The 71,383-nt window shown below is 45.6% G+C and overlaps 2 protein-coding genes across 19 annotated transcripts; one reads left to right on the top strand and one right to left on the bottom strand.

The window, feature by feature from the left end:
- GATA6 (GATA binding protein 6) lies at nucleotides 33,992–66,008 on the bottom strand. Of its 5 annotated transcripts, none has more exons than XM_005656113.3 (7): nucleotides 65,106–65,757; nucleotides 63,228–64,390; nucleotides 58,657–58,823; nucleotides 54,887–55,012; nucleotides 53,851–53,938; nucleotides 53,652–53,755; nucleotides 33,992–35,490 (listed from the first exon to the last, which is right to left on the bottom strand). In XM_005656113.3, exons 2-7 carry the CDS (start codon nucleotides 64,351–64,353, stop codon nucleotides 35,323–35,325), a joined length of 1,779 nt encoding a protein of 592 aa, XP_005656170.1. In that variant the 5' UTR covers nucleotides 64,354–64,390; nucleotides 65,106–65,757; the 3' UTR covers nucleotides 33,992–35,322.
- LOC100525229 (translation initiation factor IF-2-like) lies at nucleotides 65,962–70,928 on the top strand. 14 transcript variants are annotated; one of them, XM_021096175.1, is made up of 6 exons: nucleotides 65,962–66,050; nucleotides 67,739–68,334; nucleotides 68,527–68,864; nucleotides 69,320–69,406; nucleotides 69,661–69,969; nucleotides 70,097–70,928. In XM_021096175.1, the coding sequence occupies exons 3-5, from the start codon at nucleotides 68,552–68,554 to the stop codon at nucleotides 69,948–69,950; spliced, it is 690 nt and encodes a 229-aa protein (XP_020951834.1). In that variant the 5' UTR covers nucleotides 65,962–66,050; nucleotides 67,739–68,334; nucleotides 68,527–68,551; the 3' UTR covers nucleotides 69,951–69,969; nucleotides 70,097–70,928. The 14 variants fall into 14 exon arrangements, 4 of the variants coding, with proteins under 4 accessions (XP_020951834.1, XP_020951835.1, XP_020951832.1 ...); XR_002345069.1 differs by lacking the exon at nucleotides 65,962–66,050 and adding exons at nucleotides 66,071–66,841; nucleotides 67,008–67,074 and having other exon boundaries at nucleotides 68,527–69,969; XM_021096176.1 differs by lacking the exons at nucleotides 65,962–66,050; nucleotides 67,739–68,334 and adding an exon at nucleotides 66,071–66,841.

Here is a 71,383-nt window from a genome sequence, read left to right as displayed (position 1 = left end):
ATGAACCATGTGCTGAGCTGTATAAGGTGCCCGCTGAGGGGAGGGTCTGGCTAGTCCATCCCACCAACTTTGTCTTACTACTCCTTTGAGCAAGGCTTGGTGGCTGTGGGCTGTGGTTGAGGACAGCAGGATGGAAAGTGAATGCTCCTACTCTCGGCTCAGGTTCTTAAAAAAAAAAAAAAAAAAAACAGAAAAAATAAATAAATAAATAGAAACAGAAAAAACACAGTAGTTCCAGCTGTGGCGCAACAGGATCAGAGGTGTCTCTGCAGCACCCGTTTGAAGTTTCGATCCCCAAGCCAAGTGGGTTACAGGATCCAGTGGTCACAACTGCAGCTAGACCTGATCCCTGACCCAGGAACTCCATTTGCCTAAGGGTGGACAAAATAGAAAAAGAAAATTTGCTTATGACAAACCGAGAGGTTCTGTCTGCCTGGGCTATTGCTGGAAAAGTGTTTAGCCTGGTGTTAGGAGATGTTCAAACTTTGTTGAATGTGAATGGCATGGACCTAACACTTAAAATACAGCTATTTTTTGGTGGTGGTGGGGCATTTGTTTTGTTTTGTTTTAGGCCATGCCCACAGCAGGTGGGCAGACCAGGGATCAAACTGGCACCATATCAGTGGCAATGCCAGATCCTTATCCGCTAGGCCACCAGCGAATTCCAAGACACAGTTATTAAAAAGTAAAATTTCAAACTATATGTATAAAATAAAATAAATAAATGAATGAATGACAAAGATGTTTTTAAAAAAAGTAAAAAAAAAAAAAAAAGAGTAAAATTTCACCTCAGTCTTGGAATTTGATTTATGAACACGGGGCCCCAAGCTCACTTGTGCTATGGATGTATCAGATCTTACAGCTGCAGGGGAGCCTTATGCAGTCAATTCCCTGATCTTACAGCTGTCCCTACAGTGACCACAGCAGCAGACCTGGACTGGGGGTTGGACATAGACTCCTTTGGTCTCTGTTTAGCGAGAAGGTCATCAGGAAACCTCTCCAGAAAGGCAGAAGGCAAGGCAGCAGGCTGCTCAGGACCACAGTGCATTTGGGATTCATCCCAAATGGCCCTGTAGCCTGAACATCTCTGAGCCTCAGTTTTTCATCTATAAAGTGGAAATCATGAGAGTAGCTACAACATTCCACTGCTGCAAGGAATAGAAAGGGGAAGCGGGTCATCCTACTGCCCCGGCAAAACCAAGACAAGAAAGCGACTCTCCCTGTGCGTTGTGGTGCACACCAGTCCCCCAAGGGACACACTGCAAAGACATTTTAACTGTCATCAGAAGCCACAGGTCATCTGAGGGACATCAGAGCCAGTCTCTGCTGGTGGAAGGTGCCCCTCTCCTGGGCATCTCTCCCGCCAGATATTGAGGAGTGGAGCCGAGAAGGTGGGGTCTGGAAGGATGGCCAGTGTCTTGGTCTCTCCAGCCCCCTTCTGCAGGAGCCTGTTTGGAAGGAAAAAGCAACCCAAAGAAGTGACAAAAAGGCACACTGGAGAGTAAGAGCATAATTGCAGGATATGCCTAAAGTCCAGCACCAACGCAAAAGGACTGATGAGTAATGTAAACTTCCCAGAGAATCTGAGAGAAGGGCTGGTGGGGTTTCACTGGAGGAAGAATTTCCATTACATTTGCCTGCAGCAAATTTTAAAATCTTTTCTGTCTTTTTTTTTTTTTTTTTTTTTTTTTTGTCTTTTTTGTCTTTTTTCTTTTTAGGGCCTCACCTGCAGCAAATGGAGGTTCCCAAGCTAGGGGTCCAATCGGAGTGCTAGCTGCCGGCCTACACCACAGCCACACAGCAGGAATCCAAGCCCTGTCTGCAACGTACACCACAGCTAAGGCAATGCCGGATCCTTAACCCACTGAGTGAGGCCAGGGATCAAACCCACATCCTCATGGATGCTGGTCGGGTTTGTTAACTGCTGAGCCACCATGGGAACTCCTTAAGAATCTTTATTAAATATTTCTCTGCAGCCTCCTCACCTGCTGTTCCCCCTCCACCACCCCAAGCATTCTATCTCTCCCAGGACCCAGAAATGCTGGGTCCTGCCGGCTCCCCTCTTTCTCTATTGGACTCTTCTGACCCCCAACTACAAATTCTCCAACCTCCACTCTGTAGAGCTGGTCCCCTCCCACACCTCAAATTCCAAACCTGGCTCCTTTCCAAAGAGGGCACCAGCAAGACGTGTCTGTCCTGTAACACCCAGCATTGCTCGATGGCAGCTGTTGTCATACAGCAAAATGTCCCCATTACATCTGAACATATTGCTGTATCCAATCATGGATACTAGGTTACCAGCATTCACTTGATCCCTTTTCTTCTGAAGCCATTTTCCCCTTCTGGTATCTTCCATGCAGTCGTAAGCTTCAGTGGAAGCTGACCTTTATCTCAGCTCCAGTTAAACCCATTAATCTGAGCCACCTGGACCACTCCCACCACCTTTTGCAAAATGCTTGGTTCGGGGATGGGTATGTAACTAATTAGAGCCGATGAGAAGTGACAGGAGACTTTCTGAGAGTTTCTGGGAAAAGAATTTCCTTGCTCTTCTGAAAGAGCTATGAGATGCCAGCTCTCCCCTACTGGACATGGAAGAGGCTTAATCCTGACTGCTACCAGCTGCCATCCTAGAGCCCAAGATGAAGCAGCCTTGGGATTGGCAGAAGGAAATGACTGGAAAAACCTGGGTCTTAAAGTTTTTGAGCCTCTGGACCCCTAGCCTAAATCCAGTCCTACACCTGACAGCCTATTACTCAACCAACTACTCAGTTAAGCCAGTTTCAGCTAAAGTTTTTTTCTCATAGTCAAAAGCATCCTGAGAGAGGCGCCATTGTTTCCCAGGTACTGATCTTAATATCCAAACAGATGACAAGTTCTTAAAGATATAGCCTTAGATTGCTTTTGTATCTCCCACAGCACTTGGGACAACAGTGCATACACAGCAAGAGTTAGAATATTCAACAACAGGGTGGTTTGTTGTAAAGATCCTTGAAGTCAGGGTCCTTGGTTTTTGTATATTCACCCTGAAGTATTAGTTTGAGCTTGGACACCCATCAATAAGCAACTATGTTAATGAAAATAAAGTCTTTGGATATTCTGAAATTTTAACCATTTGGGAGTCATGATTATTATAAATTATAACTATGAGCCTCAGGGAATTTGAGCACTCTCCTCTATCTCATCCTCCACATTTCTAAGAATCAACTTCCACATAGGCAGGATCTGGCCAAAGCCACAAAGTTACAGAATCTCAGTAGTTTTGAATAAACATGTTGTTGAATTTAGAAACATAGCTTCTAATGAACATGTTTTAATGAACTTAGAAGAACTAACCCTTTCAAGGTAAAGTCAGCTAAACATTCTCCAAAGTCCAAAAGAGAAACAAAAACTAGCTCAATCGAGCAGCCAGCCAGTAAGTGGCAGCTTGGGGGTATACCCCACAGAGCACAGACTGTAATTCTTCAGGAACCATATAGCAAGCGAAATATCCAGACACACCTGAAGCCTATGCCAAAATCCCAGCACACAGCAGCACTGTGCTGTCTTTATTTAGGGATCAGCTCTGACTACACTTGATGGCATACATCTCAGCAAATACATTTTTTTTTCCTTTTTTGTCTTTTTAGGACTGCATCTGTGGCATATAGAAGTTCCCAGGAGGATAGGGGTCGAATCAGAGCTGCAGCTGCCAGCCTACACCACAGCCACAGCAATATGGGATCTGAGCCACGTCTGCAACCTACACTGTAGCTTGCAGCAACAACGGATCCTTAACCCACTGAGAGAGGCCAGGGATCAAACCCACATCCTCATGGATACTAATTGGGTTCTTAACCCGCTGAGACACAATGGGAACTCCAACAAATACATTTTCACTTGCATGGAAAGTCTGCTTAGAAGCCACACACCTTCTGGAAACCTTCGGTAACACTGTGTGCACTAAAGCACCTGGTGCTGAGTTTAGGGAAAGACATATGTATTAGGATTTCTTACAACATACCTAGACAGTGTCTTGGTGATTTATGGTATGATTTCCTGCATATTTCAGGGGTCAACCTGCAAACTTCTAATCTCCAAGTCTTCTCTTGACATTCATCTTATGTCTGGAATCCTCCATCTCTCATCTAGAACTTCTTGCAAGCTGTTAGGGCTCCTGAAGGCAGCGGCTGTTTCCTGCTGATTCCCTGGGAGTCAAGGGCATTTTCAGGCATCCTATCTGAATGGGATCCCCACCACTCATCACCCCAGCAACTGCACTTCCAGTAATGGAAAGACCTTATTTACCATAGGTATGTGTCCATGTATGTTTCTCTATACCTACTCTCCCATTGAGCCACTAAATGGCAAGGATCTTGTCAAATGCACTAAAACAACAACAACAACAAAACAAAAAAACAAAACAGGGAAAAACCATAATAGCAAATGGAATTTTTGTTGTTCCTTCTCCTTTGTTCTGGGCTTGCTATTTCTCAGACTTTGAGTGCCATGGAACACCTCTGGGTCATCTGCTTCCCCTCCCAACTTCCCCAGGTCAAAATAAATCTGTCCTTTGTCCCTTTGACCTTAAAATTCGGCTCTCTGCTAAATTTTCAAATGAGCTACATGAAAATGAGCATATCTTACTCTACTGTCCCAAGCAGCTGACATACAAGCAGGACAAATGATGGGAATTTGAGGTAACATGACAAGGAGAGACACTTTGACCTGAGGAGCTTCCAGAGCTCAATTGGGTGGGTATCCACATGGTTTAAGTGTCAAACGCCAGCCTCAGGAAAGCCCTGACATGACACCCCACAAAGAGCAGAGCTTTAACAGGCAGTGTTAGTAACAGGGCCAGAACAAGAATCTTTTCCTGTACATACTTCATTTACTCTTTACAAAACACTTTCACACCTTCACATATATTATCTTCTTTTTTTTTTTTGTTTTGTTGTTTTGTTTTGTTTTGTTTGCTTTTAAGGGCCATACCTGTGGCATATGAAATTTCCCAGGCTACTGGTCGAATCAGAACTGTCAGCTGCCAGCCTATGCCATATTATCTTCTTTTGATAGTGATGATACTGACACATGCGTCCATGAAACTAAACCCTTGGCATCCAAGTGGCTTTTTTTTTTTTTTTTTTTAAAGGACTGTCTTCTCGAATCAGAGCTGCAGCTGCCAGCTTACACCACAGCCACAGCCACACAGGATCCCAGCCACATCTTCGACCTACATCACAGTTTGCAGAACACTGGATCCTTAACCCACTGAGCAAGGTCAGAGATTGAACCCACATCCTCATGGATCCTAGCTGGGTTCGTGAGCACTGAGCCACGATAGGAACTCCCCAAGTAGCTCTTTAAACGTGACACTCAGCATGTTATCACACGAGTCGGTGAAGTCATTTGTATTTTTAAGGCAATTTTTACAAATTTAGGGAAAGGGCTATTTTGTTCGGCGGTTCACTCTTCTACAGCCTCTAGATAGGTAGGAAGGGCTTGCAGCCGTGCTCGGCTTATTTTCTATTACATAGCTCAGTAGTCTGACCATCTCTACACCTTGGAATGTTCGTGGGAGGGAAGGAGAAGCTGTCTTCCTGCTGAGAAACCTAATAGCAAGGCAAGCAGCGTGCCAGGAAGCAGTGTTCTCCAGCCAAGGAAACGTTCGTGACTCTTTGACCCTTAAGTACGTAAAGGGAGATATCCTTCCTCGTCACTCCCACCCCCACAAGCCCACCACCCCATTCAGGGGGGATACGAGAGGTGTCCTCAAGGAGCGGGTAGAAACTGGGGATGGATTTCCCCAAGCATCGCCAGCAGGTTAGACCCACCCCAAGACATGAGTTTCCAAGCAGGACCTCTACACCTTCACACCAACATAAGCAGCACAGGGGTGTGCCTGCCCACCTCCAGGTGGTGGTACTGTTCCTGCCTTCTCCCCAAACACGTACATTCACAGCTCCCAGGATTCCAATTAGGAGTAGGAGGCAGAGTGGAAAGGCAGGTCAATCAGATACTTTGAGATGAAACAGCCCAGGTGTGAGGCCACAGGCCAGGTGGCTCTGCATGAAAGAAAGGTGGCAGTTTTTGTTTACCTAGAAAATGCAGGAGGGGAGGCCTGGAACGCTCAGATACCGCGTCTATTCTCTTCATCCCAAATACAAGTTCAGCTCCTCAGATCACTGGGCAAAGAAGAGATTTCACAACCTTTCGTGGATATAGCAAATTTTAGCCACTGCTTTCCACAATCTTACTCTTTGCAAACTATCCAGGAGATATAAAGCCTTGTCAGATTAGGTTTTATACGAGTGGCACTAAAGGAAAGGCAAGAGTATTGCACACTTTGCTTTTTAGTGCCTCCAAAACTCTGCTCCACAGAACACCTGCGGTCCCAGAGTCAGACTCAACAGGAACTGCTCCTGAAAATTTCCTGTGCCTCTGAGCATGTTCAGTGCTTTCTGGGGGGATGGATGGATGGATGGATGACTAAATCAAAATCTTTATATCAACGAGTTCCCATTGTGACTCAGTGGGTTAAAGAGCCAGCATGGCTATAAGCTTGGCCTAGGTGGCAGATGCAGCTCCAATTTGACCCCTAGCCTGGGAATTTCCATATGCCACATGTGCAGCCATAAAAAGAAAGAAAATCTTTATGTCAAATAGAAAAGAGATAACAAATGTTGATGAGGATGTGGAGAAAAGGAAACCCTTGTACACTGTTGGTAGGAATATAAATTGGTACAGCCGCTGGGGAAGACAGTATAGAGGTTCCTAAAAAATTAAAAATAGAACTACCATAAGATCCAGCAATATTTCCACTTCTGAGTACTTATCCAAAGAAAATGAAATCACCATCTCAAAAAGGTATCTGCACTCTTATGTTCATTGCAGCATTATCTACAATAACGAAAATTGTATTTATGTATGTATGTATATACATACATAGGTGGTGGAATATTATTCAGCCATAAAAAGGGAAAGATTTTGCCATTTTCAGCTACGCAAATGAAGCTTGAGGGTACTGGGCTAAGTGAAATAAGTAAGGCAGATAAAGACACATACTGTATGATCTCATTTATATGTGGAATCTAAAAAAAATCACACTCATAGAAACAAGGAACATATTGGTGGTTACCAGGGGGTGAGGGATAGATAAGGAGTAAACGGAGGAAGGTGGTCAAAGGGTACAAACTTTCAGTTATAAGATGGACTGAAATGTAATGGACAGCATGGTGACTAAAGTTAACAATACTATGTTGTATACTTGAACGTTGCTAAGAGATAATTTTTAAAGTTCTCAACATAAAAAAAAAAAAAACCTATAACTGTGTAAGGTGATGGATCTGTAAACCAACCTTATTGTGGAAATCATTTTGCAGTATACATATATATAAAATCAGTATGTTGTATACCTTAAACTTACACAAGGTTATATGTCAATTATATCTTAATAAAGCTGGGGAAAATTAAATTAAAATATCCAGCCCTTAGGGGGTTGCATCCAGGTGGGCCCACCTGGACCCTTTGGTTGGCTAGTAGTTCACTTTGAGAGCTTTAAGTAACTGCTGGGCCAGCCACCTTGGAGACAGCTGATGCCCTTTGATGTTTAATAGTCTGCCAACCAAAAGATTTCTCACCTAAAACAAAAAGCTTATGTCTGTTTGACACCTGAAAGCTAAATAGGCCCATTAGAGGTTTTTTTTTTTAGCTCAATGAATTTTTTTACATTTAGAGTTGTACAATTATCATCACAATCCAATTTTATAGCATTTCCATCCCAAACCCCCAGCCCTAGCCCCTAACATGTCTGCTTTGGAAACCAAAAGTTGTTTAAAGTCTGTGAGTCAGTATCTGTTCTGCAAAGAAGTTCATTGTGTCCCTTTTTTAGATTCTACATGTAAGTAATAGCATATATCATTGGTGTCTCACTGTCTGACTAACTTCACTTAGCATGATAATTGCTAAGTCCATCCATTGCATTCTTGCAAATGCTATTATCTTTCCTTTTAATGATTGAGTAATATTCCATTGTGTATATGTATCACATCTTCTTTATCCACTCCTCAGTCAATGGACATTTAGGTTGTTTCCATGTGTTGGCTATTGTATACAGTGCTGCAATGAACATTGGAGTGCATGTATATTTTACAGTCATGGTTTTCTCTGGAGTGGGATTGTAGCTCAGTAGAGTTAAATAACAAATTTAGCACTGGGAATAAAAGGCATTTGCTTAAAAAGTTACACTTTAGAAACTTCTTAAAATAAACATTCTCTGGAGAAAGATGAGGTTGTTTTTGTTTTGTTTTGTTTTGTTTTGTTTGTCTTTTTAGGGCCATATCTGCAGCATATAGAAGTTCCCAGGCTAGGGTGGAATGGCAGCTGTAGCTACCAGCCTACACCACAACCACAGCAACTCAGGATCTGAGCCACATCTGTGACTGACACCACAGCTCATAGCAACACTGGATCCTCAACCTACTGAATGAGGCCAGGGATCGAACCTGCATCCTCATGGATGCTAATCAGATTGGTTTCTGCTAAGCCACTATAGAAACCCTAAGATGAGGTCTTTTAAACAGAATTCCAGTGACCACTACCATTTCTAACACATACTCGATACATGTTTGTTGAAGAAATATATGGAAGAATAAATGAATTTCAAACCATCACTCTGAGACTGAATCTGTAGATACATGTGCTAAGCTTCAGATCAGTTGCTTTTCCAGTTATTTTGTGCTCATCAGCTTTGGAACAATGGTGCCACCAGCAACTTGAATAAATAATCTCAGAGAGGAGTTCCCACTGTGGTGCAATAGGATCAGAGGAGTCTCTGCAGCGCCAGGGCCCTGGTTCAATCCCCAGGCCAGCACAGCGGGTTAAAGGATCTGGTGTTGCTGCAGCTGCAGTGTAGGTTGCAACTGCAGCTTGGATCTCACCCCTTGCCTGGGAACTTCCATGTGCTGCAGATGCAGCCATTAAAAAAAAAAAAAAAAAAATAGTAATAATCTCAGAGAGACAGGGGCATAGACTTCCCATTTTCAGCAAAGTCTATTTGTTCCCACAAGCTTATGACTTTCAGAAACTGACCTTCTAAATTTCCGGCCTTGTCTGTCTCAAGGAATGTGATAAAAATCACTGAATTCCACCTCACGCTTAATCCAGATGCCCCTAGGACGGGAGTCACACACCACTGATGGTGGAACACAGATCTTCTCAATGATTCTCTCTGCTACTGATTTGCCAAAATTTTAAACAAATGTATCCACAAAGTGGATCTGAACCCAAGACTTCACTCTCCAGGTTAAAAAAGTGATTGAGCCAAAGTCGGTGAAATGAATAAAAACAAAGTGGAAGGATGACATGACTTAAACATGAGTCTCACCCTCTCAGTTGCTCACAGGACAATGGTCACCTGGCTCTCCTGCAGGTGGTCTGGTCACTCCGCTGGCACCTGTGCTGTGCAGTACCGGGAGAAGCAGCTGGACCGGGGGCTGAGACCCTCCCTCTGATGCCCACCCCTCCCCTGGTCTACTCCCCACTTATAGGAACGTGTTCTACACTACACTGTGAATGCACTTCGTGTCATGGATCCAAAAGCTCAAAAATGGCTAAATGGGGAGTTCCCGTTGTGGCGCAGTGGAAACGAATCTGACGAGGAATCATGACATTGTGGGTTCACAAGCCCTGGCCTTGCTCAGAGGGTTAAGGAACTGGCATTGTCGTGAGCTGTGGTGTAGGTCACTGATGTGGGTTGGATCCTATGTTGCTGTGGCTGTGGTGTAGGTTGGCAGCTATAGCTCCGATTCGACCCCTAGCCTGGGAACTTTCACATGCCATGGGTGTGGCCCTAAAAAGCAAAAAAAATAAAGGCTAAATGGCCAATTTTATGTTACATATATCTACCACAATTTTTAAAAATTAAAAAATAAATGTATTCCAGAGTGCCCATCGTGGCTCAGCAGAAACGAATCTGACCACCATCCATGAAGACTTGTGTTCAATCCTTGGCCTCGCTCAGTGTATTAAGGATCCAGTGTTGCCATGAGCTGTGGCATAGGTGGCAGATTTGGCTTGGATCCCGTGTTGCTGTGGCTGTGTTGGAGGCCAGCAGCTACATTTGATTGGACCCCTAGCCCGAGAACCTCCATTTGCTGCGGGTGAGGCCCTAAAAAGCAAAATAACAACAACAACAAAAAACCTAAATAAATAAGTAAATGTACTCAGATTTCCCTTGTGGCACAGTGGGTTAAGGATCTGGCACTGCCACTGCTGTGGCACACGCAGACTTAAATCCCTGGTCCTGGAACTTCTGCCTGCCCTGAGCACGGCCAAAGTAAAATGTACTCATTACCAGTAGAAAAGCAAACTAGCATCGATAATACATGTAAGGACAAGTTAGCCTTTATAATCATAATAATTGTTGATATTTATTGAGCCCTAACTAGGGAGATCATTTAAACACAATCAATCCACCTAATAACCCTATGTGGTGTTGACGAATACTATTGTCATTTCATAAGTAAGGAAACTGAGGCACAGAGACGTGAGGTCACGTGCCCAAAGTCACACAGTAGTGATACTGGATGCACCAAGAGACCCTAAAGACAAGACAAGCAAGTTATGTAATTTAATTAAAAAGCAATTTAAACACTTATGTTTATCTATTAGCAGTGAAGAAAAACATTCACTCCTGATAGGGTTTAAATCTACCAAGATCAAATCAGCATTATCACGGCTGCTGGGCAGCATTTCTGGAGTAGTTAGAACATTCCAAAAATGCCTTAGAAGTGCCAACACTCCTTCAAGCCACACTTCAGAACATTTCTGTTTAAATGCCTCATGTGGGCTTCACATGGTGGCTAATGGGCACTTTAGCTGACCAGGCTCTCCTTTCCTCCCCTCTCCAGCTGCTCCCTGAAAATACCTGAGGCTGCCATTTCTGGGCCTCGCGGATGGACTCTTTCACCAAGGCAAAGTCCAGTGAGATCCTTGGTTTTTTTAACAATACAAGAACGGCACGCACCAGAGAGAAAGATTGCAAGAAGAGACAATGGGAGCAAATCACGGAATATGCAAAGACAAAAAAGGGATGAGATTACACCAGAAATCACTATCATTTCCCTAGCAGGGAAACAGCCCACTAGAAACACACAGAACTCCAAGTTCACACTCTGACTTAAACACTGACCGCCCGAGACCCCACCCACATCTGCCTCACTGTCCACTGCTGTAAATGAGGGCAGACCTTCATAAGCTGTTATAAGAAAAGAGAGAACATGTGTATGGAAGTGCTTGTTGAGCCATAGAACAATATGCAAATAGGGTTATGGGTTTCTCTCCTACACAACTTATATAAAAACAAGAGCACATTCCTAACTGTCAACACATAGCAAATACAAAAACAGCTTCTGCTTAAAAAAAAAAAAAACCATTTGCAGACACATCCTACTCATCGAAGTTGTTTTAAAACCTGAAGTGAAAGACCCTTACCAGGCAAGGTTTTGATTTCTCTCCTACTCAGGTAATTTCCGTTTAACCCATGAGAGACCTTAGCTAAAGTTCTCAGGGGAGGTTAGGTATGTATCATGAATAACTTAGGATAAAGTCAAAGAGGATAAACGTGTACCCTTTGCTCATGTCAACTGCAAATGGATGGTCTCCCATTGGCTTGCCCCCACTAGGGATTTTACACTTGAAAAATTCTCTCTAAAGTTTACCCTCCATTCAGAAATTTTAGGTATTAAGATGTAGACATCGTCAAGGAGTTCCAGTCCCAATGTCATTGAAGGACTCTCCCCAAAGTATCTGCACGCCATTCCCTTGTCTGTGGCCCTGAATTCAACTTGGCAAGATTCAAAATGCCTCATGAAGTGAAGTTCAAATGGATAGGACCCCATCCAGGCACCTCCTCTAATGCCAACACTGCCCAGTTAGCAGAAGCCCCAGACACTTCTCTGAAAGTGAATGGATGACAGCTCAGAACCACGCCTTTCTTAGTGGTCCTCCCAAGAGGCCCCATTCAGTTCTAGCAAGGGTTCCACCTTCTTGAATATCTACTCACATCTTCCCATTCTTCACACCTTACAACAACATGCCACGTTCGCCAAGTGCCAGCAGGGCTCTCTGTTCTCCATGGCGCATGTAGAGGCATGGTGCTTGCCTTAAGGGCTTGTGATGTAAGTAGGACAGAAATAATATTGAGATAAGACATCAGATCCTGAGGCTGATAAGCTTCAAAATATATGTTGTTCCCCCACCCTCTCCATCCCTCTGAGAGCAGATCTTCGGGAAGGAGCCAGGAGCGAAAGATGGACCAGTCAGACAAGACCCTTCCTGAGATGGGAGATGGATGTTCTCCATGAGTCCAAGGGGCGGACCTGAGGAAGGAAAGACAGTGAGAGAGGGCGTGGCAAAGAATGAAGGCAGAAGTGGAAGAAGGAACAGAGGATGGTTATTTTAAAGGGACTGAAAGGAGTTCCCATTGTGGCCCAATGGGTTAAGAATCTGGTATCCATGAGGATGCAGGTTTAATCCTTGGCTCCACTCAGTGGGTTAAGGATCCAGTGTTGCTGTGGCTGTGGAATAGGCCAGTGGCGACAGCTCCAATTCAACCCCTAGCCTAGGAACTTCCACATGCTGCAGGTGGGGTCCTAAAAAGACAAAAAAAAATATGAATAAATAAACAAATAAAGAGACAGAGAAACACTTCAAAGAGCAGCCTTGGGAGATGGCTTGAAAGCACTAAGCATCTCCCTCCATTGGAGACAGAGGCAGGAGAACGGCTTCAAAGAAGACAAAATATCTACAAACCAAAATGTTCCTGGCCTCTTCCATAACCAAAAACCTAGAAACAATCAAATTGTTCACCAAAGGAATTGGTTAGTACATGGAAAGTGTCCACCTGATGAATATGGGGGAGACACTGAAAAGTATCATTTTGAAAACAGTGTACATGTATGAGAAAAAAATACACTCCTAAATGCTTATTTCACATGGAGCTTCCCACAATGCTAGATAAATGTGTGCAGACAAAGACGAAATCCTGGAGTTCCCAATGTGGCATGGGGGGTTAAGGATCCTATGGCTGTGGCATAGATCCCAGCTGAGGCTCAGATTCAGTCCCTGGCCAGGGAACTTCCACATGCCTCCATATGCCGTGGGAGCCCCCCCCCCCCCGCCCCCGCCAAAAAGAGACAAAATCCTGCAGTCACATTAGACTGGTAGTGTTAGGAATTTTTTAAATTTTTTTCAAACTTTTTTAGCATTCTTTTTACATCACCTTTTCAGTTTTAAAGGTCTTGAATGATCAGGCGGTTTTATTAATAGAAACATCCTTCCTGTGTTAATCCAAGTATCCCAGTGGGAAAGAGAATGGGACGAGGACTTGGTCTCCACTTTAAATACCCATCTATAACCTAAACTGCTTTAATATGGCAGAGGGGTGCTAATTAGTAATTTCTCACATTTCCTAATGAATTACCCCCTCCAGGAAAGCTGCTCAGGGGTGGGGAACACAGGTCACTGGGGGGCCCAGTTGAGTTACTGACTTGGAATGGAAACTGTGAGCCTGCAGATGCTAAACTGCCACCTAGACCATTTGCTTCAAATTCTGATAGCCTGGCTTCCCTGAGGGCCTTGGGGTTTCACCCTTGCCGTTCAGATGAGACCTGAGCTTGGCATCCCTAAGCCACACCTGAACATTGCTCTCAGCCTTGTTTTCCCTGGTATTTTGTTTCTTAAAACTTAGCTCCATGGATAAACTCAAGAAAGGCTTATTGAAGTGCTTGACAACAAGGGCACAGCCTAATGGCAGGGGAAAATCCTTTTAAGAAGTTGTTTTTTGGAGTTCCCGTCCTGGCTCAGCGGGTTGGATACCTGCCCCTGCTCAGTGGGTTAACGATCCGGCGTTGCCGTGAGCTGTAGTGTAGGTTGCAGACGCGGCTCGGATCCCACGTTGCTGTGGCTCTGGCGTAGGCCGGTGGCTACAGCGGCTACAGCTCCGATTAGACCCCTAGCCTGGGAATCTCCATATGCCACAGGAGTGGCCCAAAGAAATAGCAAAAAGACAAAAAAAAAAAGTTGTTTTTTGTTATATTGTTTTCCACCCTGATTCTAAATCTTTTGTGAAAGTGCTATCTTTGGAAAGATCTCGAAAATGCAAACACGCACAGGGTTAATTTTCTCCCTCAATGGCAAACAAGTAAAGCATCACCTATTTTGCTTACCTACTTAGTATTTAAGCAGTAGAAGTGGAACCCCAGGACTTAGAAGACCGGAAACCCTGGGATATCTGAGGAAGAGTCCTGGGAATGGGACCTACCAGCATCCTTCACTATCTGCAGGATAAGCACCGGCCACCCTGACACTATCACCTGACCCATTCACCCATTCACCTGACACTATCTTAAGAATCAGATGAGATACAGGAATAGAAAGTTTTAAAAAGCTGAGTTCCTGTTGTAGCTCAGCGGGTTAAGAACCTGACTAGTATCCATAAAAGATTTGGGTTGGATCCCTGGCCTGGTTGCACGTTGCCACAAGCTGCAGTGTAGGTTACAGATGTGGCTCAGATCTGGAGTTGCTGTGGCTGTGGCGTAGGCAGGCAGCTTCAGCTCCAGTTCGAGTCCTAGCCCAAGAACCTCCATGTGCTGCAGGTGCAGCCATAAAAAGAGAAGAAAAAAATGTAAAAATAAATAAATAAAAACCTCTATACATATGTTAGTAGTATTAATAAATAAACCAAAAAAAAAAAAAAACCCAAGCAAAACTCATAAAAAGGTGTGTTTAGGCACATTACCTGCCCCCAGGAATTGACAGTGAGGGCCCAGAGTGGGAACAGGACTGGAATGTCTATAAACTGAGATCCAGGCTGTCCAGTGTTAGCACAGCCCTCAAAAGAGCCACCATGGTCACTAGCATCTATTAAAGAACAAAACACAGCCCAGAATAGCAAACAGAAGTCGAGGCCAGCACCCTGGCACTTCTGGGCAGGCAGGAGCCCACAGCCAGAGTCTCCAGTCAGCACAGCCCCCTCCCACCGACTCCAAGCCCCAGGCTGCTCATTGTCAGCGGTGTGGGCCCCTGAGGCACCCACACGTCAACGCCCTGGGTTTCCCTTGGATCCCCTCCTGATGGTGTTGCCAGATGAGCTCATGACACTTGGCAAAACCCTCTCTTTCAAAAGCACCTTTTATCCAAATGGATTAAAAAGGAATCTAGCAGGCTTTAACTCATTGGCTGTCCCATCTTTGGCAAAACCCATGGCTCACATGTTCAATTGTTGTTATTGTTTTTAATATGTATTTGTAGAACAGTTTTGGGTTCACAGCAAAGTCTGGAGTTCCCATAAACCCCCCGTCCACATACGCACAGCCTCCCCCACTGTGAGCATCTGCACTTCGCTAACAACCCGTGAATGTCCTCATCACCAAAGCCCAGAGGGGTGACATCAGGGTTCACGCCTGGCCGCACATTCTGTGACGGATTCAGGAAGCAAGACTCTTCTCTCCACAACCAGAATGTCCCTCTGCCATCCTTAGTGTGACGATTCTCTTGCTAGGGAACACCTGATGTTGATTAACAAGTGGGACACTTGTTTTAAAAAGTCATTTAAACCAGTGTTTCTCAAATTTTCGCATATCCCCTGAGAGTCTTATTAAAGCCAGATTTTGCTTGAATGGGTCTGAGGTGAGGCCCAAGACGCTCCTACAAGTCCTTAGGCGACACCCATGAGGCCAGACCACACCTGGAGAAGCAAAACTCTGGCTTCCAGCTGTGTTTGCAGGGGTGGGTGGGAATTTCCAAGTTAAGTGGGCTTGGGTTAAAATCATAGTTCTGCCATTTACTGGATGCCCAGCCAGTGAGTGGATCTATTCAAATGGGATGATCTAACCTACCTTGCAGGATTCAATGAGATAAAAAATGCAAAGTTCAGTTCAGAGTTGGCAGTCAGTGGGTCAAGCTATAACCAGTATAATTGTTCCTTTTGTTGCTATTACTGCTATTGTTAGATCTGATTAACTAGTTTCTCCTTTAGTCATCTTTGTATAAAGGGAGGGGAGAGACTGGAGTTCCCTTCATGTGATGCGGGTGCAGCCCTGGAAAGGAAAAAATAAATAAATAAACAAACAAATAAATAAAAAAAATAAAATAAAATGTTAGCTGTGGACAGAACTTCAAGAGGTCGCAGCCCAACCTCCTCATTTGCATAAGAAAATTAAGGCCCAGGAAGATGAGGTGGCCTGCCCAAAGTGACAGTTCCATTTTTTGAAACCAGGAGAAATGTGGTTTCTCTCTCTTAAGTGAATTAAACAAGAAGACCATCAGACTGAGGTGGCTCTAATGCCTGAGTAGCCCACGTAAGCAAACCAAAATCTAAGTCTGAAGTGCTTCAAGGTTAAGAAACAGAAACTTCAGGACAACCAATCGCAAAGAAGCTTTCCCAAATCAGGCAAAGCTTAAGCTTTAGCCAATCAAATAATTACCTTGTTCTGTTGCTGTCTTCTCTATAAAGGTTTTGCCCCAACACAACATTTAAGATCAACTATACCTCAGTTTAAAAAAAGAAAGAAGTTCCTCTGTGGTTTATTGGGTTAAAGACCCAGCTTTGTCACTGCAGTGGCTCCAGTCACTGCTGTGGCTTGGGTTTGTTCCCTGGCCTGGGAACTTCTAAATGCCGCAGATATGGCCCAAAAGAGAGAGAGAGAGAGAAAAATAGATTCCCAGATAAACATTTTTTAAAAAGTTTTGCCTAGCTCCTGTGGAAGGCTCCTACTTCCAGTTTGTGCTGCCTGATTCAAATCCGTTTTTCCTCAGATAACCTCTTTAAACATATAAAATGCCTCAGTCTATCCTTTAACACATCATTTTCTCTAAGGTGTCTTTATACATAACAAAAGGCAATTTTCATGCACATGGAACAGAGGGTGATACACAAGAACACACTTTGAAATCATGCACGAAATAAAGGTAATTTTCTGAATTACTGGTTCCCATAATGTGGGATTTCACCATCCAGAAAAACAAGAAGGAAGGAAAAAAGGGAATGAGGGAGTCAAGAAAAGAAGAAAGATAAAAAGGAAGGCAGGGAGGCAGGAAGGAAGGAAGGGGGGGGAGGGGAGGGAAGGGAGAAAGAAAAAAGAAATTGAATTGTAATTCAGGGTTTTACAACTTTTCACTTTATTAAGAAAGAACTGGTTTCTATGGAGTTCCCATCGTGGCGCAGTGGTTAACGAATCTGACTAGGAACCTTAAGGTTGCAGGTTCGATCCCTGGCCTCACTCAGTGGGTTGAGGATCCGGAGTTGCCATGAGCTGTGGTGTAGGTTGCAGATGCGGCTCGGATCCCGCGTTGCTGTGGCTGTGGTGTAGGCCGATGACTACAGCTCTGATTTGACCCCTAGCCTGGGAACCTCCATATGCCACGAGAGCGGCCCAAGAAATGGCAAAAAGACAAAAAAAAAAAAAAAAAAAAAAAAGAAAGAAAGAACTGGTTTCTGCAGTTACTATTCACTAACATCATCAAAAGGAAAGAATATTTGAATGCCAAAAATATAAAATAGACATAATTCTAGAATAAAGGACACTCTGAAAATTTTAGGTTTATGAAAAAAAATCAATTTTATCTCCTTATTTTTCTCCTTTTATTGCAAACCAGCAATCAGAAGTCATCATTGGTGGTGCAGCTACTATGGAAAACAGTAGGGAGGTTCCTCAGAAAACTAAATACAGAACTATCATATGACCCAGCAATCCCACTCCTAGGCATATATCCAGATAAAAATACGATTCAAAAAGATACAAGCAACTGTACATTCATTCATAGCAGCACTATTCACAATAGCCAAGACATGAAAACAACTGAAACATCCATCAACAGATGAATGGATTAAGAAGATATGGCACTTATAGACAATAGAATACTAATCAGCCAGGAAAAAGAATGAAACAATGCCATTTTGAGCAACACGGTTGCAGAGATTCTCATACTAAGCCAAGCAAGTTAGAAAGAGAAAGACAAATACTATATGATATTATTTCTACGTGGAATCTAAAATATGGCACAAATGAACCTACCTACAGAACAGAAACATACCCACAGTTAAGAAAGAACAGACTTGTGGTTGCCAAGGGGGGAGGCGGAGGGAGTGTGATGAACTGGGGATTTGGGGTTAGTAGATGCAAACTCCAACATTTAGAATGGATAAGCGATGAGGTCCTACTGTACAGCAGATGGAACTATATATACCCAGTCTCTTGTGATAGAAGATGATGGAAGATAATATGAGAAAAAGAATGTATGTATGTATGACTGAGTCACTTTGCTGTATAGCAAAAATTGGCACAACATTGTAAATCACTATAATTTAAATTTTTAAAAAAGACAAAAAAAAGAAAGAAAAAGAAGTAATCACTGGTTCTTAATCTACTTTGAATCACAAGTGCCTTTGAGAAGATGATGAAAGCAATGAATCTTTCCCCAGAAAAATGCGCATAACTACATTCATATAAAATTTTAAAGCCAAGATCACCTGCTCTTAGCCGACAATTTAGCCTTTTCTGTGTCTTAAGATTTCTCCTTCTGTACTTCTTTCCTCTGCTGGCCTTCCTGTTTCCTGATCCTGCTGGAATTTGTGAACAGGACTCAGGCCAGTCCCAGCCTCTGTGGTGCTCAGGACTGAGGCTGGGCCACCCAGATCCCCGCCTCACATGCCCAAAAGGAGAGTCAGCTCAGGTGAGCAGAAGAGAAGACCCCCTCCTGAGGGACTGCGACCATGGCCTCAGCCCCAGGTAGAGACAAGAAGCTGTTGGACAGGCCACAAACTACCACCTCTTGTAGCCCAGTGCCAAGGGGGGGGGGGTCCAGAGCATGTGGGCTCTACAGAAATGCCCAGTTGCTCTTTCCCTCTTGCTTTTTTTTTTTTTTTTTGAATGATTTTTATTTTTTCCATTATAGCCAGACAAAACTTTCCTTGAAAGACACATGCACCCATATGTTCTCCCTCTCTCTCTCTCTCTTTTTTTTTTTTTTTTTTTTTTTTTTGCTTTTTAGGGAGGCACCCATGCCATTTGGAGGTTCTCAGGCTAGGGGTCAAATTGGACCTACAGCTGCCAGCCTACACCACAGCCATAGCAACACCAGATTCAAGCCGTGTCTTCAACCTACACCACGGTTCACCACAAAGCCGAATCCTTAACCCACAGAGAAAGTGCAGGGATAGAACCCGAAACCACCTGGTTCCTAGTCAGGTTCGTTTCTGCTGTGCCATGACAGGAACTCCCTTCTTTTTCTCTCTTTAGGCTCTTCCTCTCAACATATAAATATCCACAGCTAGTGCAGGGACAGATCCAGAGTCGGGTCAAGGAGCTCATCTTTTCACTTTGGAAAAGAAGATGGAGAGCCCCAATCCCTAAGCCCTTGGTTACCACCAGCCCTGATGGAAATGTCTTTTACTCCATGTGAGACTGGAGTCGAGACCAGTGGCTGATTAGTAACCAACCAAAGGAGATGTGCCTCTAATGGCACATGTGACAACCAAGTCCCCACCGCAGCTCTCTGGGGAGTGTCTACTACAGTCACACTTAGAACGTAGTGACACCACCTCCAGCCACAATTAAAGGAACGAATAACCCAGAATCTATATTCTTTGAAGAGCAGAACAGTTGGAAGAAACTGAGTAATGGTTACTAACAATAATTTAGGGCTTGAATGAAAACAGGTAGAGAGAGAGAGAGTCCGTCATGGTCTAAAGTTGTATTTTTTTTTGTCTTTTTTTTTTTTTTTTTAGGGCCGAATGTGTGGCATATGGAAGTTCTCAGGCTAGGGGTCGAATTGGAGCAGCAGCTGATGGCCTACACCACAGCCACAGCATCATGGGATCCTGTGACCTACACCACAGCTCATGGCAACACCGGATCCTTAACTCACTGAGCGAGGCCAAGGATCGAACCCGAATCCTCATGGATACTAGTCAGGTTCTTAACCCACTGAGCCACAACAAGAACTCCTAAAGTTGTATTTTAAGTAATTTTTTTTTTCAATATTTAAGCCTTCGAGGCCTTGGGGAGCTAGTGACAGGGATTACCAGGATTACCTAACTCAGAGATGTTGGGGCCAACCCTAGGAGCACCATCTCCACTTTGATGCCTCCCCAAATCGTTCTGAACGGAAGGTTCTATTTTTAATTACTTTAATTGATAAGGTCCTTGAGAAAGAAAACAGTCTTTCTTGTAATGATTCATCACTGCTTCCTAGAATGGAAGAACAGCCAATTCCTAGAAGACCGACCGTCGTTTTAAAAGTAAAGCAACATGGCTTAACCCTCCTCTTTCACATCTGACAGGCTCAGAAGGTGACCACATCCTGATGTAGGCTTTTTAGCCTTGTTTTTCTTTTCTTTTTTTTTAGAAAAGGCAGACATTGACATATCTAAAAGTGAGCATGTAGCCTCAGACCTACCGGTGGCCCTGCAGAGTTCCAGAACATCAGAAATAACCCAAGGGAGGAGAAAGGAACTTGTTTATTTATTTATTTATTCATTCATTCATTCATTCATTCATTGTGGCTGCCCTGAGTCGTATGGAGTTCCCCAGTCAGGGATCAGATTCGAGCCAAGACTTTGACCTATACTACAGATCTGGCAATGCCAGATCCTTAACCCATTGAGCAAGGCTGGGGATTGAACCTGCAACCTATTGCTGCAGAGACCCTACCAGTCCCATTGCACCATAGCAGGAACTCCTAGGAACGCTTCTCTTTTTTTTTTTTTTTTTGCTTTTTTTAGGGCCATACCCTCAGCATATGGAGGTTCCCAGGCTAGGGGTCAAATTGGAGCTGTAGCTGCCTGCCTACACCACAGCCACAGCAATGCAGGATCCAAGCCACGTCTTTGACCAACAACACAGCTCACGCCAGATTCATAACCCACTGTGCGAGGCCAGAGATTGAACCTGAATCCTCATGGTTACTGGTCGGATTCATTTCTGTTGAGCCACAACAGGAACTCATTTTTATTCTAAGTTGACTCTGCCAAGTGTTATGTTTGGTGGTTCACATAAAGCATTTCACTTCAAGTCACAACAACCCTTTCGTGTTATCCTATTACTCCCATTTTATAGATGAGTACACTGAGGCTCAGGAAAGTTAAATATTATGACCAAGGTCACATAGCTGGTAAGTGGAAAAGCCTAGATTTAAATCCAGATTAGTCTTATTCCAAAGCCTTGGTTCTATCCAATAGACTTTATAGTTTCCCAAAAGTCAAGAAAACGAATGCAGAGGGTGTGTCTACCTATCATTACCCTGGAGCTTCTGCTATGAACATGTCTTTTTAGTGAGACACATATTTTAAAAATATTTTTAAATCAAAAAACCCAGAATTCCCATTGTGACACAGCAGTAAGGAACCCAACTCCGACTAGTAGCCATGAGGACATGGGTTCGATCTCTGGCCTTGCTCAGTGAGTTAAGGATCTGGTGCTGCCATGAACTGTGGTATAGTCGTAGATGCAGGAGGCTCAGATCCCGCATTGCTGCGGCTGTGGTGTAGGCCAGCAGGGGCAGCTCTGACTGGACCCCTAGCCTGGAAACTTCCAAGTACCACAGGTACAGCCCTAAAGAGAAAAAAAAAAAAAGAAGAAGAGCAGAGAAACCAGAAACCGGTGCTGAAAAGTGAGGAAAGAACTTACAGTGCATCAGGTTTAAATGTTTCCCTTTGTAGGCAAGGAAGCTGAGGCCCAGAATCACCCAATGACTCGCCCAGGGTCACACAGCCAGATGGTGAGAGCTGAGCTCAGAAATGAAGGGATGGAAACAGGCAGCTCCTGCACTGCAGGACAGCTCCCCTCTACAAAACTTCCTCAGTCAGAACCCGGAGAAATTCCTCAAGCAATAGCCAACACAGAATACTGATCCTGAGTGAGTTCTAACAGATCCCCTAGGCCCCTCTAAGCTCAGTCATCGCAACGTTCACTTCAAATAAGCCCTTTAACCTTAGACTGAGGCCTAGTTGCTAAGGCTCAATGGCCAAGCTTGCGGATTTGATGGTTAACTTTATGGTTCAAATTAACTAGGCTAGTATACCCAGGTGTTTGGTCAAATACAGTCTAGATGTTGCTGCAAAGGTATTATTATTATTATTTTTTAGGTGTGATTAACATTTCAACCATAGACTGAGTAGAGCAGATTCCCCTCTATAATGCGGGTGGGGCTCATCCAATCAGCTGAAGTCCTTAAGAGCACAGACTGAGGTTTGTCAAAGAAAAAGTCCTCCTCAAGAAGACAACATAGGGGAGTTCCTGTCGTGGCGCAGTAGTTAACGAATCCGACTAGGAACCATGAGGTTGCGGGTTTGGTCCCTGCCCTTGCTCAGTGGGTTAACGATCCGGCTTTGCCGCGAGCTGTGGTGTAGGTTGCAGACGCGACTCAGATCCCGCATTGCTGTGGCTCTGGCGTAGGCCGGCGGCTACAGCTCCGATTCGACCTCTAGCCTGGGAACCTCCATATGCCAAGGGAGCGGCCCAAGAAATGGCAAAAAGACAAAAAGGAAAAAAAAAAAAAGAAGACAACATGGGGAGTTCCCATCGTGGCTCAGTGGTAACAAACCCAGCTAGTATCCATGAGGATGTGGGTTTGATCCCTGGCCTCCCTCAATGGATTAAGGATCCAGCATTGCTGTGGTGTAGGTTGCAGACTTGGCTCAGATCTGGTGTTGCTGTGGCTGTAGCTCCAATTACTCCTCTGTCCTGGAAACTGCCATATGCCACAGATGAGGCCTTAAAAAGAAAAGAAATAAAAAAAAGGATACAACATAGGAGTTCCCTTGTGGCCCAGTGGTTTAAGGATTTGACATTGTCACTGTAGCAGGTTGGGTCACTGCCATGGGGTGTGTTTGATCCCTGGTCTGGGAACTTCCACTTTCATATGCTGGGGTGTGGCAAAAAAAAAAAAAAGGAATGCAACATAGAAATCTTGCCACAGAAGCAGACTCAAGACTCCACCATCAAACAGATAAAGAAAAAAAAAAAAAAAAAAAAAGGTGGGGGAAGTTCCCACTGTGGCACAGCAGAAACGAATCCGATTAGTATCCATGAGGACTCAGGTTCCATCCCTGGCCCTGCGCAGTGGGTTAAGGACTCGGCATTGCCATGAGCTGTGGTATACATCAAAGATGCAGCTCAGATCCCAAGTTACTGTGGCTGTGGTGTAGGCTGGAAGCTACAGCTCCAGTTATAGCCCTAGCCTGGGAACTTTCATATGCCACAGGTGTGGCCCTAAAAAGACAAAAAAAAAAAAAAAAAAAGAAGGAAGATGTGGTACAGATATATAATGGAATATTACTTAGCCATACAAAAGAAAAAAACAATGCCATTTACAGAAACATGGATGCAACTAGAGACTCATACTAAGTACAGTAAGTGAGAATGAGAAAACCAAATGCCATATGGTAGCACTTATATGTTGAAGTAAAATATGACACAAATGAATTTATCTATAAAACAGAAACAGATTTACAGACATAGAGAACAGAATTGTGGTTGACAAGGGGAGTGGGAAGGGGGAAGGATGGACTGGGAGTTTGGGGTAGCAGATGCAAGCTATACAGTAACTAAACAGCAAAATCTTACTATACAGCACAAGGAACTAAATTCAATATACTGTGATAAAGCACAATGGAAAAGAAAATTTTTTTAAATGTCTGTATATATGTAACTGAATCACTTTGCTGTACAGCAGAAATTAACACAACATCATAAATCAACTATAGTTGAATTCTAAAAAAAAGACTCCAACCATGTCAACTCTTAACCTGAGTCACCAGCTTGCTGGCCTGCCATACAGATTCCAGACTGGCCAGCACCCCCCCCAATAATCGAATGAACCAATTCCTTAAAATAAATACCTAGAGAGAGAGAGAGACCCATAACAGAGAAACACACTTATAGTTACATAAACATATACACATGGTTCTGTTTCTCTGGAGAATTTTTTTTTTTTTTGCATTTTCTAGGGCCACACCCGTGGCATATGGAGGTTCCCAGGCTAGGGGTCCAATCGGAGCTACAGCTTTCGGCCTACACCACAGCCACAGTAATGTAGGATCCGAGCCACATCTGCGACCTACACCACAGCTCCCGGCAACGCCAGATCCTTAACCTACTGAGAAAAACCAGGGATCAAACCCGAAACCTCATCATTCCTAGTCAGATTCATTTCCACTGTGCCATGACAGGAACTCCTCTCTGGAGAATTCTAACCAAAAGATGGAGAATGAGTGAAGGATGTTGTTCTAGGCTGCACATGGGAAGCAGAAAACAACTAAATTAGTGAGTATTTATCTTGCGAAGGCCACGTGCCAGCACCGTGGCCAGGGTTGCAGACACTGCCCCTCCCCTCACGAAGCCGAAGTTGAGTTCAAGGCTGATGACGGGCTATCAGATGGTAATACTGCACTCCTTTTTGAAGTACACTACAGCCTGGACAGGTTAAGTAACCCAGTCAAGCCACAGAGCTGGAGCTAGTATTCAAACCCATGTTTTCATGACAAAGTCCACAGTCTTTCCACCTCATCACACCCCTGATTTATCCATAATATCATGAAAGTCAGGAGGGGAGGCCTCAGGAAAAATAGAGTGGCCACAATGTCAAATGCTTCAAAGAGGCCAAGGAAGGGAGGCTGAACTGGGAGCAGCTCCCTCCACTGCCCGGATCCAACATCTAACCACCAGCCAAAGCCTTCCTACAGTCTCCAAATAAAAGAATCTCTCTCGGAGTTCCCGTGGCTCAGTGGTTAAGGAATCTGACTAGGAGCCATGAGATTGCAGGTTCGATCCCTGGCCTTGCTCAGTGGATTAAAGATCTGGCGTTGCTGTGAGCTGAGGTATAGGTCGAAGAGATGGCTTGGATCCCACTTGCCCTGGTAGTGGTGTAGGCCAGCAGCTGTCACTCTGATTCAACCCCTATGAATTTCCATATGCCAAGGATGCAGCCCTAAAAAGACAAAAGAACAAAAAAAGAAGAAAAAAAATGATTGTTGTAGACTCAAGTCATTGACAAAATGTAAACGGAAGAATAGAATTTTTTTTTTTTTTTCAAGAAAGGCAGTTCTTGTCATGGTGCAGCAGAAATGAATCCAACTAGGAACCATGCGGTTGCATGTTTTGATCCCTGGCCTCGCTCAGTGGGTTAAGAATCTGGTGCTGCCATGAGCTATGGTGTAAGCTGCAGATGAGGCTCGGATCTGACGTTGCTGTGGCTGTGGCGTAGGCTGGCAGCTGTAGCTCCAATTTGACCTCTAGCCTGGAAACTTCCATATGCCACGGGTGCAGCCCTAAAAAGCAAAAATAATAATAATAATAATAATAACGATAAATAAATAAATAATTTTTAAAATTAAAACAAATTTATAAAGGAAGTCCTGGTAAAAGTACAAAGAATATTAAGTGTGTAAGAAAGAATAAACAGAGACTTCCCTGGTAGCTCAGTGGGTTAAAGATCCAGCTTTGTCACTGCTGTGGCTCAGATCACTACTGTGGCACGGGTTCGATTCCTGGCCTGGGAACTTCTACATGCTATGGAGGGGGCCAAAAAAAGAAAGAAAGAAAAAGAGTAAACAGGATAAGCGTTATAGACATGTTAAATATTGTGTAATCATGTCCTGTGTTCGACAGACACCAACTGGTATTTGGCTTTATAAGTGATAGGAAATACACAGCAGGTGCTCCCAGCATGATCTTCCATGAGTAAGATGCCTCGTGTTCTCAAAATATACTGTGCCCTGAATTAAGTATGCTAGATTTACAAAGTCCATTTGACTGGAGTCATCCCTCTTGCCTGGCCAGCCCAGCTACTGATCATTGCCCAGCTGATTGGAGACAGAGATCTCCCCTCTGCCAGATTCAACGAGAGGCGCATGAAGAATGCAGGCTCTTATTTACAAGCTGTGAGGCCTGCAAAAACTTTGCAGAGTCTATCTCTCCATTTGGTGATAACTGATCTCCAGGGGCTCAGAAAGGGAAGCTGTTTGGGTTAGCAAGTGGAGGTGTTTGTCCCGATTTCCTGCTCTCACAATGCTTTCATTTATTACAGCAGATGCAGCCTAATGATTCACTGGAGACCAACGGTCATTTGTGCTGCTCCCTGGAGGTAGTTCAGAGCTGGCATTTGGGGATATATGCAGTCTTTGCAAAACCGGATTGCCCCAAGTCTCAGTAGCTTGTTAATGCCTAAACTGACGAAAGAAGCAATGCTCAGAATTGTAAGATGTTGCCAGCCTCTGCCAAAGGCCAGACTTTGGCTCACAGTAGTCGGTTCTCAAATTTCATTCAGTGACCTCTCAGCCTGGCCCAGAGCCAAGGCCATGGAGCAAGGAGGCTGGAAACCTGGGTTCCATGCTGATCCACAGGACTTAACCTCTCAAGACTCAGTTTTCTCAGCAGGACCTCAGCAAGGTCCCTTCCATCTTGAAAGTTATATGACTCCATGATTTAAGTGAACAAGGGCACTTAGGTATTTCCTTAATCTTTCAATGCCAAGAGCAGAATTTTCCCACCAACATCCAAGCCACCAACAAGCAGTGCGCATTGAAATTGAAAATGTAAGAGAATCAATTGAAAAAAAAAAGATATGAAAATTCAGAATGATTCTGGAAAAGAAGCTTAATATATCTAATGACCAATTAGAAGAGTTCAAATAACATCAAAAAGTATGAAACACCTAGGAATGAACCTCCCTAGAAACATCCACAAGATCTACAGGAAGAAATGTTTCAGGAGTTCCCTTTATGGCTCAGCAGAAATGAACCTGACCAGCATCCATGAGGATGAGTGTTCAATCCCCAGCCCTGCTCAGTGGGTTAAGGATCCAGAGTTGCTGTGAGCTATGGTGTAGCTCGAATCCCATGTTGCTATGGCTATGGGGTAGGCTGGCAGCTGCAGCTCTGATTGGACCCCTAGCCTGGGAACTTCCATAAGCTCCCCAAACAAAAGAAAGAAAGAAAGTTTCAAATGCTAATGAGGGACACAGAAAAATATTTAAACAAATAAAAAGATACACCTCACCATGGACAGGAAGACAACAAAATAAAGATATCAATTCTCCCTAAGCTAATTAAAATTTTTACATTATTCCAAAAAAATTTCAATGCATTTTTTGTTTTTTTTTCCAAACTGAACAAGAGTTCCCATCATGGCGCAGCAGAAATGAATCCGACTAGGAACCATGAGGTTTCGGGTTGGATCCCTGGCCTTGCTCAGTGGGTTAAGGATATGGCATTGCCGTGAGCTGTGGTGTAGGTCGCAGACCCGGCTTGGATCCCTCATTGCTGTGGCTGTGGTGTAGGCCAGCAGCTGTAGCTCCGATTGGACCCCTAGCCTGCTAATCTCCCATATGCCACAAGAGCAGCCCTAAAAAAAAAAAAAAAAAAAAGCAAAAAATAAATAAATAAAAAATAAACTGAACAAACTGGTTCTAAAGTTTGTATAGAAAAGTATAGAAAAATAAATAAGCAAAAATAGTAATCAAATTCTTATTTTCTAAAAGATTAATGAGAAGAGGCTAGCCCTCTAAATATATTGCATAATGTGATAGTCAAAGCAATTTGATATGAATCATGGATAGATTATTGATACAGAATAGGAAAATCCAGAAATAAACCCATGTACATATAAATTTATGTTAAATAGAATTTATATAAGAATACATATGCATATGAGAATCTACATTGTTTTTTAAATTCCCATTTTGAATCAGTGGGAGGTAAATGGATTCAGGATATGCTGCTGGGACAATTAGACTGCCATTTGGAAAAACATTATGTCAAATATATGTATATTCTACATGTTACAAACAACCAAAAGCAAAATTCCAGATGAAAACAAAATGTAAACCTCAAAAGCAAAACCACAAACATCTTAGAAGACAACATGAGATTTTAAAAAATAATCTTTTTTTGGGGGGGGGGTCTTTCTAGGGCCGCACCTGCGGCATATGGAGGTTCCTAGGCTAGGGGTCCAATCGGACCTGTAGCTGCCAGCCTACACCACAGCCACAGCAACACAGGATCCAAGCCGCATCTGCAACCTACAGGACAGCTCACAGCAACGCCAGATCCTTAACCCACTGATCGAGGCCAGGATTGAACCTGTGTCCTCATGGATGGTAGTCAGATTCGTTTCTGCTGAACCATGACGGGAACTCCTTAAAAAAAATCTTAGCAGTGGAGAAGGTTTTCCTAAATATGATACAAAAATTTCAAAACCATAAAAGGGAAACTGATAAATTGAATTACCTTTTTAAAAAAGATCATGATTTTTAAAAAAACATTTAAACAAAGTCAAATGCAAAACCAGGAATAAATACCTTTAAGGTATATTTCAGACAAAGGGCTAATTTCCTTCATATTCAAAAACCTTCTCAAATCAATGAGACCAATAACCCAATAGAAAAAAACAGATAAAGAATATGAACAGAAAAAAAAGAATATGAACAGAATTGGGCAAAGAGTTCACATTAAAGGAATTACACACGACTCCCAGTCATAAGAAAAGATGTTCAACCTCAGTCACAGTAAGATAAATGCAAAACAGAGCTCAGAGAAACAAAATTAACAAAAACCAGATGGTTTGATAACAGACTCATTTGACTAAGAAAAAAAATGTTCAGGAGAGTGCAAATTGGAAAAACCTCTAAGAACAATTTGCCAATGCCTATCAGATTTGTAAAAGCAGATTACCCCTTGACTCAATAATGCCACTTCTAGAAACTCATAAACATTTCTGCATATAAGTGAAACGACACAGATATGGGATAAATTGCAACACTGCCTGAATGGCAAATTTCGAAAACAAATGTTCTTAATAGACCGATTAAAAAATGAACTACCCGGGAGCTCCCGTTGTGGCTCAGCAGAAACAAATCTGACTAGCATCCATGAGGACGCAGTTTCGATCCCTGGCCTTAATCAGTGGGTTAAGGATCCAGCGTTGCCATGAGCTGTAGGTCACAGACTCGGCTCGGATCCTGTGTTGCTGTATCTGTGGTGTAGGCCAGCAGCAGTAGCTCTGATTGGACCCCTAGCCTGGGAACCTCCATATGCGGTGAGTGTGGCCCTAGAAAACAAAACAAAACAAAACAAAAAAGAATGAACTACCCAGATATGCAAAGTGAAAAAAGCAAAACACAAAGCAATGTGTACACTATGCTACCACATGCTTTTAAAAAATTGAATGTATATGCTTGTGTATGCATGGACAATCAGCCAATGCGTATAATCAATACAAGAAATAAAAAGTTGTATCTGGGACAGGAACTGAGTAGCTATGGAACAGGCAGAGAAGAGCAATTGTTTTTCACTGGATTCACATTTATAACTTTTCAATTTTGTACTCTTCAAGAAATGTCAATGAACAGAAAGTCCCCCCCAACTTCAGATCCTGCAGCCTTCCAGGACCTGCAGCATCACATTCCCTGGGGAAGGAGGCAGGGGCTGAGATTCTAACAAACATTCTGTGTGACACGTGTGCAGAGAAGTTTAAGAGGCCCGACAGAAAACATCACTGGAAATGCAGCTTATCAAAATAATAACAGCAATAATAATAGCTTACTGATGTAAGCAGTAATGAACACTTGTTTAAAAAGATAAAGCCTAAGACCCATTGCCAAAATCTTGCACATGGTTTTCCTGAAAGAAAAAAAAAAAAATTATTTGGCAAAACCAAGAGTTTACACCACAATGAAGGATTCCTTGTTCTCTCTGGTGTTCAGCTTTAATTGCTATTAATCATTTCATCGGCTTTTTTATACTTTGCAAAATGTTTTACCCTAATCTTTTGAGCTAGGTAAGCACACAATAGGCCTTATTTGAGGCTACATGGAAAGGAGAGAAGTAAAATGCACAAGGACAGCACATCTCCAATTCACTACTTCCCAGCTAACAACTACGCAGCTACCACCTTGTGTGTTTTGAAGAAACCAAGGATGAGAAGAAATGTATACATTTACTAAGTGTCTTCAATTTAGGCATACCTGTGTTGCAAATCACAATTGTGTATTTCTGAGATGCTGGGGGAGACGGCAAGGGCAGAGCCTCCAGTCTCAGCTCAGGCTCCCCCTCTTTGTTCTTCAATTTCTTCCCCTTTAAATCGAGATGAAAAAACAAGATGGTGGAGCAATGACGAGCATGCGCTCTGGAGCCAGACCGCAGGGCTCAAATCCCAGCTCCGCCACTGTGTGGCCTTGGGCAAGAGACTTAACTTCTCTGTGCCTCCCCAGACACATCTGTAAAATGGGCACAGCCTCACCTCACTCAATGGGTATGAGGATCAGATAAATCCAATATATGTGCAGCACTTGATATAGAAACTGGCACGTAGTACATAGGTGCTATTATTATTTCCGATCAATCTTGGGAGTATTCAAGGAAAAGAATGCCCCCCAAACATGGGTAAACCCAGGGAGGGGGTGGAGAGACAGGGAGGAAAACTCTGTAATGGCTACAGAGAAGACACAGAAGGCAAACAACAGTGAAAGCTGATTGTTTCCAAGAAATAAAAAACCGACTACAAGATATTAAAGCAATGGCCAAGCAAAGCAAAGCTGTTTTTTCCTTGTTCTGTGGAGGGCGCAGCAGCCAGACATTTCCACTTTCCGGTCTGGGTCTGTATCGCTGTATAAGTTTTCTATCAGGAGCCCCAAACCCTGCCAGTTTGGCCTTAGGAGGTGGCGGCACCTCTTCCAAAGCCCCCATGTCCGTGAACAGGACCTAGACTCTCACCCTCACTATCCCCTAAGGCAACAGGAGAACTCGGCCTGTGGAGAAAAATCCCAAGGTGGTGAGGGAACAGCAAGAGAGCTCAAAGGATATTTCAAACCCCCACCCCCACCCCCGCCCCCGGCTTCCCTGGACTTGGACTTAGGGAGTTCAGAGCAGACCACAGACCCACCATCACCTCGTTACACTGGACCATGGGGATTGAAGGTGGATGGAAGCAACCTTTGGGGCACCCCCCGACCTGATTTCTCCATTTTATGGTTGCTGTGGAGACTGAGGTCCATCGAGAGGAAATGACCTGCCCCATCAGCGACATCTAGATAATCAGCTCACCACAGGGACCAATGGTGACTGAAACAGAAACCCTTCTACTAATGAAATGTTATTTCTTCTCTACTCACTATATTTTAGCCATTCTTAAAAAAAAAAAAAAGCCCCTGTGCAAAATAAGTGTCTCTTTAAAATAGTGACCTCACTGTGGAAAAATCCCTTCCCCTTAAGGCTACTGAGCAGGAAGGTGACGTGCCAGCTGTCTGCTATTTCTCCAGGTCCCATCTGGGCAATGCCACAGAGCATCTGACGTGAACCCAGATCTGAATCTCCAGCATCCTTTCTTTTCAAAGCTATTTGGAATGATCAACCATAATTTATTCAAAGTTCTTATGAATTTACTTAGGCTCTTAGTCTGAAATCTTAACAGTTGCACCCCGTGCAAACACCACTCAATGCCTTTCCTCTGTCTGCAGGTCATACAGTTTTTACCTTGTCCCTGACACCCATCAGCTCCCCACAGACACACGAGACCACAGCAGAGAGGTCTGCTCTGGTCCAGCTCCAGCTAAAGATTCAGCCGCACAGAATTCATCCCAAGGCCTCAACAAGCCAGGAACTGCAGGAACCCAGTTCTTACCCACAGACCCCCAAGACTTTGGAAAGATCCAGCCCAACAAATTTATGAATATTTGATTCTTCTTTTAAAGAATCAAACTTCTATCTGACAGCTCATCAGAGCTTCCAAAGTTCCAGAGTTGCCAAACTGACTTGCTATTTCAACCCAGAAACAAAACGTATTTTAATTAGAGCTGCCTTATTCTGAATGTTTAACCCCTACCCTCCCTTCCTCTCCCGATAACTCACACCTATTTCCTTTCCAGAGTCATCAGGGTCCAAAGACAGCTGGGGACAATGCCAGTACCTAGAACTTAACACACTGAAGCCATCACACCGCCTCAAATTGAAATCAGCTTAGAAGATGGCATTGCCAAAGATTTGCTGTATTGCCCTCCCAACAGCAGATTTATCCATGATCTGAAATTACATCCAAATTTCCAAGGACTGGGGAAAACATTTCCCATGAGCAAGAAGTTAATTTATTTGCAGGGGAAAATGAATGGCTCCCTCTGCTTTCCTGACCCTCCCATAGACACAGGAAAACAACACGAATTGACCCTGAAGAGAGACCCAGACAGAGCCCTCAGTTATGTAAAATGGCCTAAAATCAGCCTGGGTGACAGAGAACATAAATCCTGCAATGCATGGTAACGGGTCTGAGGATTCTTTAAGCCGAGGTGCACCTTTTCTTTAAATGTACTCCCCATTGAGAAAATGACTTGGTATTTGTAGGTTCTGCTTTGGGGGAAGGGTGCTGAACTTGCCTACTTGGAATTATCGAACTTCTGCTTTGTACAGTTATAGGTAAGCAAGTTATCATCAAAAAGGCCCAGATTAGTGGAGTGCATTGTGTTAGAACAGGCTATGAGAAGCCCCCTCCTCCTCTTTCTGCCCCTTGTAATTTATTTCATGAATTCTTTCCGCCTGGTGTTTTCAAAAAAAAAAGAGGCACTGTAGAACCCAATGGCGTCTTGGGATTAGAAGGGGCGATATTTGAGACCAGCCCCAGGAAAAAAAAGATCCAATAAGAAAAATTCATTTTCTAATCAAAGCATATTAACTCTAACATCTCCCAACCCACCAGAAAGCACTCAACATAATGAGAACCGTAAGAGGAGGAAGGTGGAAAAGATGAGTCAGTGGGGGTAATTTTCTTCTGCTGTCAGACCATCTCTGTTCTATACCCCCATCAGCCAGACTCAGACTCCTATCTCTGAAGCATCCATCTCTGCCACCACCTGGGCTGGAGCGGGGGACAGAGCCCTCACCCCACTCTCCCCAGCTGTGTTCAAAAGTGCAGGTAAGCCAAGGGACACCGGACTCAGTCCATAAACTTCAGAGACTCCACCCCAAGTAGGGGAGCCAAGACACCCCTGTCCTAAGAGCTCACACCACCCCATTCAAAGTGTCCTGGCCCTACAGTATCAGGGTGTAAGGGAGCTTCACTGACTGCCCCAGACACACACACACACACACACACACACACACTCTCTCTCTCTCTCTCTCTCTCCAGGCCTGAGGCTGGCTTCTAGCACCACCTGACCACAAAGGAAGACTTCTCTTGATTCAGGCTGGTCCCTATACAACGGCTATCATCAGAACATGAAAAATGCACCTTGTTTATGAGGCATTTGAACTGAAAATGAAATGCCATCGTTTTATATTGTGAAACAGCCTCCCGATCTCCTGAAATCCAAGCAGAAAAAACAAAGAGGCTATTCAAATCATTTTATATATCTTCTGCTGAGTGTAAACCCTTCAACCTCAGATGAGCGTTGCAACTCCGTAGCACTTTGAAAAAGGGAGGAAATAGAAAGGAAACCATTCTGGGTTTTTTCGTCTTTTGCTTTTTAGGGCCCCACCCTCGCGCATGGGGAAGTTCCCAGGCTAGAGATTGAAATGGAGCTACAGCTGCTGGCCTATACCACAGCCACAGCAATGCAGGATTCAAGCTGCGTCTGTGACCTACACCACAGCTCATGGCAACGCAGGATCCTTAACCCACTGAGCAAGGCCAGGGATCGAACCTGAGTCCTCATGGATACTAGTCAGATTCGTTAGCACTAAGCCACGACGGGAACTCCGTGGAAAACATTCTGTTTCTGGGCTACAGAGTGTATTTCCTTCAGAGGGAAAGAAACTCTGGACTTTTTTTAAATGTTTTTTAAGGATTCGTCTTAAATAGAATGCTTATAATTGCAGATAATATCATATAATACTGGGTCCTTTTCACTTATAAATTGTCCCCAATGCAAACTGAAAGTCGTAACCTGGCTCCACGTGCCAACTTCAAATGAATCAGGGTATCAAACAGCTCCAAAAGGACATTTCATTGAAAGGAAAGCCGTAAGGCAATTTGCAAACATCACATGCACTTATTTTATATGAATAACTATTGCCACATACAGTATCAAAATGAAACTATAAGGGAAGGAATTCACTGTACAGAAGACAAAAAAAAAAACCCTTTTTATTTTTAAAACTCTGGTGAAACAGGTTTCCATATGACATCCCATTAAAAAAAAAAAATTAACGTAAACCAACCTGCTTGTGGGTTAGTCACACTATAAAGACGTCATCATAGTGTGTACAGATGCCTAGAGTATTTACAAATGTTATCTGTTAGGTAGTAAAGTTTTGTTGCCATTTTTCCAGCACATGTTCCACAGTAAAATAAAGGGGAGATCCTGGTGTTCTTGTACAAAATTCTTAACAAATGGATAAAGGCAATTTACCTGAGAGAAGATTTGTTCTTGAAATATTTTTCTTTTCACCATTGGAAATATAAAAATGGGATGTAGTTGTAAAAGAAGCATAAGAATGTCTAAGTTTACATTTTTTTCTTTTAAATTATTTAAGTACCATTAAGTTAAAATGTCTACATTCATTATAAAAAATGTTGTTAAATCTTATGCAAATGATTTAACACTGATTGCTGCAACGCAAATTGCACTTTTTAAAAAAATTATTGTATACATGGAAGAAAAATATCTTGTTTGCTACCCTGTTTACAAATTCAGACTGACTTCGGGTCAGTCACACAATGTGAACTTGGAAAAAACGTCAGTCACAGTGTATGTTACAGTTACGGTGCAGTCCTGCAAACTGGGTGATACTTTTGACAAGAGCGCTCTTGAACCGACTCAGCCTCCAGAGGTGTGTACCAAACGAATGGTCTTCTCCATAAACGCACGTGGAATCTGGGGCATGGAAAAGGTACGGAGAAATTCGGGAATAACCAAAGCTGATCAGAAGAAGCACATGATTTGGGGCAATACGCATAAAACCCTTGTTTTAAAAATCTCTCTCAATATTCCTTAGCGGGCATGGCCCCGGTCTTAGTCCCGGTTTCTGGAAGTGGCACGCTGGACATCTCTGGTCCACCCAGAGGCAGGCTGCCTGCAAGTGGCCGTGGCTGTGGCCGGGGAGGTGGCGGCATACTGTGGACGCCACGGCGGCCCTCCCCGGGGATGAGTTCCATCTTCTCTCTGGGTCTCCAAGACGGGGCCTGGGTGGTAAGACAGAGCGAGCCTCTTGGGAGATTCTTCTCTTTCAAATAAAGGCACAGAAATCATGTGTCAGAGGAAAATGTCCCATCAGCATCCTCGGCCCAGTCTGGACTGCATGACAAGGAGATCGGTGAAGGTCATGGGGGCCTCGGTGGCCTCCCGCTCCCCGAGGCCGGCTCAGGCCAGGGCCAGGGCGCACCAGGAATCCTGTCTCACCGAGGAGGTGACTTCAGCCGGCGAGGCCAGGCTGACACCTATGTACAGCCCGTCTTGACCTGAGTATTTGAGCTCGCTGTTCTCGGGATTAGCGCTCTCCCCCGTGCCAGACATCACCGAGGCGCCTGCCTGGTGGAAGAGGGGGATGGAGAGAAGGGAAGAGACAGTTACCATAAATGTGTCATTTGGCTCCCCTAGGTAAACACATGGGCACAAGTGCGCCGATGGTGAGGCCAGCAGAGTTGCTCGCCAGGTGCTGTGGTAACACGGTCCTAACACTGGCGGGTTCAGCTCTCAGAAAACACCTCCTGTTCACATCATTCACTCAGGGTAGGAACCACCCGGCAAGACGAGCAGTTGGACAAGGGTAGGAAAGGAGAACTGGAGGAAACCCATTTGCACAAAGTGCCAAACTCTCAGATCTGACACTGAAACCACACCACGTAGGTAAACAGGCCTTAAGGATGCCCACACAATCTAATCATTGCAAGAGAAAATGCAGAACACCACACATACACACACACACACACACACACACACACACACAGCAGAACCACTGGGCTCAGCCGTTCTATCAAAGTCTAAGAAGGAAAGATACACAGTTCAGCAAGGCCTGATAAATGAAATTTTTGAGCACTGACTTCATGGAAAATTAACCCATGCATACATGGACTTTAATTCGTTCCAAGAAGAATGGGCCATGTTTGAAGCAGACCACATGATAAAGAAAATGCTAATATCCCCTATCTGTCATAATCGTGGCAATTATTTCTTAACGCAAAGGTCACCTTTCTCTTGTTTCATTTATTCCTTCCATCCATCCAAATAAGCAAGACCAAAAAGCAAACATGATATAATTTAGTAGAATCAAACCAAAATAACTAAAATCATGTTTAGACTACGATTTGAGAAAACAGTTGCACTTGACTTTTTTTTTTTAAATCTAGCCATAATCACAAATTGTAATCATGCTTTTTTTTCCTTCTACAAGCTCTGAAGCCAATTATTTCTTCCCAGCTTTCAGGGTTCCATTCCATAAACTACCAGACACTTGTTTTTTGATGCAGGTAGAACATTTTGAACTTTTCAAAGCATTCCTTTTTTACATACACAATCCCATGAAATCCTTAAAACATCCAGCTGTCTGGCCAAATTGATGTTACATCCACTTCAGAGAAACACTGGGCACCAGACACAGAGCAAGGCGAATGGAAGGTTCCCAGAGCCCCCGTGGCTCCGCTTGGGGTCCTGGAAGTAAACGTGGCCCTACCCATTCCCAGAGAAGATCTGGTTTTCTCTCTAATCCTCACAATAACCGTGTTTGTCTGGGAGACAGGATTTCAGGAGCTCTGACCATGGAACTCGTGTCTGCCCCACCCCAACTTCCTGCCAGCTGGACAGACCAAATCTGGTCACTCCACAGGTGACCAATCCTCCCACTTCCCAGCAAAAATGAAAGGTTTGTGAAAATCCCATGACAACAGTGCCCATCTCCCCCTGCCAACTCACACCTCCTTTTACATAACACAAACTTAAAGACACATCGAGGCTCTGGGTGCCTAAAAAGCAAGTTTCACAAGCTCATTGACTTGTCTAAAATTTAAAATCGATCCTTGTGAAAATTCTGAAACTGATGAACTGATCCCGTCCCACTAAAGCTATGAATTTCATTACAGGTGGTGATTACATTTAGCTCAGAACCACTGCTATAAGCAAACTCAGCATGGGTCTTTTTTGGGGCGGGAGGCAGAAGTTCGAGGGCCAGGGAGTGAATGTACCCCATGGCAGTGACCTGAGCCACAGCAGTGACAACACCAGATCCTTAAACTGCCGAGCCTCCAGGGAACTCTAGCATGGATCTAGATTTAACTCCCAAAGAAATAAACAAAAGGATAATATTCCATTAGAAAGAGTCTTTCAGAAAAGAGTGACAGAGTGAGCTCCCTTAAAACTGCTGCTTCACACCAGCCATCTATTCATCTACCTACTTCCAGTAAAAAGCACATCTGCATTTATCTGACTAAATTGGACTTTACCACAGCAAGGGCTATTTCCTGAAATGGAGAGGGGGCCTGGACTGCCCCAGGAAGCAACCCCCCCACCCCTGACGAAAATGGCCAGAAGCCCTGAGACAGCAGAGGGCTCACCACCAGTTAGCAACAAGCAACACTGCAGGGTACCTCTGAAAGCCAGGCACTTGGACTACAAGCCTGGAACTGTTCTCCCAGGTTACTCGCGGAACGAGGACACACACACACACTCACTAGCACAACACTGTAAATCAACTATACTTCAAATTTTTTTAATAATAATAATAAAAAAAGGAGTTCCCCTTATGGCTCAGAGGTAATGAACCCGACTAGTATCCATAGGACGCCAGTTCAATCCCTGGCCACTCAGTGGGTTAAGGATCCAGCGTTGCCGTGAGCTGTGGTGTAGACAGAAGACGAGGCTCAGACAGGGTGTTGCTACAGCTGTGGTGTAGGCCAGCGGCTACAGCTCTGATTCGACTCTTAGCCTGGGAATCTCCATACAACACAGGCGCGGCCCTTAAAAAAAAAAAAAAAAAAAAAAAAAAACAGAAAGAAAAGGAAAAAAAAGGACCAGTTAATAGACAAAGAGGTCTGTAAAGGAACTGCAGAGGAAAAAGGATATTGGAGGTGGCCACAGGCAGCCTGCAAGACAGGACAGCCTGGGCTTTCAAATTCTCCCTGGGTTCGGCCACCCACTGGGTGCTGTCCCCTCCTGTGCCCCACCTCCTCGGGAAACTGGCCCTACCCCAAGCTTATTTGTGACAACTGGGTGAGCAAATGTTTGCAGAAGCGTCAGGATGCCTTGCCGTGGTAAACATTCCATAAAGGGAAGCTATTGTTGGTGGTGAGGAAAGGGTGCTCAAAATTGGCAGCATGCAGGATGTGGGGAGGCCCATTCACCAGACAGGACAGCGCAAAGGGAAAGATGTTAAGCAGTACATCAGAGGAGCCTCTGGGAGAGAGAAGCTGGGTCTGACCTAGAACTTTCTGTGCCTCAGTTTCTTCACCCAGAAAGTAGAAATAAAGAGGCACCAACACCAGGAGGCTGTTGCAAAAATTAGTGTGTATTAAACCCCTGCAAAAGTGTCTGACAAGGAGTTCCCATCGTGGTGCAGTAGAAACAAATCAGACTAGGAACCATCAGGTTGCAGCTTCCACCCCTGGCCTCGCTCAGTAGGTTTAGGATCTGGCGTCACCACGAGCTGTGGTGCAGATCAGACACGGCTCGGATCCCGAGTTGCTGTGGCTGTGGTGTAGGCTGGCAGTTGGAGCTCCGAATGGACCCCTAGCCTGGGAACCTCAATATGCTGCAGGTGTGGCCCTAAAAAAAAAGTGTCTGACAAGAAAAATACTACACACATTTTCAATATTATTAAAGTGAGGAATCATGGCCCTCATCGAATCTCCAGCTAAGTTACTGCCATCACCGGATGGGAGCAGCCCTAAGAATTCAACCAGAGGTTAAGTGAATACCATCTCAACAATGACCTAAATCTCACCATCCCTGACAGCTCTGAGCAAACAACCAGTTGCTTCTGCAGCCCCTTAAAAGGCTCACAGGCTGTTTTTAAAATAAGCTGCCTTAAAGAAATCTTAACACCTTATACCTGAACAACAGTCTCAAAAGCTACGGTTGAAATACCTACTGTCTCTTTTATTCAGACAAGAATGTGAAGCTATACAAGAGGCAAATCCCAAATTACATGAGTGGTGAGTTTAAGAAAAAACATCAGCTCATTTGAAATCAAAAGCAACACCTGAGTTTGGTAGAAGAAAAATAGAGGAGGTCCTGCTGTGGCACAGCAGGTTAAGAACCCAACAAGCATCCATAAGGATGCACGTTCAATCTCTGGCCTCACTCAGTGGGTTAAGGATCCAGCGTTGCTGTGAGCTTCAGTGTAGGTTGCAGACATGGCTCGGATTTGGCATTGCTGTGGCTGTGGTGTGGATCAGCAGCTGTAGCTCCAATTCTACCTCTGGCCTGGGAACTTCCATATGAAACAGGTCCAGCCCAAAAAGAAAAGAAGAGAAAAAAGAAAAAAAGAGCCATACTTGTGCCCAAGGTTTGAGAACCCTATTTTTTATCTATTTATTTTTATAGCTACACCCACGGCATATGAAGTTCCCTGGTCAGGGACTGAATCCAAGCCACCGCAGCTGTAACCTACACCACAGCTGCAGCAACACCAGATCCTTAACCCACTGCACTGTGTGAGGAAGTGAACCAGTACCTCAGCAGCAGCCCGAGCTGCTGCAGAGACAGTGCCCAACCCTTAACCCGCTGAGCCACCAGGGCCTTATTTCTAAGTGGGGACATAGTACTTCAACCTGAAATGCTGCAACGTACATACATCATACATCAACAAAAAATTATTTAAAATTTTAATTCTCGACAAATAATGAGATTATCATGAATGGAGAGATCTGATGGGACTGATAGCCTGGTCCCCTGTCCTGGGCTGGGCTATATTCTGGTGCACACCTTAGAAGGAGTTAATTGAGCCATCAAGAACTTTATACTCAGGAGTTCCCATGATGGCGCAGTGGAAATGAATCCAACTACCATCCACGAGGATGCAGTTTCAACCCCTCCTGGCCTCACTCAGTGGGTTGGGGATCCAGTGTTGCCGTGAGCTATGGTGTAGGTCGAAGATATGGCTCAGATCCTGCATTGCTACGGCTGTGGTGTAGGCCGGCAGCTGTAGCTCCAATTTGACTCCTAGCCTGAGAACTTCCACATGCCTCCAGTGTGGCCTTAAAAAACAAAACACAACAAAAAACTTTATACCCTATTTAGCTCTGTCATTTCATTTCTGGAAACTTGTTAAAAGGGAAAGAATTCAAAGGGAGGGAAGGCTTCCCCACAGGAAGACATCCATTGCAGAGTTACTTAGAAGAGTGGAAACCATGGAGATAATCTAATGCCATTTTTTTTCTTTTTAGGGCCGAACCTTCCACATAGGGCAGTTCGCAAGCGAGGGGTAGAATTGGAACCATAGCTGAGGCCTTCACCACAGCCACACCACACCCCAGCTGCCATCTGTGACCTACACTGCAGCTCGAGGCAAGGCCAGATCCTTTAACCCACTGAGCGAGGCCAGAGATCAAAGCTACATCCTCATGGATACTAGCTGGATTCTTAACCTGCTGAGCCACAATGGGAAGTCCCTCTACTGTCTAACAATAGGGGATGGTTCGGGAAAGCAAGGGACATCCATTGAATGCACTCTTTACGCAATTATTAAAAATAGTAAGATACTGTAGCAAAATGGAAAAAAACCCTGTAATGCAATGTTAAGTGAAAAGCAGCAGGATATAAATTCTAACGAGGTCATAATTATGACTTACCCAGGCACATGCAAAAGTATCGCAGAGGAACCCAGGTGCAGGGTTGGGGACAGAGGGCCTTCTGAGAGGGCCCAAACTATTAGCCATCCACTCCTTTCTTTTGAATGTTTTAACTGAAGGGCACAGTTCAGTCTAAAAAAGTAGATGTTAGCACCAGAAATAGGAGACACCAGCACCTGAGAAATGAACCAGCCTGGACAGAGGCATAAAGAAGCATGAAATATAGGGAGGAGTCACAGTGGAGAGAGGTCCCCACACACCCCTAAAGTCACCTCCATAAGCTGGAAGCCAGCCAGCCAGCCGTGTATGCATGAAACATGCTTCCAAGGTACGTGAATACAGCAAAAGCAGTCCACGATGGCTTCATCAGTGTAACCTGAGCTCTCGAAACTGGCGTTCTAACTGCAGAAGTTTAGAATTTGCACAGGTCTCCTTAAGAATCCTGGCTTGTCGGAGTTCCCTTGGTGGCTCAGTGGTCAACAACCCGACTGGTATCCATGAGGACACGGGTTGGATGCCTGGCCTTGCTCAGTGGGTTAAGGATCCGGTGTTGCCGTGAGCTGTGGGGTATGTCGCAGACAGGGCTTGGATCCCTCATTACTGTGGCTGTGGTGTAGGCCCGCGGCTGTAGCTCTGATTCAACCCCTAGCCTGGGAACCTCCATATGCCGTGGGTGCAGCCCTACAAAGACAAAAGACAAAAACAAAAAAGAAGAAATCTGGCTTGTCATATGGTTCATTTAAGTGCCTTTCCCTCAATGGGGCTATTCCATAGCTACCTCTGGAGAATCAGTTCAACTAGGGGAGAAGATCAGAAATAACTTATTATGACTCTGGACCCAGCAAGTGGGTCCAGGGCCATAATACACACACACACACACACACACACGCACAAGCACACGCACACGCACACGCACACAGTATCAGCGTCAACTGGTCAAACTTTTCCCACGTCGAGTTAAATGCTTGAAAGGATCAGAGATTGCAGACATCTCAACATTGCCAAAGCAGGCACGTCACTAACTTAAACCAGCCTAATCCCCAGAAAGTTCCCGAACAAAAGCAGGGGAGAGCTCCAAACGCCCACAGCGGAGCCATCCTTCCTCCTTTCGGAGGCAGCTCAGGCAGGCGAGGTCCTGGCTCCTTCTCTGATCAAAGGGCAATAGGAGGGTGGAGCAGAAATCTGGTCTGTGTTTCCACTCACAGCTTATCGGCCCTCCACCCTCCCAGAGACTACTGAAAATGGAGGCACTTCCTGCTGAGAGAACGTGTTATCAGCCCCGACCCAGCCAGGGCTTAGCACCAAAAGCAGCCCGGGTTAGATGGGAGCAACTGGCTGGATTCCTCCCTCTTAAAGGAATAAATGACTTCAGGACAACTCGCTGCCGCAGACAGGGAAAAGCACCACAGGCCTGTGATGCAGCACAGCTCTCATCTTTTAGATCACCCAGATTGCTCTCCTGTGACAATGAGCCTGTGCTCACTTTCCAACCTGTAACTGAAAAGTCAGGTGTTTCTGAACTCGGACCATCCATGCCCAGCAGGGTCTGGCTCGCCAACAGTGTTGGCTCTTTCTTTGCCTTTACTCGCCACATCCCATAATAGGCAGGCCCAGAGACGGCCTCCCGAGATACCCACACGGCAGCTTTGGTAAAGCGACACGTGAGAGCCAAGGGACCCTAAAAGGACAGAGCCCTTCCAGAAGAATAGCAGAGGTTCTCTGGCTTGTGAATAAGCAATAAATTTCATTTTTGAGGAAGAAAACCAAGAAGGAGTCCGCTGGGGTGTGCTTGAGCTGCCGTGCAATCCATCCCTCTCAAGGCTGCCTTAAGTCTGGAGAAACAAAACTGGGCACCCCAGGCAGGCCGGGCCCAGGGACCAGCCCCAGGGCACAGGGCTTTGAAGTGATCACACTGGCTCCTCAGCTCAGATCCGGGCAGTCAGCTTCCACAGCCTCTGATCTGTCCTTCCTACAGGTCCAAGTTTGTGGTTCCAGTTTGTGGGGTGGGGGGTGGGGAGGGTCTCACTGCCAAGTTCTTCTCTGCTTTCCTAACCTCTAGGTTAGACCCTGGTGATGCTGGATAGCAGCCTTCCTCCGAAGGGAAAATTAAAAACCAAGAGTCAGAGTTCCCGTCGTGGCTCAGCAAAAACGAATCTGACTAGGAACCATGAGGTTGCAGGTTCGATCCCTGTCCTTGCTCAGTGGGTTAAGGATCCGGCGTTGTCATGAGCTGTAGTGTAGGTCACAGACACCACTTGGATCTGGAATTGCTGTGGCTGTGGTGTAGGCTAGCAGCTGCAGCTCTGATTCTACCCCTAACCTGGGAACCTCCATATGCTGCAGGTGCGGCCCTAAACACACACACACACACACACACACACACACACAAAATCAAGTGTCAGCCCCAACAAAAGAGAAACCTAAAAAACCATGGTCATTTCAGTTTGAATGGAGGTAATAGGACCAGACACAAAAGTGGCCTAATGACAGCTGAGAAGGTCACACTAGGAAGACACACATACACCCAGACACACACCCAGACACACACACACACACACACACACACACACACGTTCCCGCTCCACCAGGAGGAGTGAAAACCATCCATCACAACCACACGCCTTAATTCTCCCAAACAGCTCAATAAAGCTCAAGAAGAGAGAGGCACGGTTACCCCAGCTGATGACCTAACTCGGAGCTCAGCAGAATAGTTTATTTTTTTGTAAATCAGCAAGGAAATTCCTTACTGAGGAGAGCTCACTGGCTGCCCCCTTGACCTCTCTTGTCCCTTTGGGCCTCAGCTAGTTAGTTTATACCACACCCGGGATGCTGCTCTTTTCAAGGAGGGAAAGAACTATTCTACACACATAGTCTACTCTGGGCAAAGAAGCAAATCGTTTTAAGCATCTGTACACACTCAAACAGCAAGCATGCTGTGATAAAGAAAGGCACGGTCCGAAGTTTATTATAAGTCCTCTGGGATTATCAGCAAAATACTGATGTACAAATATAAATTGCAGGGAAAAGGGTCTGGCCCACAACTTGAAGTCATTAGCATACTAAAGAAAAAATTTATCTTCTGACATGAGTCAAAATAGATGACTTTATTCTATTCAAATAAGTGATTAAAAGATCCAGAGGCAAGATTTAAAACCGGGTGGATTATGAACCTAACTTTTAAAAACTGGCTTTTTAGGTGAGGATTCGGGTTCGATCTGACCTCCCTCAGTGGATTCAGCATCTGCCACTGCTGCGAGCTGTGGCATAGGTCGCAGATGCGGCTCAGATCCTGAGTTGCTGTGGCTGTGGTATGGGCCGGCAGCTGCAGCTCCGATTCGACTCCTAGCCTGGGAACTTCCATATGCCATGGGTGCAACCCTAAAAATTAAAAAAAAATTTTTAAGGGGGGGGCGGTTTCAGGAGCCTGGATGAGCATCCTCGTCTGGCCATCTCTACTAGAAAAACTGCACCTGGTCCAACAACCAAGCCACATTTACAAGAAAGCAGTATGAAGTGCTAAGAATCATAATGAATGAAAAATTGTTGCTATCAGGGAAATAAAAGTAATTAAATATGGTAATTTTGACACAATAGCTTTATATCTCTAAATCCACTCCCACCCCCTGCATTAAGAAAGAAAGTAAGGATTGGTGCCTTGGGATGAAAAAAATGCCATGCAAATAAAGCACATTGCTATTAATGTCCAAAGTCCTATTTAAAACAGTGCTATTCTTCAGCTTCAAAGTGGTCAGCAGGCATCTCCCACTTAGGCTACTCCTAAGGACCAGATGGTAGAAATTACTTTTCCCCTTTAGTAGGAGGAGGAAAACAGAGGCTTTACAAAACCTTGGCAGCCTGCTACAGTCACACATAGAGCTGGGGCTAGCACCGGGCTGCCTGACTGTTTCCATCTAGCTGCTAATCTGAGAAGCCCCGAGAAAAAACTTCAGCCCACATTCAGGCTTCACCATGAATCAAGTGACTAAACCTAACGAGAGCTTTAAATTAGAAGTATGTGTGTTTAAGAGGATAAACATACAATTCTAGAGCATGTGCACCAGCTCTGGAGAAGCCATGCCATGCTAAAAACTACCCAAAGGGGCAGTACAGCACGGAAATTATCATTTAGACATTGTCAGATAATGACTTGGAACTGTTTACCCCAAAGACTCCAACAGGACATTGAAATCAACACCTGATATTTGTTCAAACTTTTCTTAAAATCTGAGGCCAGTAAAACAATCTCTTCATGCTCTGGCTCACAGTCTCTGCTATCCTACCAAGACAGGTAGCTGAATTATGAATGATCACATATGTCAACACCTGTCTTGGGAGATGCTTTTTAAAATTATTGAAATTTCAGAGACAATTAACAGATAGGTCGAAACACAGAGCTAAGAGATTGTATTTAATTCATATCCATTAGATCTTCATATTGCTAGTAACTCTTTTGGCAGACACCCATGAAATGCATAATAAATTACTTTTGTTCCAGTAAAGGAATTCATTTTCTTCGAAGATTCATTTAGCAATAACATTTCAGAGCATTCTAAGCCAGATTTCTTAAAATTTGGCCACGTCTTCCCGTAACGTTATTTCATGTTTTGTGACAATTTTGTATATTCTTATAGAAGCAGGGGAGGGTTTGCAAAGTATCTGTAATCCACAAAGCAAGGTTGTATTCTTAAATGTAGCCTTCTAACCTGAGGTCATATGAAAAGATGAGTAACACTCTGCTTACACTTAAATTACCTAGAATTCTGGCTTTTAGATTGTGATAATGAGTCACTTATTAAACAAACCACAGTCCTGTGATAAATTGGGTGGCCACATTTATTATAAACTATTTACAGAGCAATACAGTTTTACTGTTTCCCAGTATACATACAGTCATTGGATATTAATGTAGCAAATGTATTTCTAGCTACTCACCATTCCCCATGACATACACACGCGCTCCATTCCCCATGACATACACACGCGCGCGCGTGCACACACACACACACATGCACGCGCACAAGGAAAAAAAGACTGAAGTCTAGAAAAGGCCTTCAGAGCAAAGTGAAAGTATGCAAACTCTACACGCTTCAACATTCCCTGCCAGGGTGACGTGTGACTTTCGTGGCGAAGGCCAAAGTGGTCAGACAAGGAACGTGAGTGAGTTATTAGAAGGGGCTGTGAAAGAAGAAAGGGAGCCTGGCACGTAAGGAGCATGAAGATAAAATGCCAACAAAATATTTATGTTCATGGCCTGCAGCAAGTGGCAAGTGGGATATTAATAACTGTGATGATTGGCTGACTCCCTGGGAGCGGTGGGAGACGTCGGTTCCAGCCCGGGCTTCAACGCGGACTTGGTTTGTGACCTTCTGGAGTCATTCTGGATCCTGGTTTATAAATGAGGCGATAATAATACCTAAATGCAACGCTCACAGACCCTCGTGGGAGATTAATGCCTTTCTGCTTTTTTAATTTAGTAAAAGATATCTTGGACTATAAACTCTGGGGAGAAAATGGACACTTTCCTCTTAAGAAATGCATTTTTAATGATTTTGTAAAAAAAAATCAAAGGCAAGTTGGACATTTCTGAAAGTTCCAACTAACTAGCACTTAGTGTGTATGGGTTTAAATAACACCATCAGGAGGATTTTAGTACCACAATCTGTATTTCATATTTTAAGGGAGAATTTTTTTTTTTTTTTTTTCATTTTTTGGCTGCACCAAAGTTCCCAGGCCAGGGATCGAACCTGCGTCAGTCACAGCAACAACCCAAGCCACTGCAGTGACAATGCCAGGTCCTTAACCTGCTAAGCCACACAAAAACTCTCATTTTAAAGGAGACTTTTTATCTTCACATTAACAGTAAGCTTTACTACCTATTATCTTTTCTATTATCCAACTAGCAAAGCCCTAGAACTATAAAGTATTATATCAGTAAGTATAACGTTTAAGAAGAAAATTCATATATACAATGCTCCTTACATGTTTGGTTATAAGCAAATCACTTTTCAGATGTTATTTTCATGGCTATATTTGATACTGAAATAGCTAACCAAAATTAGATTTCTTTGAGGAAATGTTATTTCTTCTCTCTAAAGACTTCAACATCACATATTCTATCATATAGTAATCCAGTGTGCCTTAGTAATAAAAACATTGGCTCTGACTCTGCCAGACCTGGGTCCAAATCCAGCCTCTAAATCTGGTACATAGCCTTGGGCCTATTCTTACTGAGTCTCACTCCCCCAAATGGAAAAAGGAAATAAAAACACCTCATTTGTAGAGTGATAATCGGGAATTTAAAAGGTACACGAAACACCTGGCACATAAAAGTCACCTGACAGAAGCTAGTTCCCTGCCTGCCTTCGTCCACTATCTCATAAATAAGAAAACTCCCCCAGAGTTCCCATCGTGTGCGCGGCGGAAACAAATCCGACTAGGGACTATGAGGTGGAGGATTGGATCCCTGGCCTTGCTTAGTGGGTTAAGGATATGGAGTTTCCATGAGCTGTGGTGTAGGTCGAAGACGCGGCTTGGATCCTGCATTGCTGTGGCTGTGGTATAGGCCAGCAGCTATAGCTCTGATGAGACCCCTAGCCTGGGAACCTCCATATGCCACAGGTACGACCCTAAAAGGACAAAAAGAAAAGAAAACTCCCCCAAAGCAACCATATGATGACTAATTGCAGGACTAATCCATTAATGTCTGGCTTTCGGGCACCCTAAAGATGTGTGTGGAATATCTGAGGTAAGAGGCAGGCAGCCTGGTGAACCTCTCCTTTTTTTTCTTTTTTTTTATTGAAGGAGAGTTGATTTATAAGCTTGTGTTCATTTCAGGTGTACAGCAAAGTGATCCGGTTATACATACACACATATATGTATCTTTTCCAGATTCTTTTCCATTGTAAATATATTCTTTTCCAATACATATACATAATATCTATTTTCCAATATACATGATATTGAGTACAGTTTCCTGTGTTCTCCAGGAGGTCCTTGTTGATCTATTTTCTATACAGTAGTGTGTCCCTGGTAACCCCAGACTCCTTTCCTCCCTCCCCCCACCCCCGAATCTTTTCTTCTCAGTCAAGTTGCCAAGTGAAAGCAATGCATACTGGATAGAAATCCTTCGTGAATGTTCCTGTCGTCTATTTAACTATTAAAGGAAGAGTTACTAATAGAAGGAAGCTATTATTTTGTGACCAATCATAATGTCATAGTAAATCCAAATTGATTCAATTTCTTGGAGGAAAAAAAAGCAGTAGACTATAACCTTGCTCATAAAGAAAGAGGCGACTCAAGCGATGTTTTCCAATTTTCATCATAGGATGCGAATATTAACCTATAAAATAAAATCTATAGAAAGAATTTTAAATATGAACCTACAAAGTGCTTAACCTTTCTTTCTTCAGAGATGTCTATAAAGACATCCAGAAATCACAACAAACATCAGTCCCTCAATCAGTGCCCAGCTACAGGCACTTAACTCTTTCAAACCACTTTTAGTACAAGATTTAACACCACGCAACTCAGAGCTATTTCTTCTGACAAGGTCACTGTGATTACCAAGGAGTGATTGCAGTAGTCTCTCTAGACCCACAGCATCCCAGAAGGATCAAAGCAGCAGCAATGAAAATATCTACTTCATACCCAGAAAAGGACCCCCCAAAGTGGGTAAGACCCCACCCAAGGCAGAGAGCCAGCCAGAGAGGTATCTGAGATGAACAGGAGTCCAAGGCTGCCTGTTCTCCTCACGGATGTTGTCTGTCACCAACAACAAAGGCCAGGAAAACGAATTCCTATCACCAACACGCCATTCCATTCTCCGAAGGGTCACCAGGCAGACACTAGGAGCTAAACTTTCGAAGTCCTGAGGCCACTAGCTCCAAGGAAGTGGTTTTCCGTACCAGTTGTGAGAGGAAACCCTGCTTGTAAAAGGTAGAACCAGGAGCATGCCTGTGTGTGTTTATACAATTATCAACATACTCCTGGTTAAGAACTTATTCATTGTTGGACTGCAGCACAGAGACGAACACATTCATCACTGCATGGGGTGTTAGAGAAAGTCCGTCATTTAGAAATGAACATAGTGTGGCCCCCACTTAAGGCTGACCTAATATTGACTTGAAATACTTAAATATTGGCCTTTCACCTAATTTATCCATCTCATCGCCTGCCTTTGGCTTTTTCTACCCTCCACTCAGCCACACTGAATTCCTAAAACTGTGTCCCTCAAGATAGCCAGCTCTCTTCCTGGGGGCCTCTATTCCACTTTTCCCCCCGGCAAAAACCCTACACAACGAATTCAAATCTCCTCTCCTCTGCCATTTGCAACTCTGCTGTCAGAATTCATGGCTCCATACTTTCAACTCCTACGTTGTTGCTCACTTAAAGCACTTCCAAATCTGATCAACAGTGAGAATGGACTAAACCTACAGGCCCCCACCACTAGCAACCAATCTGATGTCCATCCAGAACCTTATTTTACTCGGTAAACAGGGCCTCCAATACTGCAATACTTCTTAAATGGAACACTAACCATAAAAGGCAAGGGCTAGTCAGATATACTTCGTCTCTGTTTATTTCAACATTACATGTTTAATGACGTCAACATTATACTTGCAATTTTAATATGAACTTAAGTAGCTTTAATTTTGTTGAAGGATTATCTATAGAACTACTTTGAGGCAGGCCGATATGTTCAGGGATTTCTTTTCTTTTCTTTTTTTTCTTTTTTTTTTTTTTTGTCTTTTGTCTTTTGTCCTTTTAGGGCAACATTCATGGCATATGGAGATTCCCAGGGTAAGGGTCCAATAGGAGCTGTAGCTGCCGGCCTACACCACAGCTCGCAGCCAGCAACACCGGATCCTAATCCCACTGAGTGAGGCCAGGGATCAAACCCAAAACCTCATGGTTCCTAGTCAGATTTGTTTCTGCTGTGCCACGACAGGAACTCCTGTTAAGTGATTTCTTATTCTCTGACATTGTCTTAGTGTTCATTTTACCACCAAATTAATCCTCCCTGTCCCAAGGGAAATTAAGAGAAATACCTTTTATCTACACAATTTAGGGATTGAGTTATAAAGTTTATATGCTATATAATACATACATATATGAGTATATATACATTTTTATATATGTAAAGTACCCTCCAGTTTAACCAATTTTTAGTTACAGGTCATAAGAGGGATAGAAATATATCTTAAATCTTACTGGGAACTTGCTAAAATAGAAAGTTATCATATACGCCTCCCAATAATAGCAACAACGCCGTAAAACTTAACTCAGTCAATAAATGGGATTCAAGAAAAGATTTAAATTATTCTGACAGTCCAGAGAGAATACAAATATCAAGGAAATCTGAGGTCCATTTAGATCAACTAAATACACATTTTTCAGTAAGTCTACATCTACAAGAAAACTTTAAACAGAATGAAAGATGGGGAAAATTTAAGTTCAAAAGTGGCAAAAATTAATCAATTGTATCAAAAATTAAGTTCAACATATTACTTAAGAAACAAAGAATTCTATACAAGAAACTGATAATAAAATAATGAAAACAATAAGGAAAAGAAATATGAAAATAATGTCTAGCAAAGAGCCAATATTATATAAATGAAAACAAAGAAATCATTTACTGCAATAATTTGTAAAATGTTCCAAAGGAGCAGACAGGGGCTATTGTAATGCCAGGCAGTGCAGCAGTAGCAACGGGTCTGCCTGTTCTTAGACAGAACCCTCGGCTCCAGCCAGGCTTGCTCAGGTACCAGGTCATGATGCCGATTTGGTGCCACCACTGACCTGGCACCCACAGACAGGGCAGGGACGTCAGAACTTAATAAAAGAAGCCTGCTAGGAATGCCTACTGGTGACCTTCTCCAGCTGATTTCTCAGAGGGAAATTAAGAATTAAAACAGCATAAGAATTAAAACAGCAAATTTGATATGGTCTTCAACTTTCGTGCTTTAGCTCCTCACAGTAATTAAGAAGGCAGTGGGGAGCAGTTATATCTCTAAGCAGAACATATGGCCCCAGTTTCCTTGTTCCCCTGGGAGTGAGCCTAAGATCACCCTGTGTTTTGTAGCTCGGCAGTCCCAGGGCCGTCCCAGGGCAACCCTGCATTACTCATTTCTAGCCTGTCAGTCACAGGGGCCGCTGGAGATCAGAGAGACGGACCCATTGTCGTGGGAGGCTTAACCGCCAAGCCCAGGAAGGTACCAGATTCAACCTTGCCATGCAGATATCACATCCCCCTCACCTCACAGAATCCTACATGCACTCGGGTCACAACACCAGCTGCCTCCCTCAAGTCATAAACTGGAACCCAAATGGGATAATGACACATCTTTGTCAACACAGCCGCCTTTCACAAATGCTTCTGCCAGCTGCTCACAGGTAACGCCTCCAGCAGGCTGGTCCCAGCTCCTCAGCTTTGGAGCTGACCACAGCGCCGGAAGCATCAGCTGGCCCAGAGAAGGGTCTGGAAAGTGCCAAGGGACCAGCAGACATACAGCGGCACTCCTGGGAAACCACTGACTACAATTACTCTTGGAGGAGGACAGTTTCCAAAGGCAGCCAGCAGACGGTTCCTGGCAATAGTCAGGTAGGCACTGAGGAAGAGGGGCATAAGTGATGGGCTCATCATGAGGAGAAAACCCACAAGCCCAGGTGCCAGCCAATGCCAGGAAAGGGGGTACGGGGGCTGGGGGGAGGACAGGATGGTGGGCAATCCTCCACGCAACCCCACCACCTTTGGGAAAAGCTGTTAGGAAGCATTTCTGAGGCCATCTGGGCTCAGAGAACTGCCCCTTCTGTCTGCAGCTCCCACAGCTGGTTCCCAAGGGGGCCTCCCAGGCTCTGGGAGAGATGGAGAGCCTGGAGCAGAAAACCTTGTGGGAAGCTGCTTTCCAACTCCCCCAATCTCTAAAGTACTTTTGACAGTACTTTTCCTTTTTAATACTACAATCGCTTTGCCTCTTGGCCTCCGGTAAGGAACTGAACACTCCTCCGAAAGCACTGGCCAGCGAGCCGCCCTGGCAGGCTGTGTCTCTAATGAGAGACGCCCAGATACCAAAGCTGCCCTAGGGCCGGCTGCAGGACTGCCCAGGTTCTTCCTCCAGACATGCCTGGGCCAGACCCAGTCTAGGCCTTTGCACTGTTCCTCCCCTGAGGGGCAAAACTGATTGGACTTGCACTTGCAAATGGCCAATTCTGAAATTTTACATCACAAAACCACGGGAGCAAAAAACAGACGCCACCCACTATGGCCCCAAAGCCCATTATTGGGCAAATATCTCCATTTCTGTGCCGTTTGTCATTCAAATGTAGCTTTTGCCCTGCTAAGCTTAGACTGTAGCATCATCAAAAGTGACTTGGGCTGGCAACCCTTCACTTTTCAGTTGATAGACACGGACACTGACCCCTCAACGATTTGGAAAACCAGACATTGTTTTGCCTCATTGAAGCCACAGAATTGCTTGAGGGCTTGGAGCATAATAAACACTATTTGCAAACAGTATTGATCTTTTCATTTCCTCACAAGTAACTTTTATTTACCACCTTAGACCCTAAATTACATCTTAGCCTCCAGTCAAAAAGTCACTCACCAGGGTTCACCTATATAAAGACTAGAAACCTTCTTTAAGAACCTGCGTCTGCAACAAACAAAAACAACGGAAGGGTTTTTTCCCCTTGGAAAACCTGTTCATTAATGAAAAGGCCCGCAAAGAGTTTCAGTCAGAGGACAAAGAAAAGTATTAAATACCGTTTTAAGAAAAAAAAATTATTGTTTAATTTTTGTTTGTTTAAGCCAGTAAAAATGCGACCGAAAGAAACCAGCTCCGCAGTTCCCGGTTCAAAGACACCCTGAGGGCAGTAGTTTCAATTTCACCTGCGGCGGAGACTGTTCAAAAACACAAATTTCTAAGCCCCACCCCCAGGGACTCTGACTCAGAAAATCCAGGGTGGGGCCCAGGAGTCTGCAGTATTTCAAAGTACCCCCAAATAAAGCAAAATTAAATGCAGAAAACAACTGTAGGGATGTTAATGCTGGCATTTCATCCTCAGCTAGTCTCAGTATCACCCAGGGCTTTCGTGAAATGCTGCAGCCCAGGCCCTGCCCTGGATCTGAAGGGCATTCCAGGTAAACCTGGGAAATACTAGGGTGGGGACGTGCTCTTCACTTGGGAAAAGCTCAGTTTCAATCTCAGCTTTACTGAAACTAAGTCTGTGATCTTCACAAAGACCCTGGCATCTTTGTCCTCGGGGGCAGGAATCACTCACAAACCAAACTGCTCGCAAGGCTGAAATATCAGCCTGAGCGCCCTTGAGGTGCACTCGTCCGAAGCCAAGGCTGCCCAGCCCAGCAGAGGACAATTAGATGAAGATCAGTGGAAACAGCAGCACGTGACCACATTGTGATGAGCTTTGCTTTGGGGAGATGATTGTTTTTAAAAAAGGAAGGAAGAGAGGAGAGGAGAAAAGAAAAAAGGCTGGAGTTGACAGGGTAAGCAAGAGCAATTTAAACGTCAGGAGCACCAGGATGTATGAAACCACTGAGCTGGTACTTTTTCTGATCTACGTTAGAAATATACATATATATCAACGCAGACAAAAACCTGGAAATAAAACAGTTTAAAGCACTTCAAGCCAAAAAGTCTTGCTTTTACGTGGGCTAATTTAACCATTAAAAAAAATGATATAGATCTTAATTAAGAGGTTTATGAAGTACTTGAGTTTGTCATTTTGTTGACATTTAAATGTAATTTCCTCTAAAAACTATTCTTAGGTATCAGCTAACTAAACTGAACTGTTGGTTTAGATTATTAAACTACCAGATAAGATAAAATTTGAGATAATATAACAGAGAGCAACTCACTACACAGAAAGCATCTATACTGTTTTAACACTTACCCCAGAAGCTGGCGTTTGTGTTGTAGGGGAAGTATTTTTGCTGCAATCGTCTGAGTTAGAAGAGGTGGAAGTTGGAGTCATGGGGACAGAATTATTGCTATTACCTGCAACAGTCAAAATTAAGCTCATAAATATACATATACTCTACTGCTAAGGTTGGCATATACTTTACAGTCAAATAGCATTTTGTTATATTTACCAGAGCAAGCTTTTGACTTATTTATGTTCTTAGGTTTTCGTTTCCTGGTTTGAATTCCCTCTTTTTTCATAGCAAGCGGTCGAGGCACCTAAAAAAATTTTTCACATAGGCCATAAGTCTAATAAATATTATATTGAAGAAAAACCAAACTAACTAAAGACCCAACATCAGTACTGAAAGCCCTCATTTAAAAGAACTTGGCACAAATTTCAATCCAATTTTTATACATACTTCATAGATTCTAACTGCACAAAGACGACACTTTCCCCATCAAATGCAGATTCCTCCAGAAAAAAATGGAGTGATTTGCTAGGGAGAATTTATTCCTTCAACCTAATGTTTATTGTTTTAAACAACTTCCCAATTACAGAGTAAAGGCACTGAATACAAGTTTTATTTCAAAGAGATCATGTATTCTGTTCCTACATAGGCCAAGGTTATTTTTCTTTTAGTTTTTATTAAAGTATAGTTGATTTACGATGTTGCACCAATTTCTGCTGTATAGCAAAGTGACCCTTATTTTTTTAATTGACATATTTATAATATCTTGTGCTTACTTAAAATGTAGAATTTTTCTAATAACCAGAGCTATCAAACATATTATTACTCTTCTGTAAATGAATTTGATTATGAATACAATTTGAATAAATTTTTAAAGTTAAGATATAAATGGGTATTGTGCATTTCTAGTTGGTACCATGCTTTTTTTTTTCTCTTTAAGTATACAGTTATTTTTTTTAAGGCTTACTACCATATTGTCAAGTCTAAAATTCCCATTTCCCACATTTTAGTATTTCTAAAATTGGAATGTCTTACCATGGATGTGTAAGACAGTTTAATTGGTAGCATTTTTTTGTTTCTGACTGGTATGCAAGATAACAGTTTCTATTATAATGAACAGGACCCTAGCTTCACCAACATGCATATAGAAAATGAGATTTTTCATTTTCACGCCCTTTCCTTTGCTGATTTGACTGAGACCAGGCATAAACGAGACACTGAACGTGTATACACATGAGCAAAGTAGGTGTCGCACCCCATGGAGCTTCATGTAGAGTCCACAAGCATTGCACACAGGTTCGCCCTCGGCGTTTCTGCGCCACAAAGTGGTGGTCGTGGTGTGACAGTTGGCACAGGACAATCCAAGCCGCCGGGAGGAAGGCTAGGAAGCAGAACACAGTAAATGTACAGAGAGAAGTGATTTTTATGTATATGCTACATACATATACCCTGCCATCAGCAAGCATATACCTGGTTATTATCAACAAGGGGTCCCTTGGGGAAAAAGAAAAAAAACCTTGAAGTGTAATCAAGTTGACCTTCCTGGCCCATAGGGTGCCCCATCCAATATATTCAATTTGCTCCAGCCTATTAGTATAGATCACAGCAGTTACCATGTTGGTCTATGATTGTACTCAACTGTTGTCAGAGGTCTGAGAAACAAGAGTGATGAAACGCAGTCACAAACCACCGGCCAGCATGTTAAGTGGCTTTGGGGAGTCTCTGCCTCACCTGAAAACTGAGATAATCGGGTCTATTTCTCAGATATGTGCAGAGGAATAAGCCAGAAACTGTAGAAGGGCCTATAGATATTAATAGTAATGGCTTTTGGAAAATGTACAAAAGTTTTGTAAAGAAATATATTTTAATACATCTCACTAATTATTATCATGATCGCCTACTGCCTGAATTTTTATTATCCATTTCACAAAGGATAAGGAAATTTTACGACATTGTGCTGGCATGGTCTTACATACTGTGATAGGGCTGTTTTATTTACCCTGTCAGTATAGTACTCAACTTTGGTTCATACAAAGGGTTAAATACTATTATCAGAAAAGGCACTGTCACTCTGATTTCTATGTTCCCTTTATATCCATCACATCCTTAAATGGCATTTATTTCCTCTAAATTATTTTGTGGATTATAAAGAGGGGGAATTTAAGCTAGAATAAGTTCCTACTTAGAATGGCAAAAATCTAAATTTGTTTTTAAATAACCTAGATAGGCAACTAAAAAACTGTGCAGTGGCTTCAGTTTAAAAAAAAAAAAAAAAAAAAAAAGCAGCAGCAGCAGCTATGGGGAAAATCCAGGGACCAAAGCAAGTTGAAAGATACAGAATTGGGGAAATTAGCCATGACGATTAAGAAAAGAAGTTATAAGGAATGGACTACAAACAGCATAGATTGAGCATGTATGAATATTCAGATTAAAAGACAGATTTCCAAGTTCTTTGCTAGCAAATTTAAAAGCTAAAATTGAATTTTGCCTTTACAACTCACATCCTGTCCTATTACTGCAGCATACCCTCCACGGACAAGTTGAAAAACCAAAGAGACACTGGGAAGCCTCTTAGCACTACATTTTTTAAGAAGTTGGTGCTAAGAAAGAACCAATTTGACTTTTGGTTGAAATGAACATGCTGGGCTATTTGGGAAATTACTTTGTTAAAACAATGAAAACATACAAAATCTTGCGTAGCAGGGCTTCTTTTCTTTCCTTTTTTTTTTTTTTTTTTTTCCCTTTACGGTTAAAAGAAAATAATTTCCCAGGCAAGCACTCCTTTCTTTTCATAAATGTGAAATCAGTAAACCAGGGACAGGAAGGTTCATTTTCTAACAGGTCATTTATGAGTTTCCAGTGGAATTTGGAGCCAACGTGAGGCAAACTTGTTATCAGAATTTGCCATTATAACAAAGAACTTTATGACTGTCAACTGCAGATCATAAGTGAAGTCTGTCCCCATAAACATGTGAAATGAAGGTGAGTGGGTTATAAAAGTTTCTTGTAACAAGTGATCTCAGTTATATTCATCATTGACAAGGAATTCAAGTTACACCATAAATCTCTTATTTTGCAATGAATTACAAGTTCAAATTCACAGTGATTGGTTCTGTACTGCTGGCTAAACAAACTTGGGTTCAACATTCTATTTCTGAGAACTAACCTATATCCAGCAAAACCATAAATAAGAAGCCCACAAGGAGAACCAATTGATAGACACACCCTTCAATTGCAATCATTTATAACCCATTTACAAAGCATACTGGCTGACCTTGGTCATTGCCAAGACACCTGCCACACAGAAGGAAAACTAACAGATTCAGAGATGTTAAAAACTGGGGGGCGGGGGGAAGTCTGCTAAGTTATTTTTACTGGTAAGTGCACAAAACTAATGCTACTACCTAAATAATGGATATTACTAGATCAAATTTATAATGCCACTCGAACCTAAATGGCTACTATTCTGCCAGTTTTTTTTTTTTTTTTTGCTCAATCTTAAGAAAATGTTACTTTTCTGAGCTCAGCTAGTATTCTGCTCAATGTGCCTTTCCAAAAAGATAATAATTTCATTGTTCTTACATTGGCTAATATATGGAAACAAGGAAGATCCTGGGAATATTTTCCGGCCAGTACTTTTTCTTTTTTAATATGATGCACATAAGAAAAAAGAAAACCATAGGGAGTCAGGCACTGAAGTTAAGGACACCCTTTGAAGAAAAGTTTAAGCTGTGGGAGGCTGTAACAAGTTTAAGGCACATACACTCATTAAATTAACCTCGGCCACTTTATTTTAAATGCATTAAAAACAAAACAACCATAAAACTAATTGCTTCTCTTTAAGGTGTCAGACTTACATTGTGATGCAATTTCTCTCTAATCTATTTAACACAAACAACATGTGTAGCATTTGTTCCTGCTAATTAGAGTATAACGATTAAATAAATTACTTAGATACTTAAGATGTCTGGCATCTAACTGTAAAATATTTTACTTTAAAAGGTATTAGAGTATGAGGGCTCCGCTAAACAAATGTTAGCCTTTCCTTGGGGTTTGTGAAGGATTTCATTTATATTCTCTAATCACTACAGCAGTAAATACCCTCTCCTTCTTAAAAACACACATGAAAATAGGAGATTAATCCTTGAAGAAAATCAGAATTCTCACTGTATTCGAAACATAGTGAAATATGTAGGGATGGTGAAAATCCTCTGCTTGAGAAAAACGTGCAGTCTGCATTTTTTCCCCCTCAAGTTCTATGTAGTTCTCTGAACAGCCAGATTTCAAAATAACAAAGGTTAGAGTAAATAAATTTTTCACCAGACTCAAGGACAATCCAAAAGAGGGATGGAATTTGGAGCTAAAACTAGTCTGAACTCCAAGAAGAGGTGGAAGGGACCCAGAGGTAGAAGGGAAAAAATCAAAGGGATCCAGGACGAGCCTGCGGGGAGAAAGGGAGTGTAGGTTCGCTGTGGTCATATTCCATTGGAGGGGGAAATGTTACAAAGGAGTATGGTTTTTTCAAGAATGAAATCCAAACCAGAGAGTCCACAATGGAAAATGTTTCCTTCACCTGACCTGGGGCGGTATACTCAGTTTTTCTCCTAGTAGGTGATCAACATTATTCATTTCTTGTATCTACTTCCAAAATTACTTCACTGCACTTACATCTAGAGAGATGAAATGGAGGGGGTACTTTAAAAAAAAAGATGATAGCACACGACACCTTCCTTCCCCCCCCACTTAAGGACGTCGTTCTCTAGGTGCAAATCTGGGGAGAGGGCTGCCTCGGTTCCCCGGTAGCTGGTTTCGGGACGAATCTGCCCTCGGAGCCAGCGGGTGGGCGCTGAGACGTGCGGGAACCGAGCGCACAGCTTGGTGCCTCTCGCTCAGCCCTCCCCGGGCGCCCCCGCGGGGACAGGTGCGGCGCGCTGGGCCCGGGCGGGACGGGTGGGGACACCCCGGGCCCGCGGGAAGGGCGCCGCTCGGGGCCGGGCCGCAGGGGAGGGCGGCGCTCGCACTCACCACGCGCTTCTGCGGCTTGATGAGGGGCCGGCTGAGGCCGTTCATCTTGCTGTAGAGGCCGCAGGCGTTGCACAAGTAGTGGCCGGTGCCGTCCCGCCGCCATAGCGGCGTCTGAATGGAGCCGCAGTTCACGCACTCGCGGCTCTCTGGCAGGTCCTCCAGCAGGTCTGCGGCGAGAGCGGGAGGAGAGGCCAGTGAGGCCGCGCCCGCCCCTCCCAGAGGCTCCCCCGACACCCCAGCACCCCGAGTCCCCGCGCCCTCCCGCGCCCTTCCCGCCGATCTCTGCTCCACAGTCCGCTGTCGATTCATCGCGATCGATCTGCTGACCAGTTATCTGTCCAGTACATCTGCACCCCTGGGATCACCCAGTGAAAACCCCAGGAAAGTCGGAGACAGAGCTGGAAACCCTGCTCAAATCATCTGCCTTCTGTCTCCAAGGACCTCAGAGTTGAGATGAGCCTTGGGGAGGTCGGTTTGGGGCCCCTGACCTCTCCTTTACTGCTCATCCCAAGCTTTTCAAAACTGAAATGCATCATTAATTACATTATGCCACTTGCCGAACCCTAGCAAGATTTGCAATATTAACAGTGATCACTGACCCCTACCCCAACTCAAAAAAGGAAAAGGAGGCTGCCTTCTTTACTTTTATGGCAAGTAATTTTTGGAAAATATTTGCTCTACCACTCTTCCTTTTCCTTAATAAAAAAGAACAAGTGAAATTAAAAATACTGTTCTTGGGCACTTTTGCCAGTTAATTAGAAACGGACTCAGGTCTCCTCAGAGGGGAAAGGACACCAAGATTAATGAGATAAATGTTAGGTTTGATTTTCATGCCACAAGAACCAAACATTAAAATATGATTTCAGCATGAGTCTAATTGCTCCAATCTACAAAATCTTTATAAATGGTTGATGCTTTATCAATTCAGAAAATTCCTAGGACTGTCCCAGTGCTAAATAAAAGGTCTTCCTATTTTCCTACACTAAAATTTTGATTTGTGCAAGCTTTGTCATTTTGCTATTTGGTTAGTGTTCCAGAGTTCACAATTAACCTAAACTTGCTAATTAAAAAAAAAAAAAAGCCTTTAGAGTGAGTGGTTGTAACATTTATTACTTCCAGTTAAATATGAACAAATAATTATTGACAATGAGATAGGTACTTATTAAGTACTTTTAAAATAGACTTTTAAAACTACCTCCTGTTTAGAGTTATTTTATCTATTTAGATCATAGAAAGTTTGACTGCTACAATTTGGCTTTCTTTAAGGAACAATTCTGAATCCAATTTCGAAGTAAATAAACATACACTTTAGAGTTTATTTGAAGAGTACGGTGTGCTAGCAAGACCTTCTATTCTTTCGCTTTTCCAAGCGGTTTACAGCTTGTGTCCACCATCAACTTTTGTAAAGATACTTAAATGCGATTGCGGCATACCAAAATCTTTGATTCCATTAATATTTAGGTAACTATCCTGCAGAGGGAACTGCCAAATGAGGCTTTCTCCCCAAGAAATAAGGTTGAAAGAAACTAGCATCCCACAGAACTCCAGTTCAAAGTTGTCCTGGGGATATTGCAACTTACAACACATCACAAAGATTTATTCTTCTCCGCCCTAAAAGCCACTATTGACTACGGCAATCAGTAAAATGCTCAGGACTTCAAGGACACTGAAGTTAAACAAGGTATTTGTCTTTGTTGTTGACTTTAAAATGTTACCTATCAGAGCCCCTCTCCAGGGAGAAGTGGGGCATTCCCTGGGGAACCCGGCCCTACGCCTGGCCTCCTTCTCCAGGGCTGGAAACAATAAAGACTCCCCAGGAGAAGACAGGGTGAACGCCCCAGGTAAAAATTTCTCTACTCAGCTGAAAACCCAGAGACAAAACTTCAGATAAATAAAATTTATGAAGCTTGCCTCTTTTTAATGAAGCAAAATCTCTAACTTCAGTTCCCTCCGTACTTTCCCCCACTCCTCCTTTGGTAGCTGCAATCCTATCACTAAAATAAGAAAAACGCTACTTTTCGGAAATCACAACATCTGACTGTGCGGGATGCTCACTCACCAGTTTCCCCCTATTCATCCTCTCTCCTAACTTGGCTGTTTGGGGTGCCCCTGGGGAGTGAGAGACTCAGGGGAGAAGGGAATGGCCAGCAAAATGTCATCCCAGGAGGAGAATGGAACCCAGCTCAGCAAGAGCCTGGGAGGGCACTGCTCCCCGCCCCCAACCCCAAGGATAGAGCTCACCCCAGGACTCCCCACCTACTCACCCACCCAAAACCACCAGCCCATGGGAGAGGTGAATGGAGCAGGTTCCCAGCACCCACCACCACCCAACCCCCCTGCACTGTGCCAGTGGAGAAAGCACAGGGCTCAGGTTTTAGTCCTGCTGTTTGCTCCAATCAATTAAAGAGTGTCTCCAAAAAACGGTTTGTTTAAAAAAAAAAAAATTCAAAGTGGAGAAGCAGAGTTTAGGAAGCTGGGGGGGGGGGCGGGGGGGGAGGGGGGAAGAGGGACTGGGGGTTGAGGTCTCTCCAGCCTAAGAAGGCCTATGAGGACCAGCCAAGTTAAGGTCATTCACCACAACCGCCCCCTCCCCAGGCGGGCTTATTCCCAGCAGCTTCCTGCCTTTTTTTTTTTTTAAGACTCTTTATGCAAAACCTGGGTGCTCACAAACCCCTTTTCTTTAAAAAAAAAAAAATGCTCTGGGTCTATCAGAAATTTTTCTAACTCTGCAGTGTCCTACCTAGAAAGTGAAAAAAAAAAAATTGTGAAGGATAGACAAAGTTTAAAATGAAAAACTCTTCACTTGTCTGCACTAAATCTCTCAAAGGATTTCCCTCACAGAACCAAAGACTTTAAACATCCATAGACTAGGTCTCCTTCTCTGCTTCTTCTCTGTCCTGTGAAACGCTGGAAAAGAGCAAAGGGAGGTGGAGGTCACGAGAAGGTGTGTCGCAAAGCAGGCAGGGCTGCCCCCTACCCAACTCACACAACCTTTCAGATTCCCGGCTGGATTCTTGACTGACAAAAGCCTCACGCCCTAACCACCACCCCCTCCTCGTCCTTTGAAGATTCATCTCCCTGTCTCTCTGCCCCTCAGGAGCCAGACGTGGGTCCCTATGTAGCAAGAAAGGTGACAGTGCTGAGCTCCACACCTCAACAGGTTGCCTCCTTACCCCGACTCTACACCAGGACCCACAGGCCATCAGGATGGCCTCCAGGGCCAGCCGGGGACAAGGGAGAGGAGAGGAAATTCTGAGCCCAATGTTACTGAGAGGGTGGTTCAAATCAGATCCTTCACCTTCAGGCCACTATCATTCCCAGCTTGCCAGGGAACACAAGGTTGGCAACGCCTCCCTTGACCCTAAAAGACTTGCAGTCCCTAAACGGAGGGCGGCTGTGGTGGCACTCACAAAACAGCCCAGACCAGAGGTGAGAGCATCCGGGAGGGTAAGGCTGATGTGTGTCTCCTTGTCTTTGCCTCCTCTTTGACTCCCTCATCTCCCCTCAAAAAGGAAAAAAAAAAAAAAAAAAAAAAAAGACTTTTTCCCCCCGGTCTTAGGAGGCTGTCAGGTTATATCAAACAGGTTAAATACCCATAAGAGAGACCTCTGAAAGCATCAAGAAGGACCCAGAATGCCACTGCTGGGGAAAAGAGCCAAGGCGCCCTGATCAGGCCAGCCAACAACAGTTCACACCCTCCCTGCTTGAGCAGGACAAACACTTCTCAAGATGGGGCATTTCCAGGTATTTTGACAATTGTGTTTTCCCAGTTCACTCCAAACTGCCCCCAGACACTGGAATGGAAAGCATGAGTGAGAGTGGAGACTGAAAACTTGTTAGCTTGAACTCTGGAGAAAGAATGAGTGTGGGTGCCCCAGGACCCCGGGTTCCAGCCTGGCAGGCGCAGGAAGGGAGGGGGATCAACAGACCCAGACACTTGGGGAATTAATGTCAAGCCAAAGGACCCCTCCACCAGCTTTCGCTTCCAGACAGTCACAAAGCCGACCTCTCTTCTTTCCCTCTCACTGAGGGCCAGGGAGCTAAATGCCAACTAGGTCCTTTTCCACTCTGGAGCTCTTTTAAAACACTCTCCTTGAGGAAAACGCACACACACACGACTCCCAACCTTTGGAGGGTTGAATTGGGTGAGATTGCATTTGAGGAGAGGATGAAATGCAGAAAACTCCCCGAAATTACCCCGCAAGTGGAGTCTCACGATTTCGCCCACGCAAACTAGAGTCTGCCACCAGGCTTCGGCTCTGTCCGTTTCCCTCCTGGGCTCATTTTTTTTCATTTTTTCCAACTGCCCACCCCAGTCGCTATTCATCAGGTCCCTGGACGTCTTCCCAGACACTGAGCTACATCTGAGCATCTAGACTCTCTCCTGGAATGGCACTAAGACACTTCGCAAAACAGAAGCAGCACATCAGCTCTGTCAGACTCTGGGCATTCAGACAGGAATGCCCAAGTCAAGCAGCTGCTCCGCGTTCCGCAACGCCCCCCCCCGCCCCCAGTCCAGCCAGGCCTAGGCGCCTTGAGCCCCCACCCCCGCGCGGTTGCGCGACCCTTACCTGCGCTGGGGCCCCGAGGCACAGGGAGCGGGGCTCCGGCGCGACTCTGTAGACTGTGCAGCACCGGGGTCTCGAAGGGTCCCGCAGGCCATGCGGGCGTCAGCGGCGCACCCACGTAGGGCGAGTAGGCACTTGGGTGGTGATGGTGATGGTGATGGTACGTCCCGTTCAACGGCCGCGCGGCCGATAGCGAGCTGTATTGGTGCTCGCGGCTGCCCATGGCCGCCAGGCCACCGCCACTGCCGCCGCTCACGCCGCCCGCGCCCCCGCCGCCGGCAGCTGCGTAGCCCCCGGGGTCCCTAGCCGCGCCATTGGCCATGGGAGGGCTGGGCGAGTAAGGGAAGCGCGCCGAGACATGCGCCGCGGCCGAGCCTGCGCTGCCCGGCCCCGCCGCCCCGCCGCCCGCCGTGCCGCCTCCGCTGCCATATGGGGGGCTATCCGCTGAGGCCTGTGGCCAGCCGGGGTGCGAGCCCGCGCCGCCCGCATGATTGGCGGGCCCGCTGCCCGCCCCCTGCAGGTACGGTAGGCCTGGCAGCATGGAGCCCACGCGCGTGGTGGGAACGTAAACCGGGGAGCTAGCCGCCGCTGCGGCCGCTGCAGCCGCGGCCGCCGAGTGCACGAAGCCGCCGGGCGCTCCGTCGTAAGCGGCGGGCCCCTGGCTGGAGAGGGCTGCGAGGGTCTGGTACATCTCCTCCGGCTGCTCGGGTGCGAAAGGGCTCAGCTTGGCGCCGCGGCTGGACCACAGCAGCTTGCTGGCGGTCGCGGCCTGGTCGAGGTCAGTGAAGAGCAATAGGTCCTCCCAGCTCGACAGGGCGCCCCCGGGGGCAGAGATCCCGGGCGCCGAAGGTCCGTGAGGAGCCCCGAAGGGATGCGAGGCGTAAGGGTTGAGCAGCAGCGAGCGGGCTGTGGGTCCCGCCGCCGCCTCCGTGTCGAGCTGCGGCGTCCTGCAGTTGCTGGCGCCGCCGGGGCCACGCTCCCCACCCCGTGAGCAGCAGGAGGAAGAGGAGGAGATGGGGGAAGGCGGCGTAGAGGGCTCCCGCGCTGGAAAGCCTCCGGAGTCGCCGGCGTCCGCAGCCGCGGCCCCTAAGCGCTTTGGCAGACACCAGCCGCCGTCAGTCAAGGCCATCCACGGTCCCGCGCTGCTCCAAGCTGACTTCTAGCTCCTGAGACCGGGTGGGGAGGGAGGCAGGGTCGGGAGAAAAAATAAAAAGGAATTATCAAAAGCGCATGCTGCCCTTCTCACTTCCACTCCCCTCTCTAGATAATGAGATTCCTCAAAGATCCCGTCTCGGCCCAGGTTCTAGGGGTGGGGAAAGAGAGGAGCATGGAGCCTGCTCAGCCGCCACAAGGTCCTCCCAGAACCAGGATACCCGCTCTCCTTCTCCCGCACCTCCAGAGTCCCCTCGCCCTCCCCTCCCACCCTCCTTCGCAGCATCCTCCATCCACACGCGCGCCAGATCCCAGGGGTGACTGCGAGGCTGACCAAGGTTTTCCTTCCGCCCCGAAGTGGCTCCCTCCCGGCCGATGGCACACAAAGGAACTTTTGTTAAAGTAGCTGTGCGTGTCGGTGCTGCCTTATTACGCCCCGGTACGGAGGGCTCCCTCGCAGGGAATGCCTCAGTGTGAAGGCTGCCCGCTTGAAAATCATTAGCGCAGGGAAAGCAACCTGTCCCAGAAAACGAAACCACCGAGTTCTCCCATACTGGCTCTCCCAGAGCTTCCCGGACTGCGCTGACGAGACGCAACGCGAGCTCCAGAGAGAAATGCAACCCAGCCCAGGGAGGTGGGGCGCCTGGGCGGAGACCGCAGTCTCGGACCTTCAGGGCACAGGCAGTGCGAAGTCTCATGCCCAACCCGCGTCCCCGTGGCGCCGCACACCTTAGACACCGCTCGCCCCCGCAGCCACCGATGCGTGCGCTCACGCCGGCCGGGCCATGCCGGCTGGGCCACCCCGGCCCACCCCGCGGTCATCCCCAGGCGCGGAAAGGCTAGACGGTTCCGGAATGGACGTAGCAGGGTGGAGCGGAGCGCGGAGGAAAAAAGGGGGGGATGAAAGGGGGACTTGAGACCGCCCTGGAGACGAAGCCACCCCAAAAGGGAGAGCAGCAAGAATGACAGGGAGACTAGGAGGGGGTGGAGGGAGGCCAAACGCAGCCTAGCTGGCCTCTATGGGGCTGCTTTTCCAAATCGTTTCGGCTCATCGGAGATAACCATACTAAAATTAATACACACACAGACCCAGGCCAGATAGCACGAAAGAAGTCTCTGCGCGCCTGACTCCGGCTCCCGCCCCTTTGCGCCAAGATAACTCGGAGATAAGGGTGCGCGCAGATAAGCGCTTCGGAGAGAGGAAAAGACACCAGAAGTTAGTCCGCGGTATCCAGGAACCTGGGAGCCGCCACGGCCTGCCAGGAGTGGATAAGATAGACACCCTTGGAGCCGATCGCGGCCCGCAGAGGGCCGGAGAGCCGAGGCCGAGGGGCCTGCGTTGGGTGGGGGGTGCAGAGGAAGAAAGAGGGGTGCTCGAGCAAGAGAGGTAGCAGCCGAACCTGGGGTGGGCGCAGCGCATGGAGAACAGCGGTGGAGGAGTGTGCTCCCGAATGTGGAGAGAGGCCGAAGGCGCCAGCCGGCGAGCGCGAGTCCGGGGTCTGCGCGGTGCTGCTGGTGAATAAAAAGGAGAGAGGAGGCGCCTCTTACTGCTCTGCCGGAAAACTGCAGCCTGCGCTCCTGATTGGACTCACCGAGCCCTAAACAAACAGCGCTCGCCGAAGGGTGCCAGGCTGTGGGTCGGAACTGCGCTCAGCGAGCAGCTGGGCGCTGGAGGTGAAGAGGAGGAGGAGGAGGAGGGAACGAGGGGAGGAGAGAAAAGAGGGTGGGGAGGGGAAGGCGGGCGGCGGGGGAGGGGAGCGCGCTGCTAGGGCAGACAATGAGTCCCGCGCAGCCTGCGGGTGTGGGCTGAGCTGCGAGCGCGGTCCTAGGACTAAGAGCAAGTCCACCCAGGGGGCGCCGATCCCGGGGACGCCGGGGGAGGGGCAGAGGTGGCAGAACGCCTGACCTGGCTGGCGACCCACACCCATTCCTCCTCCCCCAGTTACACACATACTCAAGGGGGGGAGGCGCTGGCAGGGTTGACTATGCATAGTCCAACGCTGTCTCCGCAGCGGGAGAGACGCGCCATCTCGGGGGTCAGCGAGCCCTCAGAAAGTGAGGGGAAAGTGCCTTCCTCCGCTGGTCTCCCCCACTGCTGCCTCCACATTAAATGAACTTTTTGCCCCGTAGTTGTGTATGTTTCCCGACCTCTTCTCGAGACCTTGGGGCTCAGGTCCTGGTGGCCGTCGGGGGTCTAGTCTCCTGTGATGTAGGAAAGAAGGAACTAGAGCGCCTAGCTCCCTATCTCTGCTCCGCTTTTTACAAACGGTACTAAATTCCTGGGAAGTTTCGGGAGGTACACGTCGGCACTCCCCAGCTAATCTCTGAGAACTTTTAATTCGGGGCCCTGGTGTACGTAAAGGTTAGTCCACGAGGTGCGCAGAAGGGACAAGGGCTACTAGGCCAGTCGCGCTCTCCGAGTTCTGGTGTCCTGTTTGCTCTGAGCTTTCCCTGGAGAACTTCAGGTAAGTCACATATAAGTCGTTGGAAAGAGGAGGGGGGTCACCTTCCCTGGTTCCAGGGCTAAATACCACTTCCCCACCCCCACCCTCACATACACACCCCTTCTTCGCTCCCTCCAAATGGTTATCACAACTGTGTACAAACTGATACGGTCCTTCGCCGGCAAAGGGACTGGAAATGAACGTCGCGGGGTTATCAGCGCCGATCTGTCAGCAGGGAGTCGCGCGGCCCGCAGGTTCGTCCTCGGCAGGAGCCGTGATGTATGTCTCGCTCCCTTACGCTCACAAAAAGGATTTCTTCCGACAGCTGTGACCCCAGAAGGCTGTCGAAAATTTTAACTAGGGCAGGAGGAGTTGTTTTGTAGGAATGGATTTTTACACTTTTTTTCCAGGTAAATCGAAGTAAATGATTTTCTAAAGGTCAGTCTCCCTGAAAGCCTTTGGGCTGTGTGTGTGTGTGTGTGTGTGTGTGTGCGCGCGCGCGCGCGTGCGCGCGCGTGTGTGTGTGTGTGTGTGTGTGTGTGTGTGTGTGTTTCCAGTTGGGGAAGGGAGAGTTGCATAGAGTTGAACCCGGGTAGGTAGGGACATAATAAAATTTAAGAGTTTGGAGAGATTGTGAGAAGTCATGGCTAAATGTTTCCTTTCTATGTAACTGTGACTTGTGAGCCTGTGTATCCTGGGGGACAAGGGGACAGGGCCAGGCAGCGCGGGGGAGGAAGGTGCAGAATCGAGGAAGTCCACGATTCTCCTTTTCTTTTTTTCATTCTTCGTTGTAAATAGCTGTTAAACACTTCTGAATTTTAAATTGCTACCGAGAAGGTCCATAAACCGTTCTCATCCAATTTAGTCACTTTTATTACATTCCTCTTCGCCTCCCCCAATCACTGCGGCGGCTCCCAGTTTCAGCGTGGCCGTAATTCGGAAAGACTGAAGGTAGAAAACTCTGGAACGGAGATTGGCGACTGGAGCAGGATCCAGGGACTTTAAATTTTAACCTGAATTCGATTGAATGCATCTACCAGAAGAGATAGTCCGGCGTCCGCCGTCCACTCAACTCCGACCAGGGCTTCCAATGCCTTTCTTTTGGTTTCTACGTGAGTTCTGACCAAATTTTTACGTAGACTGAGTTTTGCAGAAGTTCACTTATAAGCCGTTACAGAAAGATTGTGGGCATTTGATTTCCTTTGAGTCCAATTGTTCTTAAATGTTTCTATGGTTTGCTCTCGAAAGCGAAGTTATCTTTTTCTAATTCATATCTTAGCGAGATGCTGTCTAAGGAAGACAAGTTAGCAAATAAATTGGCTAAGTAAGAGTCCAGCCTGTGAACGGCCTCCAAGCCTGAGCCCAGAGAAGACCGAGCCCCGGCACGAACCTGATTCCTGCTGCGTGTGTGTTTTTTTATATTTGCCAAACACGAGGTTGTCCTTGTGAATTTCCCTGCACAATAGCTGACACCCGGGAGAGGGTGCGCGGGCCCCGGCGCCGCTGGGACAGAGGTGAGCGCCGGGACGCCGACCGACTCCACAATGTGCGGGTTCTAAGATTCGAGAAGGGTCCAGGCACTTCTTCACTCTTCCAGATTCCCAGTCCCTTTTAACCTTGTTTAAAACAAAGATGGGGGCAGGCAGGTAATTGCTTGCTCTTTTGCAGGCTCACAAATTGGTTTTTTTGTTTGTTTGTTTTTTTAGACTGGCTTTCCAACCAGAGGAGAGAATGGATAGTGAAATTTTTTTCTTGTCAGTTAACTTCAAAATAAAACAAAACTGTTTGACCCGTGGAGTTTATTCAGACGGAAAGCCAGGTTGCCTGACTCGTCCAGTTTGCAATTTTCCCAGCGCATCGGCTTTGGCCCCGGAGACAACACCCCCAGGGAGAGGCACATTTTCAAAGCCACCCTTCACCGGCCCCAGGCCCGGGGCTCTGATCTCCCTGAGCGCCTCAGTTGGTCCCGGAAAGCGAGGAGAAGAGGGGGTGCAGAGGAAGAAGTGCACCCAAAGAGCTGGCGAAGGCCCCCATAGTGTTCCAGGTGGAAAGCTTAGAAGTTTTCTTCGTGTTTCCTCCCGTTTCTTTTCTTCCTCCTCTTTTCCTTCCGCCCCTCTCTTCTTCGGTGATTTGCTAATATGGAACGAAATCGTTTGTCTCGGGACTATTTAGACCCAAGAAGTGGCCCCTCCGGAGCGAGCCTGCCTCCCCAAGCGGCCCTTCTCACCTTCTGAAGGGGGCTGGCTCCCGGGCGCGGCCTGTCTCCAGGCTGATTTATTTGGGCCGCGCGCGCCACACCGCGCTTCGCGATTCGAATCCAGCCCGAACCCAGCCGCCAATAGGGCAGGAGGCGGGGGCTTGGCGGCCAAACGGGGACGGGTGTTTGGGGACCAAGTTGTACGCCGCTTCCGGCGGAGCAGCGAGACTCGGGCGAAGACCCGTGTCATGATCCGCCTTTCTTCCCCAAACCTAATCTCATCCTGTTGTCCTTTCACCAAGCTCCTGGGTGCTCCAGCGACGTTGCAGGAGGAAAAAGAATACAATTACATACCGTTTCTGACTTAAAATATAGTTTTAACTTGAGAGGTTTGTGGGGTTTTTTAAACCAGATTTATGGGGCCTTCTCGCTTGTGCTTATATTTCTTCCCGTCCCGGGGACACTTTGGCCGAAGGGCACGGGGTCACCTCGGCGCGCCCCGCCCCCACCCGCGCCCAGGCCCACTAGCCGGGACCGGCTGTCAGTCCAACACAGGCCATCCCCCAGGGTCCTGACGGAGTGGGGGTTGGGGGAACTGTTGTTTTGTTTTTGTAATTCTCGAAAACCCCAAAATGCTCCTTAGAGACGTCAGGTGGTGACGGCGGAAGCACTGAAAATGCGCAGCCTAGAGGTCGCCCCAACCGCGTGCCCTGGCTCTCCGCCCCACTGCCCGCAGCCTGTCATCGGGCTCCGGAACGCAGCGCCCACGCCGGGCTGTCGCGATCGGGACCCGGCCCCGCGGCCCCGCAGCCCCGGGCCGACCCCGCGCGCCGCCGGCGGCCGCCAGTTCGGCGCGGAGGTGGGCTCGCTGCGGCGGCGCGCGAAAGGTCACCGCGGTGGCATTCCTGTCCGCGCGCTGTTTACGTGACTTAATGTACTTCGTCCGCCGCGGGTAAGTTAGGGCCGCGATAAGGGGGCGGCCGGGGGAGGGTCGCTGTAAAAGCCCCACGCTGGGCGCCTTCCAGCCCTCCCCTCATCCATTAACCTTTTTACTTTCTTCTTCCCTCTCTCTTTTAAAGCTTGTTATCTAGGCCACCCAATGACCGACGAAAGATTTTCCCTCCCTGCTTCTCCCAAGGCCGCTTTAAACCAAATAAATTTAGCTATTAAGGGCCAAGATGTCTAACAAAAGATCGAAAGGTGTCTTTCCGTGATCGCTTAAAGAAGCGAAGGAGAAGCTTGTGGCTCTCGGATCCCGATAAAGACATTCCACACCGGCGCCGGCCTCCCTCCCCGCGTCCTGCTTGCGTCCCAACACCCTGAGATCCCCGCTTGGCGCCCAGATCTCCGACGGGCTCGGCGGGACCTGCAGCCGCCGCCCGGCCAGGGAGTGCCAAAGCCTGGGGTCTCGGGAGCCCTTCCTGCTGGAGCCAAACTCCCAGAGCAGCCAGCCCTCTGCCCTCGGCGGAAAAAAAAACCTCAGTGGGATCCTTATTACCTCCCATTTTAATTATTTTCTCATACTGAATAAGACTGCAAAGCCAAATCACGCCTAACCTCCCAACCCACCACCCCCCTCCGGGTGGTTTTGCTGAGGGGCATTGTTACTCCCCATCTCCGGTGGTGGGGAGCAGACCTTTGGAACCTCAGTCAGAAGATGGTGGGTGGAAGGAATCCTGCTGAGGCTAATCAGGAGGGTTCAGGTGGGAGGCAGCAGTCCAGATATTCAGTCACCTTGAGGTTGAGTTTGGTTATGAAGAGTGGTATTTATTATTGTTATTATTATTATTATTAATTACTACTGGCATCGCTACGTAAAGCCTAGAGCTGCCAGCTGGACTGAAGCCCTGGCCCCTAGAGTGATCCTTCCTTTTCACCAAAGATGAAGCAGAGAATATCCTGTTTCCTGATCCAGGACTGAAAAGTGGGCTTGGGGAGTCAGATGCCATGTTTTCAGTTTCCTGCACTGACCCTCTTCTCCTTCCTTAAGTAGATGGAGTATCCTTCATACTCCAGGCCCACTTAAGCCTTTTCTACCGCTTTGAAATATGGCAGGATAAGAGGCTGTGGGTAGCAGATGAGACCCCCTTAGCTTCCCTGCTGTGGGGCCTCGTCCCACAACTACTGCCTACTCCATCTGTTTTTCTCTGGCAATGCTGGGGGCAGGATTTTGAATTCCAGAACAATCCAGCATCTTCGGCTTCTGTCTGTCCTTTCATGCTGGACTCCAGAAGTTAAAGATGACTCTTTTTTTTTCCTCATCTCCCCCTCCAAATAAGGCGAACTCCAAATCCTCCACCTTCTCTAATCTTTACCCATTACCCAGCTTCCAGAGATGGGAAAAATCAGAGCATCAGACAGAAAGG

This window comes from Sus scrofa, chromosome 6, assembly GCF_000003025.6.
Source record: "Sus scrofa isolate TJ Tabasco breed Duroc chromosome 6, Sscrofa11.1, whole genome shotgun sequence".
NCBI classification, from domain to species: Eukaryota; Metazoa; Chordata; class Mammalia; order Artiodactyla; family Suidae; genus Sus; species Sus scrofa.
Note: the sequence above shows the minus strand (reverse complement) of the source record. Positions and strands in the feature narration are given on the sequence as shown.

Coding starts and splice junctions, on each gene's coding strand:
- GATA6 (XM_005656112.3), bottom strand. CDS start 64,353: ATGGCCTTGACTGACGGCGGCTGGTGTCTGCCAAAGCGCTTAGGGGCC. Junction 55,013..58,656: donor TCAAGCCGCAGAAGCGCGTG/GTGAGTGCGAGC, acceptor TCTGCTTCCTAG/CCTTCCTCCCGGCGGCTTGG. Junction 35,491..53,651: donor CACAAACGCCAGCTTCTGGG/GTAAGTGTTAAA, acceptor CTCTTCCACCAG/GCAGGCGCCTCGGTGATGTC.
- LOC100525229 (XM_021096175.1), top strand. CDS start 68,552: ATGGATAGTGAAATTTTTTTCTTGTCAGTTAACTTCAAAATAAAACAA. Junction 68,865..69,319: donor AGGCCCCCATAGTGTTCCAG/GTGGAAAGCTTA, acceptor CCTTTCACCAAG/CTCCTGGGTGCTCCAGCGAC. Junction 69,407..69,660: donor ATATAGTTTTAACTTGAGAG/GTTTGTGGGGTT, acceptor AATGCTCCTTAG/AGACGTCAGGTGGTGACGGC.